This window comes from Gobio gobio (genome assembly GCF_949357685.1).
Source record: "Gobio gobio genome assembly, chromosome: 9".
Lineage (NCBI taxonomy): Eukaryota > Metazoa > Chordata > Actinopteri > Cypriniformes > Gobionidae > Gobio > Gobio gobio.
This window is the reverse complement of record NC_137115.1, coordinates 25074796-25146884: the sequence shown is the minus strand read 5'-3', so window position 1 is coordinate 25146884 and position 72089 is coordinate 25074796. Positions and strand designations below refer to the sequence as shown.

The window sequence follows — 72089 nt, the reverse complement described above, 5'->3', positions numbered from 1 at the left end:
TGTCAGCAAAACGCGCGGATGCAGCAGCTGAACTAGCAGTAAAGGAAGCAAATTATCAGATGCTGCTAGAGGAGGAAAGGAAAAGGGAATCCATAAGGGAGTTAGAGGAACAACAACGCAAAGTTCTAGAGGCACAAAAGCGTGAGTTGGAGCGATTGCAGGTGGAGAAAGAGATAAGGGCAGCTCAAGCCAAGTTGAGGATCTACGATAAGGAGACAGAACACAAGGATGCTAACTATGTTAAAAGGGAAAGGAACATGGAAGCAAAGAATGTGTCTGTAACTACAGTACCCCTCTCACAAGTTGCATCGCCCCGTTATACAGACATTCCCTCTCTCGCTCAGATCCTTCAAGACAACATGGTCTTAAATAGGCTTCCTGTTCCTGAACCATTTGTTTTCAATGGTGATCCCATACAGTTCATTGAATGGAAGGCAGCATTCACCTCACTTATTGACCAAAGGGCAATCACACCAGCTGAAAAACTATACTACCTGAAAAAATATGTTGGTGGCCCAGCACGGCAGGTTTTAGATGGCAACTTCTACCGAAATGACAATGACGCCTACCAAGACGCCTGGGACAAACTAAATCGTCGCTTTGGCCAGCCATTCGCCATTCAGAGAGCATTCAGAGAGAAGCTCACCAACTGGCCGAGAATTCCATCAAAGGATGCTGAAGGACTGAGACGCTTCTCAGATTTTCTGATTGCTTGTCAAGATGCCATGCCTCATGTCAAGGGTCTCGACATATTAAATGACTGTGAAGAAAATCAGAAGCTCGTTCACAAACTACCTGACTGGGCAGCTTTACGCTGGAACCGACAAGTCACGCAAAGCCTAAATGAAAATCAAGAATTCCCAAGTTTCAAGGAGTTTGCTAGATTCACGGCAACTGAAGCTGAAATTGCTTGCAATCCCATTACGTCGTTTCATGCCCTTCGTTCATCAGATTCTAGCACTGAGAAGAGAAATCTCAGAGACGTGAAGAAAAACAAGGCCAGTGTTTTTACCACTCAAACAGTCACTGAAAATGAAAACCACAAGTCAGAACAGAGAAAGGTTAAGACTTCGTGTATCCTTTGTCAAGATAATAGACACCAGCTTCATTCATGCTCCAAGTTCACTGAGATGGTGTTGGTTGAGCGACGCAACTACATAAAGGAGATGAAACTCTGCTATGGATGCCTGAAACCTGGCCACAGCGTGAGAGAATGCCGTCATCGTCATTTCTGTGACCACTGTAAAGGAAAGCATCCTACAGTCCTGCATGATGACAACTATAAAAGAGAAAGGTCTACAACAAAACCAGAGACAAATCGAGGTGCTGCTGCAATGGCACTCAGTGTAGCAGGTGAAGGCTCATCCAACACATCCATGGTGATACCAGTCTGGGTTTCCTCTAAAAATGATCCAACTACTGAGAAACTTGTCTATGCGCTACTTGACACTCAAAGCGATACTACGTTTATTGACCAAGAAGTAAGTGATAGTCTTAATGCTGACAAGTATCCAGTGAAACTGAAGTTGACGACTATGAGTGGTAAGGATACAGTTCTCACAAGCGAAAGTGTTTCTGGCCTTCGTGTTAGAGGATATAGTTCTGCAATTCAAGTCGATCTTCCAGTCACCTATACGAAGGATTGCATACCTGTTAACCGCTCTCACATTCCCACTTGTGAGACGGCTAAACAATGGAGTCATCTTGCAGAGATAGTGAATGAAATCCAACCACTGAAGGACTGTGTAGTAGGCCTTTTGATCGGCTACAACTGCTCAAGAGCTATGGCACCAAGACAAGTCCTTTTAGGAGATGACGATGAACCCTACGCTGTAAGGACGGATTTAGGATGGAGTATTGTAGGGCGGTCATTACAAACCTATGATGCATTGAACACACTTCATCTGTGTCACAGAATTACAGTTAAGGAGCTACCTCCGGTAACTCCTACCGACGTCATTCGCATTTTAGAGTCTGATTTCAAAGATGGCAGTGACGACAGCAAAATTGTGTCACAAGACGACATCACATTCCTCAACATACTGGATGAGGGAATAAGGAAAAATATACATGGCCATTATGAAATGCCTCTGCCCTTCAAAACCAGACCCAGCTTGCCTGACAACAAAGGCTCAGCTATGACACGCCTCCTTCACCTTAAAAGGAAACTGCAACGGGATGAGAGGTATAAGGAGCATTATGTTGAGTACATGGAGGAAGTCATCGGAAATGGAGATGCTGAGCAGGTTAAGGACGGTGGAAGAGAAGGTGAGAAATGGTACATTCCCCATCATGGTGTGCATCATGCGAAGAAGCCAGATAAACTTTGTGTAGTGTTTGATTGCTCAGCCAGATATAAAGGAACAAGCTTGAATGATCACCTTCTCTCTGGGCCTGACATGTTGAACAACTTAAGTGGAGTTCTCATCCGTTTCCGAAAGCACCCCGTTGCATTGATGTGCGACATTCAGAAGATGTTCCATCAGTTTCATGTGAACGAAGCTGATCGCAACTACCTGCGCTTTCTTTGGTGGAAGCAAGGAGACTTGAAGTCACAGCCCAGCGAGTTTCGCATGAAAGTGCATCTGTTCGGTGCAACTTCCTCTCCGGGATGTGCAAACTATGGGATGAAACATCTAGCTAAGGAGAATCGCGACATCTACACTCAAGGCTCGAAATTTGTTATGAGGGACTTTTATGTAGACGATGGTCTCGTAAGTGTTGAAAACACTGAAGATGCTATTCAGCTTGCCAGGGAAGCTCGCGAACTCTGCGCCACGGGTGGTCTACGACTACATAAGTTTGTGTCTAACAACAGAGAGGTACTAGAGAGTATACCACCCTCCGAACGAGCAACCAACGTGAAGGATATGGACCTCGATTTTGATGATTTGCCACTAGAGAGAGCTCTCGGGATTCAATGGGATGTGGAGTCTGACCGCTTCAAGCTTAACGTCAGCCTCAAGGAGCAGCCTGCAACACGACGTGGTATTTTATCTACAGTGGCTTCTTTGTACGATCCTCTTGGGTTTGTGGCACCAGTCGCCCTTAAAGCAAAGATCATTCTTCAGGAGATATGTAGACGGGGCACTGGCTGGGATGATCCTCTCACTGACGTGCTTCGCCCGAAATGGGAACAATGGAGAAGTGATCTAGCCCACTTGGATAACTTCACCATATCCCGTACCTACTCACCTGCTGGATTTGGAAAGGTCTCGAAGACAGAGCTGCATCACTTCTCTGATGCCAGTATGAAGGGTTACGGTCAGTGTTCATACCTGCGACTTCAAAATGAAGAGGGAGACATTCATTGTGCCTTCGTTGCAGGAAAATCACGTGTCTCTCCAACCAAGATTACAACCATCCCCAGATTAGAATTGACAGCAGCAGTTGTTTCAGTGAAGATAAGCAACATGCTCAAGGAGGAATTGGGATGTATTAACGCTGAGGAGTTCTTCTGGACCGACTCTAAAGTGGTCTTAGGTTATATAAGAAACGAAGCACGACGATTTCACACGTTTGTGGCTAACCGTGTTCAGAAGATTCAGCTCAGCTCAGTCCCACAACAGTGGCGATATGTCCCAACAAATGAGAATCCTGCTGACCATGCTTCTAGGGGCTTAACTGCCAGCGAGCTTTTGTCATCTACCTGGCTCACTGGGCCCAGGTTTTTATGGGACAAGGAAATAAAGCTGACTACAGATGAAGCACCAGAGTTAACCGTCGGAGATCCGGAGGTCAAGAGTGTTCTAGCGCTCAGTACAAAAACCACTGAGCGCGTGAGCCTCGTTGATCGCTTGTCCAAGTTCTCTTCTTGGTCGCTAGCTACGCGAGCAGTTGCACGCATTCTCAGGCGCATAAGCAAGAACAGATCAAACAGTCTCACCACTGTAACAGAACGAGAAGAGGCAGAACATCGCCTAATCAAAGATCTGCAGAAAAATGTGTACCAAGAAGAGTTGAAACTGCTGAGCAAAGGGATCCCCCTACCAACTCGCAATCCGTTACACGCTCTTGATGCTTTTCTCCACAATGACGGCGTCCTCAGGGTGGGAGGGAGGCTGTGCAACTCCTCTCTTCCCAACTTCATCAAGCATCCTGCAATCATTCCCAAAGATCATCACATCACAAGGATGATTATTGCCTATCACCACGAAAAGATGAAACATCAAGGTAAAGGTCTTACCATTAATGAAATAAGGCGCAGCGGCTACTGGATTACAGGAATCAACCGGGCAGTCGCATCCTACATTCATCAATGTGTCACCTGTAGACGGCAGCGCAAACCTATGGAAGAGCAAAAGATGGCCGATCTACCCCCTGAACGGTTGGAACCATCACCTCCCTTCACTTTCTGTGGCATGGACTGCTTCGGGCCATTCCTTACAAAACAAGGAAGAAAGGAGAACAAGAGGTACGGCCTTCTTTTCACTTGCCTTAGCTCCCGTGCTGTTCATATTGAGACTCTTGAAAACATGTCGACAGATGCCTTCATAAATGGCCTTCGATGTTTCATCGCCATACGTGGTGCTGTTCGTCAGATCAAATCTGATCAAGGAAGCAATTTCGTCGGAGCAAAAAATGAGCTCAGAGAAGCTCTAAAGGAAGTTGACGCAGATCGTCTGGCTGTATTTCTTGCAGAGAAGCAATGCGACTTCATCATGAACGCTCCCCATTCTAGTCATGCAGGAGGGGTGTGGGAAAGGCAAATAAGAACAGTGAGAAACGTTCTAAGGTCCACTCTTGTTCTTTCCTCTGGAAGACTAAATGATGCTTCGCTACGGGCCTTTTTCTATGAGGCTATGGCTATAGTCAACAGTCGTCCTCTGACTGTTGACAACCTCAGTGACCCCCATAGCCTCGAACCACTCACCCCAAATCATCTTCTGACAATGAAATCTGTTCAGGCCTTGCCTCCCCCAGGTAAATTCGTCAGAGAAGATGTGTATGGCAGGAAAAGGTGGAGACAAGTTCAATACCTCGCAGAACAGTTTTGGAGTCGCTGGCGAAAGGAATACCTTGTCAACATAGCTCTCAGACAGCGCTGGCATGCTCCAAGAAGAAATTTACAAGTTGGAGATGTTGTAATCATGAAGGGAGAGGATGTGCACAGGAATGAGTGGAGATTGGGTAGAGTTTCAGAAACCACTACCGACAAAGATGGGCTTGTACGGAGAGTTAAAATTCGGCTTGGTGACAGTAAGCTTGGCAAGAAAGGGGAGCGTCTTCACAAGGTGTCCGAAGTTGAGCGCCCGGTCCAGAAGCTTGTTCTGCTGTTGGAGACTAGCTAAATCTGCTCCCTCCCTCCATAGTGCATAATATCACATAGTTCTAGTTAAGTTTCTAACTTTAGCTAAGTTATCTTTGTTCTTATACAGGCTTCTAGGAAGGCAACTTTCAGTTAAAATCATTCGTGCCTAATGCAGACTGTATACCGTTCCATTATACACTCATGATTGGTGGGAGTGTAACTAATCCTAAGGAAAGTGTAAATTTGGCGCCTCCTAGTGGATCGTTAATTTTTGCATCTAAAGGGCTGAATTATTGGGTTTGTTGAGACGCATGCAAGGAAGTAAGGATGAAGATCACATGTCGCTCGGAAATCGTATAAATAAGAGGATATTTAAGCACCTAGCTGGAACGGGAACAAGGTATTATGTGTTTGATTTGTTTCATGTTTATGTCAGTAATATGTGTGTGTTAATCTATTCATCTGTGAAAAGGTGTTTAACTGTATTGTTATCCCTCGTGTTTCAACGTGAAGTCATGCTAACAAAAGCCTTTAGCATTGTTAATACTGTCAGAGGTAATGTCACAGAAAGTTGTATTTTTATAAAGTGCTATTTGTAAGGTTAATGTGGACTTTGTGAAATGTGTATGATTATAAGAGCTAATTTTATGTTATTTATCTGTTCTGTAGCTCTTACGGTGTTTCACGGGGAAACGGTGTAAGAAAGGAAAGATATATTTGTGTTTCAAACCAAGGCTGACGGCTGAACATAAATAAAGGCTTCTGGAAACATCAGTACGCTTCACCATTGTCTAGCTTGGGTTTTGCTACAAGACCAGCTAGGGTGACGACAAGAGAAACACTGGTAGAGGAGAATGATCAACCTACCTCCCCTGTTGCTTCTAGTCAGACTACTGAAGTGGGTAGTGGAGGTTTAAAGACCTCTAGTCTTGTTTGTCCTACGGTGGTACAGCGTCTTATTGGCAAATGTCCTACGGTTACCATTCAAATGGGGAGTGTTCCTGTTTTATGTCTGCTGGATACTGGGTCAATGGTGACCACTATAACAGAGTCTTGTTTTGACCAACATTTTCGACAGCTAGCACCAGACACTCTGAAAAATTGTGGTTGGCTTCAGCTAAAAGCTGCAAACGGTTTGGACATTCCCTATGTGGGGTATTTTGAAACTGATGTTAACGTGTTGGGGAAAATGATATCTAAACAAGGTGTATTGGTTGTGAAAGACCCAGAAAACATGTCCAAGAAGAAATCACTGGTTCCTGGCCTGTTGGGTATGAATATAATAGGGCAGTGTTATAATGAATTATTTGAAGAACATGGTTCAGCCTTATTTTCAGTCCCACAGATTAAGCAGGCGGAATCAGGCTGGAAGGATGCATTGTTGCAGTGCCAGAGAACTAGTGATCCTTCTTGTCCTGGTTTCATTGGCCATGTACGAGTGCAAGCCAAGCATCCAGTGCAGATTCCAGCCGGAACAATGAGGTTAGTTACGGCTTACTGCCCCAAGAGTGTTTCGAATGTTGTCACTCTACTAGAACCTATGAGCAGTGATGGTAGTGGTGGATTACCTGCAGGAATTTTGATTTCTCCTGCATTGCTACAGTCTTCCCAAAATACCATCTGTGTACCTGTGGTTAATGTCAGCACAGAGATCGTATATTTACCTGAAAAGGCTATGTTGGGTAGTTTGGTTAGCGCTGAGGTGATTGATCAATCTGACCAAGAAATTTCCTTTGAAGAAAAGGTGCAAGGTAATGTTAGTGAAATGGTTATTCAGTGCCAAATGACAGCTTCCATTTCAAACCACAGTGAGCTGGGAAAGGTTGAGTTACCGGGCCTTTCAGAGTCTGAAAGGGAAGTAGTCAAGCACCTCTTGTATAAATATAAGGATGTTTTTGCTAAGGACGATGGTGACCTGGGTTGTACTAAATTAATAGAACACCAAATCCCTTTGTTGAATAACGTCAGCGCCATCGCCGAATTCCCCCTAGTCAGTTTGAAGCAGTGAAAACTCACATTAAGCAGCTGCTGGAGAGCCAGGTCATTAGGGAGAGTTGTAGTCCATATTCATCCCCGATTGTGCTGGTGAAGAAAAAGGATGGCTCCTTAAGAATGTGCGTAGATTATCGCCAGTTAAATGCAAAGACCCGGAAGGACGCTTATCCTCTACCTAGGATTGAGGAGTCCTTAGACGCACTGACTGGGGCAAAGTGGTTTTCTACATTAGATTTAGCAAGTGGCTACAATCAAGTGCCAGTGGCTGAAGCTGATCATCCTAAAACTGCCTTCTGTACTCCTTTTGGACTCTTTGAATTTCTCCGGATGCCTTTTGGGCTTTGCAATGGACCAAGTACTTTTCAACGGCTCATGGAGCGAATTTTTGGTGACCAAAGTTTTCAGTCCCTACTGCTCTATCTTGATGATGTGATTATTTTTTCAACAACAATAGAACAGCATCTGCAGCGATTGGAACTGGTACTGAGCCGTTTAACCTCTTAACAAGCGCCCCATTTTTTAGGAATTCTTTGAAAACGATATACCCAAATGAAAATGTCTGCAGCTCTTAAACCCTATGGTCTATATTCATAAACCTGGTCTTATTTTAAACTAGACACTTGAAATATTGCTACCCAAGAGTCATAATAACTCAAAGTAATATGGGAACAGAGTAATATACATGTAAATATACATGTAAGTGACTCACGTTTTTTGTTTTTTGTTTTCACTTAGGGAAAAAAATATTATAATTTAATGTTAAGAGCCTGAAAATAACTTAAATATAAAACTGAATGTCTAATCATGTCATGATTCAAATATGAGGATGATTCTCTCAGTAATGTAGCTTCTGTGAGCTTTTATGTCAAGAAAAGTCTAGGCGTCATTTCAAAAAGGCCATTTATTTCAGAACATTTGCTATTGTAAAGAGTAGTTCCCTTTCGAGGGAACTCGCACTGCATCGGGACGACGCTTTGGGGATGCTCCCTTAGCATCAGCGAATCTGAAACCAGAATGCCAACTAGGCCAATCCGATTGGCGTGCGTGATGACGTCATTGTGACGGCATACCCGGAAGTATAAAAGGGGAGCTGGAACGTAATGGCGGTAGTTATTGCTCTTCAGCAAGCGCTATCTGTCAAACTGTCTGTCTATTTACTGTTGTATGTCAGTGAAAGTGTGTGATTGAAATGAAGTGTGAAAAAGTGAGAGAGTTCAAGCAGTGTGTGCATCCTTGCCCTCGCTACATGTCGGGCTCGGATACACACCTGCTGTGTGTGCACTGCCTGGGCGTTCAGCATGCTCGAGCGGCTCTCGAGGGAGCCGCTTGTGAGCATTATGAAAGCTGACGCTCAGAGTGCTCCGCTCTCGGCTGGCCGTGTTCGATGAGGCCGGCCAGCCTCGTGAGCCCCGTGGATCGGTCCCGCATCCGCCGAGGCGGTGCGGCGAGGCTGGTCATGGGGCTCACGGATGGACTGTCAGCGGGACTGGGACTGCTGAGGCATCTTCCCAGTCTTTGTCTGACAGTTCAGATGTTCTCCTTCCCCGTGTGGAAGCCCGCGCTGCGGCTTCTTCCCCCGGGGCGGAGGACCCGATGTGTGAGCGGTCTGATTCTGAGGAATTAGACGTACTCAGCATCGAGGCAGTCAAAGTCATAAGCACTTCTTAAATATGCAAGATTCCATCCTCGCGATTGCTGGAAAAAAAGGCAGCGCGCAGGTTATGGGTCTGCAATTAATGTGAACACACGCATTCGGTGTGCATGAGATACTGGTTGGCTTAACGGACGAGTCCGTATAGTACAATAAAAAATCAGTATTTGTCTGATATGGCTGCATTTAAGTCTGAGGATTTAAATGAGATATGATCTGACTCTGTGGAGTTAGACATTCAGTCATTCAGACCATGTTTCACTGTATTGTGTGACACTGTTTGGCTTTTTTCTCGAGGGATGAAAGCCAATTGTATTATGACGGCTTGAACCACGTTGCTGAGGCAACGCGGGGTCTATGAGTCCGTATAAATACAAATAAAACAGTGTCGTCTGATTAATTACGGCTACATTTAATTCTAAGGAATTAAATTAAATATAATCTAACTTTGAGGAGTTAGATATTCAGCCTATCATTCAGACTATGTTTCACCTTATTGTGGCTGCATTTAATTCTAAGGAATTAAATTAAAATATTATCTGACTTTGAGGAGTTAGATATATTTTTTATTCAGCCTATTATTCAGATCAGGTTGCACGGGTTTGGTGATTATGATGGCATTTAATTCCGAGGAATTGAGTGTCATGTTATCCGACTTTGATAAGTTGGATACTTTAATTCTGTCACCCAGGCGTGTTTAACTTGTGAACTGGATATTCATCTAAGATGGAGCCCTCCTGAAGTTGATGTCGTTCTCGCCGCCTTGTGGCCTGCGGGACACATCAGTTTCAGGCAATTTCTAATCGCAGTGTCCGCTCTAGGGTTGTGGCCCTGTTGAGCTGCTCCCTTAGATGAGGCCCCTGCTGGCCAGCCCCCTCTCCCGGGTAGGAGTGATCGAGGTCGCCTCCCCTGTGGAGTTTTCGGGAATCGACGCTGTGTTCCCGCCGTCTAGTACGCTTCGGGCCACATCGTTTCCCCGCGCACGCGTGCTGCACCAGCCGCCTCTAGCAAGACTTGCGGTGGTTCAGCAAGCGCGTACGCACACCGAAAATCTTCCTCGATTTCGCCCTGCCGGTTAGCCGCTTCAGGGGGTCGGGGAGGAGGCTCGGTTGACACCCGAGACCGGCCTCGAGAGGCTGGTTCCCTTAGCAGATTATCTCGGCGCATGGTTATGCCTCCGAATATATCAGCTTGGGGCCTGCGACTGTAGAAAGGGGCATACAGACTGCAGTCCGATTACCTTCCCCTGAAGTTCAGTGGGGTGGTCTGGATGGCAGTGGTCCCTGGGCAGGTTCGGGTAATGGAACAGGAAGTTCACTCCCTGCTGGTAGGGAGGCCACAGAATGTGCTCCTCCGCCAGACAGGGAGTCCGGGTTCTACAGCCGGTACTTCACAGTTCCTAAGAGGGATGGCCAGTTGCATCCAACTTTGGACCTGAGGTACTTGAATCGTTCTCTGAGGAGATTCAGATTCAAGATGCTTAGCAATTCCTCCATTGTGATTCAGATCCAGTCTGAGGACTGGTCTGTCACGATGGGTCTGAAGAGGACGCATACTTCCCTGTATCCATCCTTCTGTGTCACAGGAAGTTCCTGAGGTTCGCTTTTTGGGGCAAAGCGTACCAATATCGGGTTCTTCCAGGCGGCCTAGCCCTTTGAGACTCTACACACAGTAGCGTGTTGTCGCCTTCTCAGAGAACTGTGTTCCTGGGAGTCGTATGGGATTCTCTACGTTGTGGGCACAATTGTCTCCCGAACGTATCGAGTCCATACGGGCGGTGGTCTCTAAAAAGAAGCTAGGCCACAGCATCACTGTGAAGCAGTTTAAGGCTGCTGGGGCTCATTGCGGCTGCGTCCAACAGAATATCTCTTGGCCTGCTGCATGAGACCCTTACAGTGGTAGCTGGGAATCAAGGGGTTTTCCTCGGGGGGAAAACCATTCTGTATGATCAGGGTAACGCGCAGATGCCTTCGTTCCCTAGTCATATGGAAGAAACCTTGGTTTCTGTCCCAGGGGCCAGTGTTGGGAGCGTTCTGTTGCCGGTAATCCGTTTCAACAGGCGCCTCCCTCACTGGCTGGGACGTGGTTATGGGAAGTAAACCAGGTGGCTTTCCTTGAGGGGAAATCCATTCTGTATGATCAGGGTAACGCGCAGATGCCTTCGTTCCCTAGTCATATGGAAGAAACCGTGGTTTCTGTCCCAAGGGCCAGTGTTGGGAGCGTTCTGTTGCCGGGAATCCGTTTCAACAGACGCCTCCCTCACTGGCTGTGACGTGGTCATGGCGGCCGCTTTGCGAGAGGTCTGTGGGAGACCAGGCATTTCTCCTGGCACATCTACTGCCTGGAAATGCTGGCGGTCTACAAAGCTCTGAGGAGCTTTTTCCCGGACCTCCGCGGCCACCATGTACTGATACGGAGGTAAACCAGGTGGCTTTCCTTGAGGGGAAATCCATTCTGTATGATCAGGGTAACGCGCAGTGGCCTTCGTTCCCTAGTCATATGGAAGAAACCTTGGTTTCTGTCCCAAGGGCCAGTGTTGGGAGCGTCCTGTTGCCGGAAATCCGTTTCAACAGACGCCTCCCTCACTGGTTGGGGCACGGCAGGGGGGTTTGAGGTTGCGCCCTCTTTGCAGACTGGCGCATCACATCCTCCTGTGGTCCCAAGGGAAACTGTTGTCCATCAGGGCAATGTATGTCCCGGGGGTCCAAAATCAGGGAGCAGACATCCTGTCGAGGCAGGGGCTGAGGCCCGGGGAGTGGCGACTCCACCCAGAGGTGGTGGAGGCCATATGCAAGAGGTTCGGCCCAGTGGAAGTGGATCTGTTTGCGTCTCGAGAGACGTCCCACTGTCCACTGTGGTTTTCCCTCACGCATCCAGCTCCGCTGGGGCTGGATGCCATGGTGCAGACGTGGCCGAGGCTGCGTCTGTACGCATTTCCCCCGATTGCTCTGCTCCCGGGAGTCCTGGAAAGGGTCCGTCGACAGGGGGTCAGTCTACTTCTGGTAGCACCCCGTTGGCCGACTCGAGTTTGGTTCTCGGATATCATAGCTCTGCTAGCAGGTCAGCCGTGGGAGATTCCTCTGAGGAGGGATCTCCTATCTCAGGCGGCGGGTACGATATTTTACCCCCGCCCGGAGATTTGGAACCTGTGGGTCTGGCCCCTGAGGGGACCAGGTTCATAGAGGCTGGCCTATCGGCAGACGTGATAGAGACCTTACTCAGCTCCAGGGCTCCGTCTACGAGGAGACTGTACAGCTTCAAGTGGAATGTATTTTCCACTTGGTGCAGAGAACGTGAGGTGGACCCAGTTAACTGCCCAGTGGCTTCAGTGCTGGAGTTCCTCCAAGATCGTTTCTCTGCAGGGCTTACCCCATCCACACTCAAGGTGTACGTGGCTGCCATTGCGGCTTTCCACACTCCTTTGGGTGATGGGCCTCTGGGTAGGCACCAGCTGGTTGTACAATTCCTCCGTGGGGCTCGGAGGATGAGGCCTGCGGCTCGGTCCAGAGTTCCAACCTGGGACCTGGCAGTGGTTCTCGAAGGATTGGCTGAGGCCCCCTTCGAACCATTGGAGTCGGCTGGACCAAAGGATCTGACCCTTAAGGTGGCTTTTCTCCTTGCCATTACCTCTCTCAGGAGAGTGGGAGATCTCCAGGCCTTGGCGGTAACGCCGACCTGCCTGGAGTTTGCCCCGGGAGGAGTAAAAGCCATCTTACACCCTAGGCCGGGCTACGTGCCTAAGGTGCCATCAAGGGTGGTCAGGTCATTGGTCCTGCAGGCATTTCATCCTCCGCCTCATGTGACGGCGGAAGAGGGGAGGCTTCACCTACTCTGCCCGGTTAGGGCTCTAAGAGTTTATCTGGTGAAGTCTGCACAGTGGAGGAGATCACAACAACTGTTGGTGTGTTTTGGTTCACCTAAGAAGGGATTGCCTGCGTCTACTCAGACAATCAGTAACTGGATTGTCCAGGCGATTACCATGGCCTACCAGGTGCGCAGTTTGCCTTCACCTGTGGCCGTGAGGGCTCATTCCACCAGAGGCATGGCCTCTTCGGTGGCCCTTCTTTCTGGGGTCCCCTTGCAGGATATCTGCGAGGCGGCCGGGTGGGCTACCCCACACACTTTCATCAGGTTCTATAGCCTGGATCTCCCTACGACGCCTGGTGCGAGGGTGCTCCAGTCCTAGCTGTGCCCGGTCTCCGGCTTCACACTAGGGCAGGTGCTACCCTTCGGTGTGGCCTAGTGGGTACTCGTTCCCCAAAGCGTCGTCCCGATGCAGTGCGAGTTCCCTCGAAAGGGAACTGCTCGGGTTATGTATATAACCCTTGTTCCCTGAGAAGGGGAACGAGCACTGCATCCCGACGCCACACCTCGGCGCGCCTGGAGCGCATGCTTCAGAGCAATTACTACTGCCATTACGTTCCAGCTCCCCTTTTATACTTCCGGGTATGCCGTCACAATGACGTCATCACGCACGCCAATCGGATTGGCCTAGTTGGCATTCTGGTTTCAGATTCGCTGATGCTAAGGGAGCATCCCCAAAGCGTCGTCCCGATGCAGTGCTCGTTCCCCTTCTCAGGGAACAAGGGTTATATACATAACCCGAGCAGTTTTTCATTCAAATAAATCTGCAATAAACTGCAATATACTACTAATTATAATGGATAAACAGTTACTGAAAAACTAAAGCAACTATTTACAGAGATTACAAAGTGTAAAAAACTCATTTAGCTGATGGGAAGCGTCAGTGAGAGACTGCGCGCTCCACTGCAGTTGCGCCATGGAGAACGCGCAGCCAGCGCACAAACAGTATTCACCAAAGCCTACTTACGCAAACTGCGCAAGATAATGCCTTTTGATTGGTTACTAAGTCCATCAATCAAACCTTTGTTGGAAAGGCATTGGCTGGGCACCGAGTGCATTTATCCAACGAAAACCATGGGCGCAATGATTGACAGCTCACCAAGCCTGTAAGGCACTTCCTCTATATGATGCATCCCAGAAGAGTCTCTGATTGAAGGAGAGAGACGAGGGTTGAACCATTGCACGTGGGAGAAGCTATTCTAGCAGGGGGAGTTTGCCAGACACGGAATAGAATCGATATTTCATTGAAAATGGACATGATTGATCACTCTAACTCAAAACTCTCTTGCAAACAACGGAGGATTTTTAGTTTTTTCCCTATTTTTTCGTTGTTTTGGATTAAAAAGTGGGATGCATTTTGAAGAATGGACTCTTACACAGAGATGTATGCGGGTGTTTATTGGATTTGTCCGATCTGATCTGAACGACAGGAGATGAAAGATGAGTAACGCTGATATTATGCTAATGTTTACATGGACGGTCCTTTAGCGTTTCATTTAACCCTTTCCTCTCTGGTGTATTTATTGCAAAAACAAGTTCAGAACATGAATCTTGAGTGTTTTAGCTTTCAAATGATGCATAGTTTGTGATAGTTGATTGAATATTTTGTATAAAACAAAAGTAAATAAAAGTACACACCCCCCCACTTCCGTCAACCCCCCCGCCCACGAACCGGTGCGGGTTAAGAAGTTAAGACAGCAAAATTTAAAAGTCAAACTGAGTAAATGTTGTTTTTTCAGATCAGAAGTACGTTACTTGGGACATGTAGTTTCCGCTGCAGGAGTTCGTACTGATTCAGATAAGATCGCTGCGGTGGCAAACTGGAAACGGCCACAGACTCTTCAAGAATTGAGGTCGTTTTTAGGCTTTGCTAGTTATTATCGTCGATTTGTAAAAGGGTTTTCGTGGAATTCAAAGCCTTTGAATACTTTAGTAGCGGAGGTCATTCGGGATCAGAAAACCAAGCGGCCAAAAGTTGAGTTAGGGAATAACTGGGTGGAAGCCTGTGAGAATGCATTCCAGTCCCTTAAGGTAGCTTTGACCAGTGCTCCTGTGTTGGCTTATGCTGATTTCCGCAAGTCATTCATTTTGGAAATCGATGCAAGCTTTCAGGGTTTGGGAGCCGTTTTGTCACAAGAACTAAAGGGCAAATGTCGACCAGTTGCTTTTGCAAGTAGAGGGTTGAGGCCATCAGAACGTAATATGCGAAATTATAGTTCAATGAAATTGGAATTTGTGGCTCTAAAATGGGCCGTAGCTGAAAAATTCCGAGAGTATTTGCTGGGCAATAAGTGTACAGTATATACTGATAACAACCCTCTTAGTCATTTGCAGACAGCAAAGTTGGGGGCACTGGAACAAAGGTGGGTCAATCAACTCGCAGAATTTGACTTGGACATAAAATATAAGCCTGGACGCAATAATGGCAATGCTGATGCTTTGTCTAGACAAAGCGCCGCCCCTTTGGTGGGACTGGCTTCAATTGCAGTGGTGCCTGAACAGATACGGCAGTCCGTTTCGGATCATGGTCCAGTAGCAGCGGTTAATAGCATCTCTGTTTTTCCTAGACAGTCAAAGGACAACTTGGGTGTGCTGCAGGAAGCTGACCCAGTTATAGGAAGGTTCATGGTTTACTGGGACCGTAAGCAGCCACCAACATCTCAAGAGCGTAGTTTTGAACGATCAGAGGTCTTGGAGTTAGTTCGTCAGTGGGGGAAATTGGAGAAGGTAGATGGCGTCTTGTACCGACGATTTTGGCCACAAGGAAGTCATAAGGAAGTTCGACAGGTGGTGTTACCATCGGTCCTTAGAGAAGAGGTTCTTACCTGCCTTCATGATGACCATGGTCATCAGGGGATGGAGCGAACAGCAAGGTTAGTAAGGGCTCGGTGCTATTGGCCAGGGATGTATAGCTATGTGGATGATTGGTGTAGGAAGTGTCAGCGCTGTACCCTGTCAAAAGTAGTTCGACCGAAGGTGCGTACCTTTTATGGGGCATTTGGTAGCTGATAGACCGCTAGATATCGTAGCTATTGATTTTACACTGCTGGACCCATCATCTAACGGAATAGAAAACGTACTAATTATGACAGATGTGTTTTCAAAATTTACCCAGGCAATCCCTACTAAAGACCAGACTGCTAAGACTGTGGCTCGGGTACTGGTGGAACGGTGGTTTTATATGTTCGGTGTCCCACGACAGTTACATTCAGATCAGGGAAGGTGCTTTGAGAGCCGTTTGATTCAAGAACTTTGTCAGATTTATGGAATTACCAAGACTCATACTACTCCATATCGGCCACAGGGGAATGGTCAGTGTGAGCGGTTCAATAGAACCATGCACGATTTGCTGCGCACCCTTCCTGCTGAGAAAAAACGCGATTGGCCATCACATTTGTCTCAGGTGTTTTTTGCATATAATACTACAGAGCACCAGTCTACAGGCTATTGTCCTTATGTCTTGATGTTTGGACAAGAACCACATTTACCTGTAGACGTTATGTTAGGATTGGATGACTATGGTCAAACGAACTGTGATTGGATGGCTGACCATCGAGATAATCTGGAAAATATTTTTAACTGTGCCCGGGCTCATCTCCAAAAGGCTGCAGCTCAGCGTGCCCGTGCAAATGATGCTAAGGTGTGTCGTATGTCCTTACAGGAAGGCCAGCTGGTATATCAGAGAGCTCACGGTCACAAAGGTAGAAGTAAAATCCAGGATGCCTGGGATCCAACCACGTACATAATTGTCCGATGCCCTGAAGATCAAGGGTCCGTATATTCTATTGTTCCAGTTGATGGTGGTAAAGTGAGACACATCCACCGTAGTGAGCTGCGACCAGTTTATGTTCCATCAGATGGCCAAGCGGAGTATCTGGGCTTACCCCCTTTGAACGACGATTATGAAGATTTTGGAGGGGTCATGGTGCTGGGTGAATTGCCTGGGGTGATGGAGGAGGATGAATGCATTATGCCCCCTTTAGCAGAAGAACGTGGCCTTGATCATGAGTTGATCCCAGAGCCATATCAAGATGAACCGCCTTTGCAGCTAGAGGTGGGCTCATTGAGACGGACAGCACGGTCCACAGCGGGACAGCATACAAATCCATATCACCTTCCTCAGTCGGCAGTGTGTAGAGAAGTCCAGCCAAATGGTCATGCCTCTCTCCCTATGACAGGGCTCTCCAACGGTAAAAATACCCTGTTTTTTCGACCTTGGTCATAGAAATCTGATCGACGGGACGTCGATTTAAATTAAGTGGGGTGTATTGTAATGGGGTAGAAGGAGAAGGACTACAAATTGGATGGACTACAAATCCCATGAATTAAGGACACTATAAAGGGAAACCAAACTGGTTAGACTTCCTCTTTGTGGTACCATGTGGCAAACAGGAAAAGCTGTTTGGTGTCTTTCAATGCTGTGTAATAGCAGATGAGAAAACCAAGTTGATTATAGAACTGAAGTGGGAAGTGTTCTTATGGGAATGGTGTTGATTGGTGCCTCAGAGAACCAAGCAGATATATTTAAGAATACAGATGATGCATGATTGCCGTTTACTTTATTGAAAGCATTAGTGGCTTAATGGGTGTCTGAAGAGATGACTTTAATGTTGAATTGGGTCTTGTGTATGGAAGTGGCAAAGGAATTGATTTAATGGTCTTGGTTTGTTCTTTTGTTTTGTTTTATTTTGTTTTTGTTTTGTTTGTTGTGGACCTACAACTGACGGTGGGGTTCCCATTTTCTGGTATGTGATTTGCTCTGTGAGGTTTTGGGAACAGTTGGTAGTGCTTTGATTTACTTTACACTTGTGGGGGTTAGAGTGAAAGTGTGTTTATTGTACTTGTGAGTGTGCACCTAGTTTCAGAGAAATTCTCATTGGATAGGATTGGGAACCCTGTTGTCTGTAATGGTTACAATTTTGTTTGTTTGTTTTGTTTATTCTCTTTGCCATCTCTGATTACCCCATGTGCTTTTGGTGAATCTTGTATAATAAACTTTGTAATATTTTGCAACAAAACACACTGTGGTTGTGGCCCTTTTTTCTGAGTTCTCCTCATCCCTTGTGAGATGATGGGGTTACATCAGGGTAAGTCAACTCAGAGTTCAAGTTTAAACTCAGAGTTGGTTGAGCCTCCTTATTGAAACGGGCCCGAGGTGTTATGGGAAGTGTTCCCAGTTCCGGCTGACCTATTTTATGCAGCCTAACAATCATTTTACATGATTTGAATTATAGAAATTGATAATTTGTTATGTATATGCCAGGTTAAAGAGATTTGTTTTTAGTCTAGATTTAAACTGACAGAATGATACACCAGCTGCGAGTTCCCTTGTAGGCCAGCAGAGGGCACTCTTACCACTCCTACCGCTATAATGGACTCAGTTTCCCATAGTTCTTTGCCTGTCACGATTTTGACCAGTATAGGCTGTCTCCTATTGGCAAATCATACATGACCACACAGTCACATAGGCTAGATCGACGAGTATTATTGGGCTATAGCTCAATAGCTACAACCAAACAGCGTGCGCATCACGCACACACACCCTCTATCTCTATCTCTATCTCTCTCTCTCTCTCTCTCTCTCTCTCTCTCTCTCTCTCTCTCTCTCTCTCTCTCTCTCTCTCTCTCTCTCTCTCTCTCTCTCTCTCTCTCTCTCTCTCTCTCTCTCTCTCTCTATATATATATATATATATATTTAAATTTTCAATTTCAAATTAGCTTTATTAGCATGACTGTGTATCACAATGTTGCCTAAGCATTAACATATGATATATAAATAATAAAATAAAAACAAACAAACAAACAAACATATATACTGTATATAGCCAATGTAAAGATCATGTCACATGTAGCATAGTAAATAAGTCAATCAAATCCATCTAAATAAATGAGTAAATGAAGCAGGTCTCTCTAGAGAATTAACTGCTTCTATCATTGTGAATGGCTAACACATATTGTGCAGCAAGTGTGGCTGTGCTCACATCTTCGCCAAGCATGAAGGGCATTTTCTCAGTATCACTCAGTTCAGTCAATAATGGAATCAGTGTTTCAAATCTGACCAGAAATGTTTTTCTTACATTATGATATTTAGTACAGATGAGTAGGAAGTTTTTCTCATCCTCTATTTGCTGTAAATCACAGTGTATACAGATCCTCTGCTCTCTCTCTGTCCATGTTTGTCTATGTCTTCCTCTCTCTATTTCTAGATCATGGTCACTCAATCTGTATTTGGAGAGGATTTGTCTTTCTTTAAATTGTTTAATTACTAAATAATTGGCCGATGTAGTGGTTCTATTTAGGGTCGAATAACATTGGAATTTATTTTTGAGGTCAAAATGTGTTCCCCTTCGAGGGAACTTGAACTGCGTCATCGTGACGACACTTTGGGGAACACCCTTAGCGTAAAGCGTCTGAAGAATGAATGGAATCAGCCCAATCCTGATTGGTGTTACATCATGACATAGTATGTGACGGCATACCCGGAAGATACAAAGGGACGTCTGAACACAACAGAGATAGCTTTGTGCTCTTCAGCGTTAGCGCTCTGTGTTTGTGGGTCTTATTTGGTGTTGTTTGTCTACCATCGAATGTTCACAAGCATTATTATGGCGAGCGAGCATTTCAGGTTGTGTGTGCCTCCATGTCCGAGCTACATTATGGGCACGGACACGCATCAACTTTGTGTGCAGTGCCTCGCCGTTCAGCACGCCTGGGCCGCTCTCAAGGCAGCGTGGGTGTTGCAGATCGTGGGGCTCACAGATGGATCTGTCGAGGGGATTGAGGACTGCTGAGGCATCTTCCTCATCCTTATCGGACGATTCTGATATCCTCCCGCTTTATGCTAGGGGCGTTCCCCAAAGTGTCGTCACGATGACGCAGTGTCTCGTTCCCTTCTCCCTTGACTATAACAAGGGTTATAGTCATAACCAGAGATTTTTTTAGCGATTCATCATGAGTATCTTTTAGATTTTTGTCAATTTCTTTAATAATAGTTTTGGGGTTGTAGCTGTGGTCAATCGGGAGTTGAGTTTGATGGACTAGTTGAAGAGCGAGTGTGTTTAGAGGATGAGACTCTGCTGAGGTTTCATTGACGAGGAGGGCTATATATTGGACTGAATCCGGATCAGACTGATGGAGGTGATGCCAGAACTGAACACATCTCTTCTGGATCTCAATGTTCGGTGGGTACAGGCCTAATTCAGCCCTGCAGGTGGCATTTGACGTGCTTCTGTGAACCCCAAAAAAGTTTTTGCCAATTACCAATTCACAATTTTTTTAATTCTGTACTGATCAAAGGGAAATTTCACCCAAATTTCACATCCATATAAAAGAATTGGTTTTATTATCGAATTATATAGTTTCATACAGGTTTTAATGGGTAATTTTAAGTGACCGTATTGTGACTTTATAGCATAAAAAGCCCTCCGAGCCTTTTCGTTCAGTGTTTTGACAGCTAGACCGAAGCATCCTGAAGCGCTGATGCCGATGCCCAGATAACTGTAGCTCGTGCTGTGCTATAGGACCTGGCCTTTATAAGTGAACGGGTGTTTGTTTCCCTGAAATCTGGCTTTCTTCTGGAACACCATGACTAAGGTTTTGTACAGATTGACTGTCAGGGCACTCGTGACAGTACTGTTCCAGCAGGGACAGGCTCTGCTGAAGGCCCTCAGGTGTGCAGGACAGCAGGACCAGGTCATCCGCTTACAGCAGACATCTGACCTCGGTGTGCTGTAGAGTGCGGCCGGGGACAGTAGAGTGCTTCAGCACTGATGCCAGATCATTAATCTAGATGTTGAATAGAGAGTCAGACTCAGACTGCAACCCTGCCTCACTCCACGTCCCTGCCGGAAAAACGCGGTTTTGTGGTGATTGATTTTCACTGCACTTTTACTGTTGATGTACAGGGATTGTACAATATCAAACGTTTTTTCCGCTGATGCCTATTTGTAGGAGTTTGTACAGTAAACCATCATGCCAAATTGAGTCGAATGCTTTTTTAAAGTCTACAAAACATGCAAATATGTTCCTTTGTTTGTCCTTGATGTTTTTGTTAATTAGAGTGTGAAGAGAATAGATGTGGTCAGATCTGTGTGGTAAAAAGCCAATTTGTGCTTTATTTAAAATGCTGTGTGATGTGATGTGTGAGACAATGCGGCTGTTTATGATACTGCAGAACAGTTTTCCTAAAGCAATGCCCACACAGATACCATGATAATTACTGGGGTCGAATCGATCACCTTTTTTAACCCTCTGAACCGGAGAAACGTGCGGCCGTGTTTTGCTTGATTTTTCCTCATGACAGTGTAAAACAACTTAAAATACCCCGTCATTTTTGGCCTCACAGACATGAAAGATATGTCTTTACAAAGCTTAAAATGTCTACTTTTATTTGTGTACTCTCAAAATAAAAACTAAATGTTGTGCTTATCGCTAAATAAAGAAAACAAACAGGATGCACGTTCTCCCGTCTGTCTCCCTGTGATGTCCACTCTGAAATACCACACAGACATGACAGATATCTCTTTATAAAGCTTGGAATGGCTACTTTTAAAGCTGCAGTAGGGAGTTTTTAGAAAACGTTGACTTAGCCTGAAAATTTGAACAAGCACAACTCACAGGTCACTCCCCCTTGCTCTCTGCTGCGCTACAGCCCTCCCTCCACAGCTCCTCCCCCATCAGAAACGGAGCCTGCCATGAACTAGGCTAGTAGAACGTAGCAGGGCCACCGATGACGGCGGATAAACAGTTATGGCACATTCACTGGTACGGACGAAACATCAACAAAATTATTTACATTGACTATGGCCTGACCATACTTTGACTACAAACTTGGTCCTCAAAACATTACGTAGTTTGCAATACATGTAATGTAATTATATGACGTTGCACTATTTCTATAAGTAATAAGCTAGTAAGATAATATAATGGTAACTAACGTTACAGTATGCAAGTAATTATTCTATCGATATGTAATGCTAAATAAGGTTTGCTAGTACATTATTTCAGCAACATGACAAGCCAGTGAATTTTTTTAGAATTAGGTTTAAATAGTTGCTTTGCACAGTGCGTGACATTTTATCTGTATGTAATGCGGCTAGAGTTTTGACACGGAGTCAATGGGCTCTGACGAGGAATTCACACCCACGGCGACTTCGAGGAGTCAACGGGCAGGGAGAAGAGGAAGCCGTGGTGTGCGCAGAGTATCTTAGTTGTGTAGTTCTTAAAAAAATGAAACAAATCAAGCAGGGATACTTACTTGTCAAGCAGAAATGTGGCTAACTCTGCATCGGTTTTTAATCCTTTCAGGACATGTAGCTCCCTCCACCTCGGAAAAGCCGCTCCGATATTTACCCTCGTTTTATTTCGGGCTCTATCTAATTATTTCTTTTTGTCTTTTTTATCATCGTCATCTGTCTTTTTCCGTTTACCCGTCTTTATTTTATAAAAGCAAAACTGCGGCTCACCGGTAATCTTGAATTTGAATGCCTGTACGCGCTGTGCATGAGAGGGGTGTAATCAGCGCGCACACGAGCTTGATTGACACTGCTAAGACACTCCTCCTGGCTCTGATTGGTTGTTTCTTACCGGGAGCGGTGTATTTCTGCAAATGGCAATAGGACCACTGGGAGGAGCCAGAGGAGCTTGATTTTGTCTCATATTCTACTGTCAGGACATAATGACAGGTTTAACAAATACGTAAAAAAATTATTTTTACAAAAGTTACCAACTGCAGCTTTAAATTAGGTAATTAATTTTTTAAAATATATTCTCTGTTTATGTAATATATGAAAACAGCGAGAGGCACAGTTCCTCTAGCGGAGCCTCGTTATCTTTAATGTGACCACACCCTTTTCATCGAGTTTGGAAGAGAGGCTGTGAGTTTACCTTGGATTTACCTGAAAAGAAGAAGAAGAACGCGATTTTAAGATGAGAATTAAAAAAAAAAAGTTTAACTTTTTTATTAAAACAAAGAACAAAGTTATCATGGATGCTACAATATCAGTACACATAATATTTCCAACATCTTAATATACAATATCACATTTTCTTCATTGGCTTACATACATAATCCATTTTTCCCAAAGCTTGTTACATTTTTCAGATTTGAGCCTTAATATAAAGTAAGTCTCTGCATACTGTATATTTTTTTTACTATCCCTAACCATTGATCCTTTGTTGGAGGGTCAATCTGCAACCATTTGCGGGTTATTGCTTTCCTACAGCTTGCTAATAATATTTGAATTAAGTATTTATCCTTGTCTAAAACATGTTCTGGTATTTTGCCTAAATATAATGTAATGAACGAAAAATCAATCTCTACTCCCATTATTTTTCCAATCTCTGCCACTACTTCTTGCCAAAAGGATTTTATTTTTGGGCAGGCCCAGAAAATATGGTAATGATTAGCCATCGGAGTTTCACACTGCCTCCAACAAAAGCCATGGCTCTGTGTGCCTGTATGTAGTGCTGTTAATTTGGGAGTTATAATAAGTCTTACTAAATTCTTCCATCCAAATTCCCTCCAGGATCTTGAGTTTGTGGTATTTGCCTGTATCACACATATATCTGTCCAGTCTTCATCTGTTATCAGTGAGTCGGACTCTTTCTCCCATTTTTGTTTAATGTATATTGATGAATGGTTCTTAGATGCTTGCATACTTCCATATAATCTTGAAACCAGCTTTTTGTTATCCTCTAATGTGTATGCATTTGAAAATATTGTAATTAAATTATAATCGGTCAATTTACTTACTTACTAAGGGTTTTAATTGAGCAGCATAATAATAGTCCTGAAGACATGGTAGAGCTCTCCCTCCCTTTTCCTTTGCCAACTGCAAAAGAAACCTTACCTTATTCTATGTCTTCTACCATTCCAGACAAACCTAGAAATCATACCATCCCATTCATTAAATTGTTTTTTCAATACTCCCAGAGGTAGTGATTGAAAGAGATAAAGTATCTGTGGTAGCATGTTCATTTTAATTATTTCTATTTGGTGACTAATATCTAATGGGAGCAGGGTCCATTTAGAGATATCCGATTTTACCTCCCTATTAATAGGACCATAATTACTTTCAAAGAGTTTTGATATATCTTTTGTTACAGTTATACCAAAATATTTTATTGACCGAGATTTCCATTTGAAATCATATTGTCGTCTTATATGCAAATTAGGTCTATAATTAAAAATAGAGTTTGTGTTTTTTGGATATTTATTTTATACCCAGAATAAAAATTATATGTTTTTAAAAGGGTCATCAATTTAGGGATGCTAGACTTTAGATTTGTCAAAAACAATAAGACATAATCTGCATACATACAGATCTTATGTTCATCTCCTCTAATGGAGATCCCTTTTATCTCAGAGTCCTCTCTTATTGCTTGGGCCAAAGGCTCAATGAACAGGGCAAACAGAGCAGGACTTAAGGGGCAACCTTGACATGTCCCTCTTTCCAAATGGATTGTTTCAGACAAGTGGCCATTAACCTTTATCCTGGCTACTGGTGAGGAGTATAATGCTTTAATACATTGAATAAAATTATCATTAAACCCGAATCTTGCCAATACTTGATACAAGTAATACGATCCAACAGAGTCAAATGCTTTCACAGCATCTAGGCTCATCAACATTGCGCTTATATTTTCTGTAACAACATGACTCATTACTTGCAATGCTCTCTTTATATTATCCTGTGTTTGCCTATTTTGTATAAAGCCAGTTTGATCAAGATCCACCAACTCAGGGATGATACCCTCTAATCTCTTAGATAAGATTGAAGCAAATAATTTATAGTCCACATTTAGGACTGAAATCGGTCTATTTGTACTGCATTCCTTCTTATCTTTCCCTTCCTTTGGAATAATTGAAATTACCGCTTCTCTCCATGACTGTGGGGTTTTTCCTATTCTTAATATATGATTGAAGCAGTTGAGCAATATAGGTGTTACTTGGGGTCTAAATATTTTATACCATTCAGCCAGATAATCATCTGTGCCTGGTACCTTGTTTGCTTTTAACTTTGATATGGCATCATTTAATTCTTCAATTGTTATTTCAGCCTGCAATATTTTATTCTCTTGTTCCCCTATTGATAGAAGATCTAAAGAATAAAATAAAAAAAAAATTATAGTTTGGGTATCGGCCCTAATTTTTTTGAGTATATAAATCTTTGTAGTATAATTCAAAAGATTTTTGGATATCTTTTAATCTATTACATACCTGTTGGGTTTTAGGGTTTCTAATTTTATAAATAAAATATTTTATTTTTTGCCTGTTGTTTCCTTATCCACCAGGATAGAAGTTCCATTGCTTTAGGTCCCGTTTCGTAATACCTTTGTTTAGCAAATTTGATCTGTCTCTCTATTTCCTCATCATAAATCCCATTTAAATCTTGTTTAACTTTTCTTAATCAAATAAGTATCTGTGGGTCTTTCTGTTTGCTGTGTTTGATCTCTAAGTTTTTCATTTCCTCCTGTAAAGCTAATAATATTTTTTGTTTCTCTTTTTTACGAAAAGCAGTTAGAGCAATAATTCTGCCTCGAATTACAGCCTTTGCGGCATCCCACATGTATCTTTCTGTTGATTATCTAAATGTAGAGTAAGGTATAACCCTGAGTGGTCTGATACATCCTTAGATCCAATATTATAATTTCTAATTGTATGTATATATAAGTTATACATAAATAGATAATCAATTCTTGAGTATGTCATTCTCTCCATATATCCATCAAACCCAGTTCTTTAATCATTCTTTGAACCATTTTAGTATTTGAGTTTTTCTTTTTGGAAGGATTTTTGTATCCAGTCCAGGCTGAAGTTGCACATTTAAATCCCCACCAAATATAAGGGTTCCGTAGGATTCTGTGGCTATTAAATCAAATATTTTCTTAATAAAATATGTAGTGTCTCCTGGTGGAGCATATACATTAAATAGTGTTACTTCTTTATTATCTAATTTGCCTTTAACTAAAATATATCTTCCTTCTTTATCTTTAATTTCAGACTTAAATTCAAAATTCACTGCATTAGAAATCAAGATGGCCACTCCCCTTCTGCGTCCTGATTTATGAGATGAGTAATAAGTATTTTGAAAACCAAGTTTCTTTAGTTTCTCATGTTCTTGTGGAGGTAAATGGGTCTCTTGCCAATAAATTACCTGTATTCTTTCTCGTTTCATTTTTACAATAATTCTGCTTCTTTTAATCGGATTATGTAGCCCATTAACATTAAGTGTAATTATTTTATATTCCTGATTATGCATTTATTTGTTTCAATACGCATAACTTTGAATAACATTTCCTATTATAACCTAAACAAAACGAACAATGTATGAACAATCATAACAACGAGAACAGTAAGTAAAACCAAAAATAAAATAAAATAAAATAGAAAAAAAAGACTTCCAAGTACGAGGTTTAAAGTAGGTCCTCAATTTGAGAGGAAATCCTTGTGTCCGACAAGGGTCTCTCATCAGTGCAAAAGAAGATACTCTCAAAATATTCAATGCACCGGCAATTTCTAAACCATTCCCCCTTGGCTACTATATACTTGGCCACCAGGGCACTATACAGTCTTTACCAAAGAATTTGCTGATTTTCTATGAGAGTTAGTACTGGCTGCAGATAAAGTACTAATTGTTGGTGATTTTAATATCCATGTAGACAATGAAAAAGACGCATTGGGATTGGCATTAAGAGACATTCTAAACTCTATTGGAGTCAGGCAACACATGTCAGGACCCACTCATCGCCATAATCATACTTTAGACCTAATATTGTCACATGGAATAAATGTTGATACCGTTGAAATTACCTAGTACCATGTATACTTAATTTAGCTAAGGCTGCAAAGCCGTCCCCTCGCTTCAAATATGGCAGGACTATCCACTAAAGATTGCTTTGTAAACAATCTTCCTCATCAGTTTCATCTCCTTAGCATCCCAGATAGCCTAGAGGAACTCGATGTTGCAACAGAAACTATTGACTCTCTCTTTTCCAGCACTTTAGACACAGTTGCTCCCCTGCGCTTAAAGAAGATTAAAGAAAATAGTCCAACGCCGTGGTACAACGAGCACACTCTGACCCTTAAAACAGCAGCCAGAAAAATGGAGCGCACCTGGAAGAAAACAAAACTGAAGGTTTTTCGCAATTCGTGGAAAGAGAGCATGATTGCATACAGAAAGGCCGTAAAAACTGCTAGATCTGCTTATTTCTCGACTCTCTTAGAAGAAAACAAACCCAACCCTAGGTATTTATTTGATACAGTGACCAAATTAACCAAAAATAAAGCTTCAACTTCTGATGTTTGTAAACAGCACAGCAGTAATGACTTTATGAACTTCTTTACGTGTAAGATTGATAATATTAGGAAATAAATTATAACCACGTGTGACGGAAGCTACCGCCGCCAAATATAAAATATATGTATTGTAAGTGTTCTCAACTACAGGTCTTCCAAACAAATGGAAAAGACAAGCAGAGATGTGTACATCAAATCTTTAATCAACCCTTCGTAAAGGTTTAAAAGGATAACCATACATAAAACAACTTCAAAAGAAAAATACACAAAATCAAATAACATTTACACACAACAACCACAACAACTACAACAACAGAAAAAGAAACAATACCATCCAGTGGCCACCTGTGAATGTATCTCTTAAATATCAAGATCCCAATAAATAATTCAACACTTATGAAGGGAAGGTTAAAAAGAAAAAAAGAATTAAAGTTTCACACAACCTTAAAGGGGTGGTAAAACACATTCTTTTGAAGGCTTGATTGTGTTTGTGGGGTGCACTGTAACATGTGTTCATGCTTCGTTTTAAAAAAAATTGCCTTATTTTTCATATATTTGACCTTTATTCTACACTGCTCTGTCCCTCCTTGTAAAACGGTCTGATGCTTTCCGGGTTGTATGAAGCCAGTCCCTCAAAAATACGCAGTGGGCTCAGATTGGTTAGCTGGCCCAGTGTGTTGTGATTCGCTAACCGCAGTGCACGTCGGAAACGTCACGCCCCTTACCGGAGGCTGTTCAGTATTAGAAACAACGGCGTCAATAAAACCATATGAGCTCGAATCAGACCCAGAACATGTGAGTGAAGATGATCGAGCAGAACCTGCTCAGTCCTCGAGAGTAAAGACTGCGGATCTATAATGATCGCTACTGAATGGCACTTTAACTTTTGTATTTTTAGAACGATTATAGCCAAATATCTGTCGCAAGAACTAACCCAAAACAAACACTAAGCACTGGCTTTAACTAGTAAGTTAGCCAAATCACACACAGAACCATGTTTAGCATGCCTGTAGATAAACAATACATAAAAGCTCTAATCAAAGAATCATTTACACTAATGCCAGGTTCGCTGTTGAGATTTTAATGTTAGTGTTTGTAACGTTAGGTGTTCGTCGGATAACGTTAAGTATGAATGAGCATTTAACAGACTGGTTTGCAGAACAGCGCTGTCATCTGTTTACTTCCTTGCTACAACCTATTACAGGAAAACACATCGATGAAAAATAAATCAGACTTACAGGTTGTGGCCCGTAAACAGCTTCTGTTTGTAAATCCAGCTTTCAGGACAAGCTGTGGTGCATATCCTGTATTGAACTCGCGAAGTTTGTGGAAGATTGTGTTGTCCTCCGTGAAATGTGCAGCGCGCGCGTCGTGCATCCACGCACCGGCAGTGTTTTTTTCACGCAGCTGACGTTGTGCAAATCTGGTATTGAAATCGCGAAGACGGTGGATGCAGGGAGCCCTGTGCGCGCCTGATTCCCCGCTGACTCAAACACACGTGCATATAACATGCTGTATGTTAAACACTCTGCAACGCACCCCCTTCCCAAGGAAGGCTGAACAGAGCAAGTACCCCAGACATGCAATCCGGATGAAAATAACAGCGTTTCTTCGGCATTGCGGCAAAAACACAGCCTACTAACGCTTCCCCGCGGCGATACAAAATTGCCTCGCCCCCCTTATTTCATATTCCCCGGAGGAGGGGTTTATGTAAATATTGGGCCTGGTGATGTCAGCAAAACCTGGGTGAATGTGTAGTAGTCCCTAGCGGCCGTTTGCTGTAGTCCTTAGAAACTGATTTCTTTAAAAGCAAATATCTCCCTTTGCTTTAAACTTTGAACGTTGTAACTTTGCAGATGTTGTTTATGCTCAAGCAGCAACATTACACGTTAGCTAAAGTTAGAATAGTGAAATCGTGGTTTACCACCCCTTTAATTAACACCATACAAATCATTAAAAAAACAAAAACAAGCCCACCCAAATAAACAACCAACACCACAATCCACACAAAAAAGCAAAATAAATATAAACCTTCCTGTCACAGTAGATAATAACCCTTAATGGTTATTGATGGTTGGAAATTGACAATAGCCACTCACACTGTTCAAAACACAAAAAGAAAAGAAAACGACAACACAAGAAACAAAATACAATAAAAATCCATCACAAAGGAAACATAACATCAAATGGTCTCAACACATACACTCCACCCCGCGTTCACGCAAGCGCTCACTCGAACACGCGCTCTGAAGAGGACACACGCTCACCAAGGAAGACGCGCTCACAAAGAGGCGCGTTACTCAGGTTGGTGCGATTGGGCATACACCCACACACACGCTCGTGTGTACTTGAAGGAAACCTTGCGGGACGCAGTGACGAGCCACCGCACAGCACAGCAGCAAAACAGCAGCAGACCGATTTCTATAAAATAGTTACCCACATTTGTAATTATATAACAAATATAGAATCTAAAATTACATCAGTAACAAACGACTTACAAAGTCACATAAAACCTACCTGCAGCAGAATTAACCGGCCCTCGGTAAGAGTGGTGAACAATCCACCAATACTGTCTGGATCACGCTAAATAAATAGGCCACCATTAATAAATGCCACTGCTAAAATTAATAATGCGGCAACAATCTTATGCAGTGACATACCCCAAAATGCGTCGATGCGGTTGAACACCCTCAGACCCAAAATGAGAGGATTTTCAGCCCTACAGGCCCACGGCGCTGAACGAGCACAATGCTTAACGCAAACCAGAATGCTCTTGAGATGCACCTGCGCAACACCTGCCTATCATGCAAGAGGAAAAACGGAAGTGAACGGGAAATCACCACATTTTTAAAGGGGCCGCGAGCTTAACTTCCGCCCAGCTCCATCCACTCACGCAACAGAGCTCACCTTCAGGGGGCACCCCATTACACATGCAGCCGTCTACTACAGTATCACATCAGACAGAGCATTGTAGTGTCACTGAGGAAAAATTACACTCATTCACTGCAATAGGAGAAAAAGATTTGGCTAAACTTGTTAAATCATCAAAATCAACAACATGTATACTCAACCCTATACCGACTAGGCTATTGAAAGAGATGCTTCCAGAGGTCATAGATCCTCTTCTTAATATCATTAATTCATCCTTGTCATTAGGATATGTACCGAAAACTTTTAAGTTGGCTATTATTAAACCACTTATTTAAAAAACGCGACTTGATCCTGCAGAATTTGTCAATTACAGGCCAATCTCAAATCTACCCTTTCTGTCAAAAATACTAGAACAGGCAGTGTCCTCACAATTATGCTACTTTTTAGAAAGAAATTGTATCTGTGATGATTTCCAGTCAGGATTTAGACCATATCATAGTACTGAGACTGCTCTCATCAGAGTTACAAATGATTTACTCTTATCATCCAATTGTGGTTGTAACTCTCTATTAGTGTTACACGATCTTAGTGCTGCATTCGATACTATTGACCACAACATTCTTTTGAATAGACTTGAAAATTAGTGGACTTGCATTGGCATGGTTTAAATCATACTTATCTGACCGTTATAAGTTTGTAGCAGTAAATTAAGAGATGTCACACCGATCACAAGTTCAGTATGCAGTACAGCAAGGCTCATTGCTAGGACCATTGACCATTTCACCCTGTACATGCTACCACTGGGAGATATCATTAGGAAGCATGGCGTTAGTTTTCATTGTTATGCTGATGATACTCAGCTCTATATTTCTTCACGCCCTGACGAAACTTACCAATTCACAAGATTAAAGATTAATATTTAGCTGTTTGGCTAACATTGCTGCTAGTGGTTCTGCACTATTTAAGCGTGTATATTTGTCATAGCCAGGTTACGGTCAGGATTGGTGTGACTTTGCTGTTGGGTACAGGCTGTCTTTTACCTCAGGTATGTTAAATCCAATGGATTAATGTTTGCGTGACTCGTGGTAACCTATGCTTCAATCGTATTGCAGTTTGTGTGTGTGCTCTGATGGAACACCTGCATGTTTGCAGTTCGTCGATTACAGCTAAAACTGAGTAACTGAAACCGTGAGTTTAGCGATCTGCTTCTGGGTATGTATATCTAGTCCCTTGAGCATTATGGAGTTGGGTGTTTTTAACTGATTTCATTAACCTTGTCTGTTTCAGTGGGGCAACTGCTCGTGAGCACTTTGTTGCTGTGGACTGCAGGGCAAATGCTTAGACAACCTTAAGACTGCACTTTGTTCTGCTGCTATTTTATGATTATGACCGTTTTCGAATTTGATTAATGATGTTCATGTTTTGTTTTTGCTTTACGCTCATGCTGGTGGCCTAGGTGAAGGGTGGCTAGTCTGAGCCGTCACATAATGTGAGATGTGCCATTAACGGTGCACGTTTAGCCCCACCTGTTGTTATATTGCCACCAGCAGCGTGTTCGTTTGTCCATTCTGGTGTATTTCATGTGATTTAATTTGAAACCTGATTATTTGTTGTTTCTGTTTAATTTTCCCTTTTGTTGTTTTCTACACATTGCTGCTCCATGCTATGTTCGGGTCCTTAAGCCCTTTGATGTGAACCTGTTTAAGCATCTATACATCCCTGGCTGACCTTTGTGGCCAGTAAATTGTTCATTGTTGTCCTTCATGGTTTGAACTTATTCCAATGCAAGTTGTGAATTGAATGTGTGTCAGCATAATGATGTATTTACATTTATTTTTGTTTTATTTCAGGAGCTGAAGGCCCCCAGTGAGGGACGCTAGCTGTCTTTACCCCTTGGTGGTGGTCTTTCTCTCACAGCATGTCATAATAAACTTAAATATCACTAAATAAGTGCCGTAATTAATGAGGATTAAACTTTCACTTTAGAATAGGGGGTCAAATTGCCTTTATTAGTACTGTATTAATGGTAGTTATGCTTAATTATTGGCTTATTCTGGTTAATAAACTTAAATATCATTCAATAAGTGCCATAATTAATGAGAATAAAACTTTCACTTCAGAATAGGGGCTCAAATTGTCTTTATTACACTATTTTAGCAATTTATAACGGCCAAATCAGTAGTAATTAAACATAATTACTAGCTTATTGTTCAGTTAACTTAACAGAAAATACAGACATATAATTACATAGCTACAGAAAAATAATATATGGCTTATTAAGTTGTAAATAATGTCTAATATGCCCTTACTGTAATGTTAACTTAATCATTAATAATTATTGTGTCCATGCTTAACTAATGCATAATTGTGAACAAGCAAATCATTAATTACTAGTTTAACTAATGCATAATTACGGACCCTTAAAATGTAAAGTTAATCATTAATTACTAGTGTGTTCGTGCTTAACTAATGCTTAGCCGTGAACAAGTTAACCCTTAAATAATGCCTAACTAATGCATTATTCTAGACACTTAAAATAAAGTGTTACCATTGTCTTTATTACACTATTTTAGCAATTTATAATGGCCAAATCAGCAGTAATTAAACATAATTACTAGCTTATTGTTCAGTTAACTTAACAGAAAATACAGACATATAATTACATAGCTACAGAAAAATAATATATGGCTTATTAAGTTGTAAATAATGTCTAATATGCCCTTACTGTAATGTTAAGTTAATCATTAATAACTATTGTGTCCATGCTTAACTAATGCATAATTGTGAACAAGCAAATCATTAATTACTAGTTTAACTAATGCATAAATACGGACCCTTAAAATGTAAAGTTAATAATTAATTACTAGTGTGTTCGTGCTTAACTAATGCTTAGTTGTGAACAAGTTAAAGGGTTAGTTCACCCAAAAATGAAATTTCTTCCATTAATGACTCACCCCAATGTTGTTCCAAACCCGTAAGATCTCCGTTGATCCTCGGAACACAGTTTAAGATATTTTAGATTTAGTCCGAGGGCTTTCAGTCCTGTGAATGTAAGTCTGTGCACCCTTTGCTGTCCACGTCCAGAAAGGTAATAAAAACATCATCAAAGTAGTCCATATGTGACATCATTTGGTTAGTTAGACTCTTTTGAAGCGTCGACAATACATTTGGTCCCAAAATAACAAAAACTAAGACTTTATGAAGCATTGTCTTGTCTTCCGTTATCTTGAAATCCGCGTTCACTAGGCCACAGTGACGCTGCAGACGTAAGACGCTGTGACATGTTATCTGGTGCGACAGAGCTTCGTTTGTAGTCTGAGGGAGACTCAGTACAGCATGCGTCTCCCTCTGCAGCGTCACTGTGGCCTCGTGAACGCGGATTTCAAGATAACGGAAGACAAGACAATGCTTCAAGTCTTAGTTTTTGTTATTTTGGGACCAAAATGTATTGTCGACGCTTCAAAAGAGTCTAACTAACCAAATGATGTCACATATGGACTACTTTGATGATGTTTTCATTACCTTTCTGGACGTGGACAGCAAAGGGTGCACAGACTTACATTCACAGGACTGAAAGCCCTCTGACTAAATCTAAAATATCTTAAACTGTGTTCCGAGGATCAACGGAGGTCTTACGGGTTTGGAACAACATTGGGGTGAGTCATTAATGGAAGAAATTTCATTTTTGGGTGAACTAACCCTTTAACCATTAATTAATGCTTAACTAATGCTTTATTCTGGACCCTTAAAATAAAGTGTTACCACTATTTTATTTACTTGTCGGATTATTTTATGATTCAAATTTGGCTGGGTGGTTAATAACACATTTGTCTGTGGTGTGACAAAATAGAACACATATTTAATTTTTTCTTTACAGGGACTTTAACACTGTGAAGCTGCTTTGAAACAATCTGCATTGTAAAAAGCGCTATAAAAATAAAGTTGACTTGACTTATGATGATCTCAGAGCTCTCTCATTCGCTGTACAGTTGTCAATCATTTTATGTGACTCAACGTGACCATAATCCTGCCCCTTCTGGTTACGCTGTTCAGTGCACTTCCTTATTCTCATCTCTCCGTGATAAACATTGCCAACATGTGAACCAAGAAGCTAATAAACGCACGATTACGATGGCATATGATTTGTGTGTTTTGCAGGCGATTTGGTGTATTTTCATATGAATAAAGAATGTTTCCAGTAACATTATAAGCAGGTGTAGCGATTAGCTCCATATAAAATGGTAAATATAAAATTTTAACAACATTGAACATCAATGAAACCCACATTATATCGCTATCGGAAGTAAATACAAATACTCGTTGGCTGTTTAAAGGGAGTTTGGAGTTAAAGTGTAATATTAATCTTTTATTTTGTGTTATGTAGCTTGATGCTAACTGTAGCTTGAATGCACCTGTCAGGCCAGTGTCAGGGTTGCTGAATGACACAAACAGGTAAGTTGAAAGGATATTTATTAAACACAAACATATAATGGTCACGGCAGACAGGAAGAAGTGATGAGATAACTGGAGCGGTAACTGATGAAGTGTTCTGAATGAGTCTCTTATCTGATGCAGGATGGAAGTCGGGATGGTGAAGGTTCAAGGCAGGTGATCTGAAGAAGGCAGGCTGGTTGAGGAAGGATCGTCGGATGAAGGAACACAGGTAAGTCGTCAGAAGGTAAGGATCGAGTGAGTGAGTCAGTATGGCGATGTAGCATCGACGAGACCTGACAATGACTGAAGAGACTGAAGGTGCTTATAACAGGAAGTGCAGTGATAGGGAATTAGGGACAGGTGATGAACACAGGTGCGATGAATCAGAACTCGGGTGAAGCGGAGCGGATGGGCGGAGTGTAGAGGTCTGACGCTGATGCATCTGTGACAGTACCCCCTCCTCCACGGCCAGCTCCTGAGGGCCGAAAGACCCGACAACGGGGCCGACCTCGACCTCTCGGCGCCGGACGATTGGGATGAGATGAGTGAAAGTCCTGTAGGAGCATAGGGTCTAGTATGTCATCACGATGAACCCAGCATCTCTCCTCAGGTCCAAAACCCTCCCAGTCCACGAGGTACTCCTTGTGTTGACTGCCCCGTCGCCAGGAATCGAGAATGCCCTGGACCCGGTAGATGTTCTCGTCAGCGGGGTCCATGGGAGGAGGAGGAGGTACCTCATCAGCGCCAGACTCTGAGGAGGGAGGAAACAAAGGATCAGTATAGGGTTTGAGCAGGGAGACATGAAATGAGGGTGAGATGCGATAGTGTGCAGGGAGTGATAACCGGTAGGTGACGTCGCTGATCTGCCTCTGTATTGCGAATGGACCTATATATCGGGGACTCAGCTTACGACAGGGCTGACGGAGACGGATGTTCCGGGTGGAGAGCCAGACCTTTTGCCCCGGTTGATACCTCGGAGTCACAGATCTTCTAGCGTCGGCCTGACTCTTGTGTCTCCGAACAGCCCTTTGGAGATGAACATGAGCTGAGTCCCAGACCCTCTCGCTCTCCTGGAACCAATGATGGACTGCTGGCACATCTGAAGGCTCACCTGACCAGGGAAACAGGGGCGGCTGGAAGCCGAGTATGCACTGAAAAGGCGTGAGACCTGTAGTAGATTGTTGAAGGGAATTCTGTGCATACTCGGCCCAGGGTAGATACCTGCTCCAGCAGTCTTGATGGTCATGGCAGTAGGATCGAAGATACCGTCCGACCTCTTGTATCTTCCGCTCAGTCTGGCCATTGGACTGGGGATGATATCCTGACGTCAAGCTGACTGTGACTCCCGGAAGGTTGAAGAAGGCTCTCCATACTCTGGATATAAACTGAGGTCCGCGATCGGAGACGATATCTTCTGGTAACCCAAAGTGACGAAAAACTTGATTAAATAATGCTTATGCCGTTTCGAAGGCGGTGGGTACACCTGGCATAGGGATGAGCTTACAGGCCTTCGAGAAACGATCAACAACCACCAGTATACATGTTTGAGATTGAGAAGAAGGAAGATCGGTAACAAAATATATCCCCAGATGGGACCACGGCCTGGTTGGGATAGGCAGGGGTACTAATTTACCTTCTGGGAGCTGACGAGGGACCTTGGCCATGGCACAGACTGAGCAGCCCTTAACGTACTGGGACACATCCTGGCTCATACTGGGCCACCAGTACCGTCGTTGAAGGAGCGAGAGGGTCTGTTGACTGCCTGGGTGTCCAGAGCCCAGCGAAGTATGGACCGAGTCCATGAGGGACGGACGTAGACGCGTGGGAACATAGATCCGTCCCACTGGCCCTCCCGGCGGAGCAGGTTCGGTTCGGGTGGCGTCGGCTATGTGGTCATCTATACCCCACTGGATGGGACTAACAATCAAGGCTGGAGGGAGGATAGGTTCTGGCTTTGGAGTGAAGGTATCGGGTTGGTGTATACGAGATAGTGAATCAGCCTTGACATTTTTGTCCCCCGGACGGTATGTTACCTTGAAGTTGAATCTTGTAAAGAAAAGGGACCAGCGAGCTTGACGAGTGTTGAGTCTTTTGGCCTCTCGAAGGTATTCCAGATTTCGGTGGTCTGTGATGACTACAAAGGGATGTTTCGCTCCCTCCAGCCAGTGTCTCCATTCCTCCAGAGCTAGCTTGATAGCCAGCAGTTCCCGGTTGCCGATATCATAATTCTGCTCCGCCGGGGACATCTTCTTGGAGAAGAAGGCACATGGATGGAGACGAGGAGGCTTCCCCTGCTGTTGAGAGAGGACCGCTCCTACCCCAGTGTTGTACGCATCCACTTCGACGGTGAAAGGAAGATCTGGATTGGGATGCACAAGGGTAGGAGCGGAACTGAAGGATTGCTTCAACACATCAAACGCTTGGGTGGCTTCGGAGGTCCAGGACAGAGACTTGGCCCCTTTTTTCAGGAGTGAGGTGATAGGAGCACTGATTTGACTGTAACCTTGAATGAATCTACGGTAGAAGTTTGCGAAGCCCAGGAATCGTTGCAGCTCTTTGCTAGTGAAGGGTAATGGCCAGTTGGCAACGGCATCCACCTTCCTCTGGTCCATGGTGACTCCCTGAGGAGTGATCACATACCCTAGGAAGTGGAGGGTTTCTTGATGGAACTCACACTTCTCGAGTTTTAGATACAGCTGATGATCCCGAAGACGTTGGAGAACTGACTTGACATGATGGCGATGCTCGGACAGGCTGGTAGAATATATAAGGACATCATCGATGTAGATTATAACGAACTGGTTCAGATAATCTTTAAATATCTCATTCATAAACCCCTGGAAGACCGCTGGAGCATTGGACAACCCGAAGGGCATGACACGGTATTCATAGTGGCTTGCAGGAGTGATGAATCCGGTCTTCCACTCATCTCCCTTACTAATTCTAATTAAATTATAAGCGCTACGGAGATCTAGTTTTGTGAATACCTTTGCACCACGGAGCTGTTCCAAGGCGGCTGGGACCAGAGGAAGAGGATATCTATACTTGACGGTGGCATTATTGAGGGTCCGGTAATCTATACAGGGGCGCAAGCCTCCGTCCTTCTTACCGACGAAAAAGAAGCTTGAAGCAGCAGGGGAAGTAGAAGGCCGGATGTATCCTTGATGAAGTGCCTCCTCGATGTACTCCTCCATGGCCTTCTGTTCTGGGATGGACAGTGGGTAGATTTTACCACGCGGTAGAACCGCCCCAGGCAGTAGGTCAATCGCACAGTCCCATGGCCGATGTGGTGGAAATTTGGTGGCCAGCTGCTTATCGAAGACATCCTGGAACGCCCGGTAACTGTGAGGAATCTCATGATGGTCGTTAATAGCTGGGCTTTCAACAGAGGTGGAACACATGGAAATCTTTTGAACGGGTAATGAGTAATTGTGAGACACCCTTTTAACCTGAACTAAACAGCGTGAAAAGCAGTTACTTCCCCATTGACGAACCTCTCCCGTAGACCAGTTGATATCTGGAGAATGGAGTTCCAGCCACGGGCGTCCCAGGATGATATCTGCCGTAGAACCCTCCAACACCAGAAAAGACAATTCCTCTTGATGAAGACAACCAACTTTCATTGTTACAGAGGGGCTGCGGTGACATATCCTCCCACGACCGAGCGGTCTGCCGAGGATGGAATGCACTTGAAGAGTCTGCGGGATGGATTCATGGTGGACTTGTAGCTTTTGAAGAGTGGAACGTGAGATAAAATTACCAGCGGACCCAGAGTCGATTAGCGCTTGTGCTGGAAGAGAGTGCTGACGATGTGAGATCTGAACCGTAGTGTATTTCAATTGAGAAATGGGTGATGGAAGATGTACTGTACTCACCGCCGGTCGTGGGGGACGAACTGGACAAGAGGCTAGCAGGTGGCCAGCGGATCCACAGTATAGACACAGGTTGTTAGAAATGCGTCTCTGGCGTTCAACTGATGATAAATGTGCAGAATTGAGGTCCATGGGTTCTGGTGTTAGAGGGTTGACTGTGGTGGAAGGACGAGGAGGAGGCAGTGCAGGGTGAGCGAGCAGACAGGCAGTACGGCGTTGATCCACTCCGATGGAACGCTGAATGAGGCTTTCCAAACCAATGGCGTCATCATGAATGGTGAGTTGTAACCGGATCTCATGATCTAACCCTTGCCGGTAGGCGGTGATTAAAGCTGGCTCATTCCATCCACTAGAGGCTGCTAGGGTTCGAAACTGAAGTGCATATGAAGACACAGATGACTTGCCTTGCCGTAGACGAAATAACTGATCATGAACAGATAAAGCATTAGCGACTGGAGAAAACACTACCCGGAAGTGACTAATAAAGTTGCTCAGGGTCTCAGTCACAGCTCCTTTAGCTTCCCAAAGTGATTGTGCCCAAAGCAATGCTCTTCCAGTGAGAAGGGAAATGAAGAAAGCTACCTTTGATCTCTCGGAGTCGAATTGTGATGCGTTCATCTCCATGAACAGCTCGCACTGCAGGAGAAATCCGCTGCACTCCCCCTCCTCGCCTGAGAAGGGCGCTGGCCGGGCCATGAGACTGACAGAGGCAGACGAAGAAGGATTGATGGTGGGTGATGAAGTGACAGGTGAGGATCCGGTGGTGAAGATCGGCGTGGAGGCTTCTCCGTCGCCGTGACCAGATGGTTTGTGCATGTTTGGTCAGGTCTTCTGTCAGGGTTGCTGAATGACACAAACAGGTAAGTTGAAAGGATATTTATTAAACACAAACATATAATGGTCACGGCAGACAGGAAGAAGTGATGAGATAACTGGAGCGGTAACTGATGAAGTGTTCTGAATGAGTCTCTTATCTGATGCAGGATGGAAGTCGGGATGGTGAAGGTTCAAGGCAGGTGATCTGAAGAAGGCAGGCTGGTTGAGGAAGGATCGTCGGATGAAGGAACACAGGTAAGTCGTCAGAAGGTAAGGATCGAGTGAGTGAGTCAGTATGGCGATGTAGCATCGACGAGACCTGACAATGACTGAAGAGACTGAAGGTGCTTATAACAGGAAGTGCAGTGATAGGGAATTAGGGACAGGTGATGAACACAGGTGCGATGAATCAGAACTCGGGTGAAGCGGAGCGGATGGGTGGAGTGTAGAGGTCTGACGCTGATGCATCTGTGACAGCCAGGAGCTATATTATATTTCAGATATTCAGATTATATTTTTTTGTTTGTTTGTTTGCTAGAAAGACTTCAGATAGTATGTTTTAATGTAAAGTGGAATGAAGGTGGGGTTGATGGCCGATCCAGAATGTCTGAATAGGTTATAATGACTCAATACAAAACAAAATAATTACTATAAAAGGATAATGAGGTTTACGTCATTCATGAAAGATGTGTGAAAGGCTCATTGGGTGAAAATAATAGAGTATGAATTAAGCAGTTGAAAGACTAGTTAGTAGACTGCAAGTATGTGTTTTACAGGCCAATATCATACTGTAATGATAGCATCTTATCTTAGTATTCACTAAAAACTCACATGACATAGTCTTACAATATGCTTCATAAAATGCATAATTTTCGAGATTTCATCCTCAGATTTGAAATGAAGCATGACCACACTTGTGGCTTCACTTTAATTGTGGTTATCAGTTGTTATACTACATTCACATAATATTTGTATACATTTAAAAGTATATTATTAATATTTTTATTTTTGTTTTAATGTTTGAGCCTATATCTCCATATTAATAACAGTCTGAGTAATTCTGAGTCTTGAATTGTAAACTCTTAAGCGTTGGCTTTCTAGATATGTTACTTAAGTTGTATATTCAGAAAGACTTGCGAGCAGCAGCCCTTTTATTTGGGGTATGTCAAAATGCTCCACTTGCCAAAATGGGGAGTGACAGGCAAGAGGTTAATCATGCTGGGACTACTGAGTTAAAGCATTTCATTACTAATGTTGTCTTGTCCACGTGCTTTCTTTAATTTTAGTTCCCTTTCAGTCGGTCACGTTCGACGTACGTCGGACATCACCGACGAATTGGGATCACTTCAGGGAGCCCCTATCAGCTTCGAGATATAGAGAACAGGCCAAAAGGCCATTGGCGTGCGAGATTTGCATCTCGCGCTCCGCCCCGCACTGCGGGTATGAACAGGAAGCGAGAGCAGCACACTATTGTCATTCACTTCGGAGCCGAACAGCGTTGATGAAGCAAGACTGCTTTTCTAAAAGAGAGCCTATCTACAGAGAGATACTCCAGAGAACGAGAGGGACGCTTTGTGTTGGCGAAAAGGCACAATCAGCGCGACAGCGTGCTCACCGCTGCATCAGCATAAAAAAAATCCCTGTTCTCACAGCAACTGTCGGTTTGGTGAGGGCGTTTGTCTCAGTGAGTGCAGACACAGGACTGCACTATCTCCTGTGTGCTGCCGCGGTCTTCCACTGGGTGCTTCAGCACTGTTGAAAGAGCGTTTCCTCACAAAAGAGCAACACGGGTGTGACACTGCATCTTTTTCAAGACGTCATTCCACCCGTGCGTTTCTGGATGCAGTTGTTTCCTGTCCTGACGGCCACGATCCCTCTCGCATAAACATGTTGAGACTGCGTTCGTGGGTGATCCGTGTTCTCTCAGGGGAATGGGATCACGGCGTGTGCCGTCTAGCTGCCGGGTGACAGCGCAGGTTGCCACGGCACTCGGTGCCACAGGTGCGTGGTCGAGACTATGAAACCTCAAACGGGGTTGAGTCCCTTCGCTTATACCCCGATCTAGTTTCTTTTCTGGTGCACCAGAAAAGGGGCTATTTTGGCTGATAAGCCTGGGTGACCTGTGGTTTACAGTGAGGCTTCCCCTGCCGAGTACATCTCCGTGGGCCCCCCACTCCTCTATCGCATCGCAAGCAGGTTAAGACTGTGTTCGTGGGTGGTCTATGCTCTCTCATCAGAGCATAACCACGTCGGCGCGTTGTTCATCTTGCCTTTTTCATAAGGGCTTGAGTGTTCAGCGCGCCGTGTGCCATCTCACGGCCACGCCCACTATCTCACATGCCTGCTGGTAGCTTACAGATGGGATTGCTGGTCCTTAAAAAAAAAAAAAAAGGATCTAGCGTTTCATTTGGGGCTCTAGCAGAGGACAGATGTCAATTGTTGCATCGGAGAGAGGGCTGTTATATGTTGGAAATGGTGATGCTGAGATTCCCACTATAATAGTGGGTGCTCATGCTGAATCAGATTCATACTTGACAGCCATGCTTTCCCGGGTTGCTGAGGCATAGTGAAATATGGAACACCAAAAGGGCCATAATCTGTATAAAGTTTTCCTCTCTCTCACTACCCTCATCGGTGGGGTGGCAGTGCCACTGGCAGGCCACCTCCACCCTGCTTAGTGCACGAGGGTAGTTCTGAGCCGAGGTTGAGCTGCGCACAGCGCTGGCCCTTGGCCAGACGATGTCCACCCTGGTTCAGAAACACCATTGACCCGGATTTGGTCAGGAGCTGCTCTTCCCCCGGAGGAGGGCTGGGTGGAAAACCATTGGTAATTCTGTTCTGCCACTGGTGTTAAAAACAGCCATTGATACCCAAATTCTTAAGAGCAGTTCCAATACCTCTGGGTCTCGGGAGTTCGGGAATGGAGTGTGTGTGACGCTACAAAGCCTCGCCGCTCTCATTCCCCTCCCCACAAGAGGGCGAGAATGGCAGTGTGTGACGCTACAAAGCCTCGCCACTCCCATTTACCCTCTTCTCAGCGGTGCGAGGACGACAGTGTGCGGACTTACGTCGACAGAACGCAAAGCTTCAGGACCTCAGAGCAGCTCTTCGTCTGTTACGGAGGACAGCAGAAGGGAAAAGCTGTCTCCAAGCAGAGGATGGCCCACTGGATAGTGGATGCCATTGTCTTGGCGTATGAAACCCAAGACGTGCCCTGCCCGCTCGGGTTGAGAGCCCACTCAACTAGGGGTGTTGCTTCTTCCTGGGCGTTGGCTCGTGGCGCCTCGTTGACAGATATTTTAGAGCTGCGGGCTGGGCGACACCTAACACGTTCGCTAGATTCTATAGCCTGCGTGTAGAGCTGGTAGCTTCCCGTGTGCTCGCTTCCCATAGTCAGTAACACCGGAGTGCCCGTTCTAGTGTCGGCTTGCTGCGCCATTCCCTTCCCCATGGAACGGATATGTGCGCTTATCTGCTCCAGTCGAGTTCCCCTAAGCTTAGGCGAACCCTGTCGAGTCCTCCGCAACCCGCGGTAGTCAGACATGGCAGAGTGTCCGACGCCAGGTTTAACACTCGTATGCATTGGTGGAACTTGTGTTAGGCTGGGTTCCATATGTTGTGACCCCCACGGCGGTCCCATATGTGTTCTTCCACGGTTCAGCTCCCTACGGTGAGCTCGTGTCTTTCCCCCGGCAGAGCTCCTCTGCCGTCCCAGTACGGTGTTGTTCTCCCGCCATAATTGGCCGGAGCCACCCCTGGGACTTCCGTATGTTGCACTGCCCAAGGCCAGTCCATACGTGTATTCTCCACATGGTAACTACCTCCGGGCATGATGTGGCTTCCGCAGCGGCCCTCCGGGCACGCTTCCCAGCGTTATCCAATAGTCTGCTGAGTGGGTCTTGCGGAACAGCAGTGTGACTCTCCCTGCATGAGTTTTCCCGCCCGGAACAGATGGGGTCTGAGGGGCTCTTTGCTGGGCGCTGGAAGTGGAAGTAACTGTGGCGTTTTCCAAAGGGATCCCAATTCGTCGGTGATGTCCGACGTACGTTGAACGTGACCGACTGAAAGGGAACGTCTCGGTTACGTATGGTAACCCTCGTTCCCTGAAGGAGGGAAGGGAGACGTACGTCCCGTCGCCACAGTTGCTGTACCATCACTGCATGGCCGAGTCACTAGTTCGGCTCCTCAGTGAAAAACAATAGTGTGCTGCTCTCGCTTCCTGTTTATACCCGCAGTGCGGGGCGGAGCGCGACATGCAAAGTCTCCTCGGTCTCCTTAGTTCTTTTCTGAGACCTGCACATTCATCATCAAACCAAACATCCTTTCCTATTTTCTGCTGATTTGTTTTAGGTTTGCTTTGCTGTTTAATGTTAGATAGAGTAGCCAATGTTTTGAATATATACGTTTTTTGTTGCTAAATGTATTCCATTACCATCTAGAGTGAACTCAGTGGACATAAAACCATCCAGCATTTTTAATATAGTAGGACTGTTTATGTTTTCTTTTAATTGTTCAGAGCTGGATTGATTCATCTTGAGTTTAGGTTTCAAAGGGAACAGTTTTTCAGATTGGAGGGGAGACGTTTTGGTCCTTTCACGTGGTGGTTTCAGATAAAGCACAGTTTGGCAGTGATCGGAAATTGGGAGTTGAGGTCTGACTGTGAATGCATTAATAAAGTTTGGATGAAAATCTGTTGAATAATCAACCAAACTGGTTCCTAATCTGGAGCAGTAAGTGAATATGCCTAATGTATCTCCTCTAGTTCTGCCATTAATGATGTACAGCCCTAAACCATTACAGAGCTTTAACATTAGTTTTCCATTCATGTTTATTTAACTATCATAGTTGTTTCTTGGTGCATCAGTGAATCAAGGCAGTGACTAAAACGATCGTTTCTGTTAGTAGCATGAAAAAAATCTGTTATTTAAGTGATTTAACTACAGAGAGCAATCAAAGAACACTCTTTATAATGTTCTGAGCTGTCAATCACACGTCACATATCTGCACACTTGCCCAAACTCCCGTTATAATGAATGACGCTGTTTTGCAGCACAGCGAAGCTCTTACTGTATTCATTTCGACGTTGTGTTTGCTGTTAGTTGTGGTGAAAGTATTTTGTGAGAGAAAACGCGTTGCAATGACGAGATCACTGCATTCACACGATCAACAGACTGTCTGTCTACTCAATGCTCATCACTGCAGCTTTTCATGTGATAGGAATAGGGAATAGGAACATTCATAAAATAATGCTATAATCCACACTTTGACGATTCGTTCATCTTGACGGCTGTAATGGTACATTGCATGTGTTACAAAGTTTGTAGAATAAGGTGGACGTGACTGGGACTGTTTATTCAGAACTCTCAGATACAAATAAGCTTGCGCTAACAGAACAGCGCTCTCAACTCAAGTACAATAAAACTTCCTCCAGCTCTTCACGAGTGCCCAGTCAGTCTCTCTCTCTCATGCATGCAGTGCGTGCAGTGCCTCGCTAAACCACGCTAGAGATGCGCGGATAGGCTATTATTTCATCCGCAACCGCATCACAAAACTCATCATCCGTCCGCCATCCATCTGCACCAACGTTTTTGACCAATTTTCAAAACCTCACCCGCCCGCCATCCGCTGATTGGACGATGCAAGGCACTGCTGATGATAGCCGCGAGACTAGAAAGCTCTCAGAATATCAGCAGTGAACTCCGTCTCTGATCGGCGCACAGGGACAAAAATAAATAAATAGCCTAAATTAAGCGCACTGTACTGTACAATATTTTCATTGTAGCCTAATAGAAAACGCATTTTGGCACATCATTTCAACATGCTGCTGTTTAGCCTACTACTAAATGCCTATTTCACTTTTGAGGTTCACTCACACGTTTGAGGTTTAGCAGCACACTTGTGATGCACCATGTTAGACGTACCGTCTTGTGGCTGTCATGAACATAAACTGCTTCGCAGGTTTTGCAAATTACATAGTCTGCACTGGTGTCATCCTGATTTACCACTTTGTAAAACTTATTTCAGGCAACACTTTTCTGACCTTCTATTTCCTTTGTTTTTAATTCTCCTTTTTTGAGTTTGTCACGTACCTCCTTCGCCAACGTTGCCATCTCTGATAATAACAAGCAGTCGATCTGCATAGACTCGACTAGCCATATTACTGCCTGATGAAAATTTTACTATTTCAAAGTGTGCTCGATTTTTTTGGATGTAGGTATAGTCAGATAACAATATTTAACAATGTACACATATATTTTTAATATGATTGGTTCAACCACCCGCCCGAATTTAATTCAAATATTATTTTTCGTCACGTCATCCGCCCGATCCGCTGTTTATCCGTGGAGTCCGCGGCTGTAACCACCAACCGCGCATCTCTAAACCACGCCCCCTCTGCAACATAATCTAACACTCATTTCAAATGCAAAGATGTCAGCCAATCACAACAGTGGGCGTTTTCACTGAAGTCTCACAGCAGACACGCCCCTTGAAACAGAACATTCAGCCAGAGGGGTAATTACAGTAGGCTATAGAAAAAATGCTTTTTATTTCTAAATTATGACATTTTTGATGTAAAAATCATACTAACAATATAAGTACAAATCAGCAAACAGAAAATAATAGAAAAATGCCATGCCATGGGACCTTTAATCAATTTCTCTCCCTGTCCTGGCATTTAAATATCCGCTTATGAGGATATTTCCTCTGGACTGAAAGTGTAAGATGTCAGTTTGTTAACTGCATGAAAAGTGGGATTTTCGTCTCCGTAAATGGCGGCACGTTCCAGAGTTCCAACCTGGGATCTGGCACTGGTACTTGAAGGTTTGGCTGAGGCCCCCTTTGAGCCACTGGAGTCGGCTGAGGCAAAGAACCGAGGCAAAGAACCTGACCCTTAAGGTGGCCTTTCTCCTTGCTATCATTTCTCTGAGGAGAGTGGGGACCTTCAGGCCTTGGCAGTGACGCCGACTTGCCTGGAGTTTGCCCCTGGTGGAGTTAAGGCCATCTTACATTCTAAGCCGGGCTACGTGCCTAAGGTGCCATCTAGTGGAGCCAGGTCATTGGTTCTTCAGGTATTCCATCCTCCGCCTCACGTGACGGCGGAAGAAGGGAGACTTCACCTGCTCTGCCTGGTCAGGGCTCTCAGAATATATTTGGAGAAGTCTGCGCAGTAGAGGAGATCAGAACAGCTGTTAGTGTGCTTTGGTTCACCCAAGAAAGGGCTGCCTGCTTCGACTCAGACAATCAGTAATTGGATTGTCCAGGCTATAGCCACGGCCTATCAGATGCGCAATTTGCCTTCACCGATGGCCGTAGGGCCCATTCCACAGGGGCATGGCCTCCTCGGTGGCCCTCCTTTCTGGAGTCCCGATGCAGGATATCTGCGAGGCAGCTGGGTGCACACTTTTATAAGATTTTACAGCTTGAACCTCCCTACAACGCCTGGCGCTAGGGTGCTCCAGTCCTAGTTGTGCCTGGGTTTCCAGCTTCACACTAGGGCAGGCGCTACCCTCGGTGTGGCCTAGTGGGTACTCATTCCCCAAATTCGTCGTTTTGACACAGTGCGAGTTCCCTCGAAAGGGAACGGCTCGGGTTATGTCTATAACCCTTGTTCCCTGAGAAAGGGAATGAGCACTGCGTCTTGGCGCCACACCTCGTCACGCCTGGAGCGCTTGCTTGATCGCGATAACTGACATTACCCATCACATACTACGTCATGACGCAACACCAATCAGGATTGGAATAGTTTCATTCAGACTTCAGATACGCTGTTGCTAAGGGAGCATCCCCAAATTTGTCGTTCCGACGCAGTGCTCATTCCCTTTCTCAGGGAATAAGGGTTATAGACATAACCCGAGCCGTTTTCCCTGTTGGGAAGAGGTAAAATTTGTAATTTTTACAGTTGATCACCAGGTGGCACCATTAACCCTTTAGATAGGCCTGTGCAAAAAAGAGCTTAGTTTATGGCTTTTATATGGAGTTATAAAGAGTATAACAGCATAGTGTGTGTGTGTGTGTGTGTGTGTGTGTGTGTGTGTGTGTGTGTGTGTGTGTGTGTGTGTGTGTGTGTGTGTGTGTGTGTGTGTGTGTGTGTGTGTGTGTGTGTGTGTGTGTGTGTGTGATTGAGAGAAAGGTCTTTGCACACTTACCTTGATGCGTCTAAGAATACATGGAGTAAACAAAAACAAAGCAAGTGTATTTATGCACCTGCTGCCTTTTGATGGTGAGAAGTATAGACTAAACAAAAACAAGGTAAATGGATTTAAACACTTGCATGCCATCCTGCTGGTCATTTGATGGTCAAGGTCTTGTACCAAAGTTTTAGAAATTATTATGCAGCCTGACCCCTCCAGCGAGCTGCAGGATGTATTGTCTTCTCCCTCTGACACCACAGAGTTAGGAGAGTCAGATCCTGATTTTGTTGTGGCACCCTCATCAAATCGAGGGGGATTCAGAGGATCCTGGATCTGGGTGGATTGGGAGAAACGGCAAAGTTTGGTTTTCCACCAACGTAGAGACAACTCCCTTTCTTCAGCCTGCCAGATGTGTAACTCCAGGGCCAACACATTATCCCACAGGGATCTGATGGGGGCAAGCATGTCCTCTCTATGACGAGCTGGTCTCTGCAGCTTGTCGTCAAAACGCAGAGCTCTGCTGATTTCATGGAATCTTGAGAGGGACATGGTGGCTTTGAAAATCACACGACCACTGCAATAATCCCACAGTGTGCGCACATGTGTGGACTACCCTCTGGACCTGTAGACGCCGGCCAAAATCTCAGTAGCCCTATGTAGGCATGGAGATCTGTGGAGTCCACTCCGGTCCAGTTTCTCATTGTGAGGCGCCCATGGAGGTTGGTCATGCTGACATTGAGGTCAATCATCTCCTCCTTAAAAAACAGATTGAACAAAGAATCCACGTTCTGGACCCTTGTGATGGCATAACGCGTCGGCTCTGGAGTCACGCCTCTGGCAGGCTGAAGAAAGGTTGTCTCCACGTTGGTAGAAAACCACACTTCGCCGTTTCTCCCAATTCACCCAGATCCAGGATCCTCTGAATCCTCCTCGCCTTCAGTGGAAGCTGGAGAGGATGATGAGGGTGCCACAACAAAATCAGGATCTGACTCTCCTGAGTCTGTGGTGTCAGAGGAAGAAGACAATACATCCTGCAGCTCGCTGGAGGGGTCAGGCTGCATAATCATTTCTAAAACTTCAGTACAAGTCGACTTCTCACCATCAAATGACCAGCAGGATGGCATGCAAGTGTTTAAATCCACTTACCTTGTTTTTGTTTAGTCTGTACTTCTCACCATCAAAGGGCAGCTGGTGCATAAATACACTTACTTTGTTTTTGTTTACTCCATGTACTCTTAGACGCATCAAGGTAAGTGCGCAAAGGCCTCTCTCTCTCTGTCACACACACACACACACACACACACAAACGCACACACACACACACACACACACACACACACACACACACACACACACACACACACACACACACACACACACACACACACACACACACACACACACACACACACACACACACACACACACTATAATATGCTGTTATACTCCATGTAAAAGCCAGAAACTAAGCTCTTTGTTGCACAGGCCTATCTAAATGGTTAATGGTGCCACCTGGTGATCAACTGTAAAAATTTGAAATGTTACCTCTTCTCAAAAGGGGAAAACCACAAACAATCAAGAATGCATGATTATATGGTGTCATGGCTTTGCAATTAAAAAAAATCGTTATAATGGAAGTCAATGGGGCAAAAAAAAGCCACAAACAGTAAATGAGGGAGAACAAATGTAAATCTGATGCTTCACAAAAACTAACAATGCATCAAAGCCAATGTTGTTACTAATCTTTCACATGTCCAAGACTGTGATAAAAGTTTTTTAAAAATCCAGTCCACAATCACTTTTTATATTGAAAATAGTAATTTAATTTTTCCACCAAATCAGAGACATATGAACTTGGCAATTAAAGAATAAAAATCCTGAATTTTTTTTAAACATTTAGTAGTTTTGATCAGGACTGAGGTTGATTAATAGATTTATGCAAAAAAAATTATAATAAAATATTTATCTGATACATTTTTATAGCAGTTTAATTTAGTGGATGTTTTCATCCATGAAAATAACGAAAGGGAATTTGCCCACAGTGTATTGTTGAGTTTTTTCCCAAGCATTTTCCCAAAATATGTGTCAAAATAAGATTTATCACCAAAAACCATTCCATTTGCTGAAACAGAGAAAGTTGTGGCCAAATTAAGACTCAAAAGCATCCCATAGTGGATAAAACTTCCCCAACATCACATAAGGGTTAACCTTTTATGGATCTTAGGAAGAGTATAAATCACAGGCCTTATCTGATGTTGACAATACAAAAAGTCAAATTCTAAATGGGTATACAACCTTGTGTTTTCGCATTCCTTAAAAGGACAATCCCGTAGTTTGATAAATATTTATTGGATCATTGGGAAGCTTCTTATTAAACCTTGTGTTTTGTAATTGTGAGAGAATTTCTTGCTGATATTTAATCGTTTCTTGGACTATGATCGCCCCTCCTTTATCTGCAGGTTTTATAATAATATGCAGATCATTGATCAATTCAGGCAGAGCCATCTTCTCATTCAATTATTATTATTTCTTTTATTTGAACAGGGACAGTGCACAATAAAACATTAACCCTGTATATAACAAGGAGAGATGCATTGCACCGGGTTTTAGCAAATTGCTATTTTCCACCCGTAGTCCCTGGGCAGGTAAATAAAACATACAATAAATTAACAGTTACTAAATTCACAGCTGTGCAAATTATCAAGTACAAAATTATCAATAGACTCATTTCCACATAATTAAAACAATTTTACCCCCCTCCCATCACCTTTTATAAATTAATAATTTAATTTAAATAACCTTCTGGGATCTCATTTGGCTTCGGATCAAAAAATAATTATTTCATAATCTATTATGAAAACACCCAACATGGTATAAAGAACACAGATAAACCATATATTGTCACGATTGTGTGTTTATTGTCTTCAAACGTGTCTATCTGCATGTTAAAGCGATCTCTGGAAGCTTTGTTTATGCCAGGGAGTTTCTGGAATGTCACATGGTATATATCTTCTTCGTGTATGCCATATATGGACTATATATATATATAATACATCTCTGTATAAAAATTTGACACAGACATATGAGAATCTATCAATATTTCTCCTCATCTGCACACTTTTGAACTAAAAGCCCTGAGGGATGTTGTTTTGTCGCGAGTCTTCATGACAAGCATATAGGAGTTTTTTTATGAATGAGAGCAGCTGACGCTCATATTACAATCAAAAGGTACCGATGCGGTTTTCATATTCATAACTCCTGACACATTAACAAATTACGGTCACTATAAGACGTTGAGAATAAATCAGATGTAAAAGATGGAAGCTTGAGTCTTAGATCTTTTTAATGATGTATAGTTTGTCAAGGTGATTACTTATATCTGACAGTAATTTTGAGCTAATTTAAACAAAGAAAGCTTCAGTGCGTCCTCGCGCAGGTTTTTGCATTTAATATTCAGATGCTAACAGAATAAACTTAGCCTACCTTACAATCAGCAGCGTAATCTGTTGCTCTCAGAAATGAACAGCTTTTCATGAGGTTATTCCAGGATTATTCAATGCGTCTCAAAACGATGTAGCTGAAGTGTAGCGCTGCACTTGATGCGTGTGTTTGAGTAGATGTGGGCGCCGACTCTTGATAGCCTCAGTATTTGAATCTCAATAGAACGCGTGCTCCGTGGGTGTGGTCGCATTAGCGTATAATGAGATGCTCGGGAACGACTGACCTCTCTGTTTTCAAACAGATTACATAAACACAGAATATTTGTTTTCGATTTGGTTTACATTATTTAAAACCTGACATTTCAATGTTTCTTTAGACATTTATCTCATGTTTGTGTGATAAGTTTTCACTAAGCTATAGGATCTTTTCTGAAGACTATCTGAATGAATGTCTTTGACAGAGAGGCTGCAGATCGCGCATCATGTTTGATTTCTTTATTTTGCAAAAAGCACAACATTTTGTTTTTATTGTGACTGTACACTAAAAAATTTAAACTTAACAGATTATAATGATGTATAATACTTGCCTGAATGATAAAAAAGGAGTTATTTGAGTCTCTTTGGCACTGATAAGAAAAAAAGCGACCACTGACTCGAGGGGGTTAAATAAATAAATTAAACCAAATTGCATTGCAGTACTGATATAATGACCATATTTGCCATATTAGAGCAGTTCACCCTTTGCAGCTCCGACATTGAGGGTGGTGATGGAGGAGGAGCCACCAGGTCGGTTTCTGGCAGTAAAAGGTGCCGTCCATGACCTTGTAAGCTCCAGGGTGGGGCGCTGAGCACCTGCACGGGCCACCCTGAGAAACCAATCGTCCAGCCTTGTGGGTTCGGGACACGGTGTAGGGTTCCACACAAGCCTGACACTCTCAGTGGCCCGGGAAAGCATGGCCATCATGTCCGGATCCGAATCAGGCACAGTGAATCTTCCCGAAGGAGCCCCCTGCGCCGACACGTCATCTCCAGAGAAGTCTGACCCTCCCTCCGATGCAGCGATGGACATCTGGTCATCGAGAGGAGCCCCGAAGGATACGGATAGTGCACACCTCGTGGGTGGGCCACCACGTTCCAACGGCAGCTCTACTTGTTGCAAAGTGCAGACAGAGTGAGGGTTCCCTGGTTGGTTCACCGCCACCCTAAAATCACCCACGCTACTGCCAGAAGTAACCCTCTGTGGAGGGTTACATCTGGGCAGAGGCGTGGGGACTCCACACCTTGCAAGATGGAGTCTCGACCGCAACTCCGAGATAGTCATGTTCCCGCAGTGAGAACATGATTCATCCACCAGCGCTGCCTCAGCGTGCTGAATGCCTAAACATGAGGAACAGTGCTGGTGACCATCCCTCGGTGACAGATAACCACCGCATCCAGAAACACACAGATAGAATGTCATCTTGAAAAAGACACAAGCTCTATCTGTGTAGCTCTTTTAAAAGGATGCTATCCTTGGTGCTGAAGCACGCAGGGGGAGCCGTCGCGGCATCACAGTCAGGGAAGTAGTGCAGCCTGACGTGCACATTGGTCCCTTTGGTCCCACTTGCACGGTCTCTGCGAGCCTGGATAGCGCTCCCTAGTCCGTCTCGCTGGCTCATTCGGACCATCAGGCTCGGCTACGTGATTAAGTTATCTAAATTAGTTATATCTGTAGAGCTGCGGACTGGGAAGCCTAAACGGGAGCCTGTGTCTTTCCCTTGCGCTGAGGTACCAAACCCAAGACTACCTGAAAGAGGTGGTCAGAGTTCAGTTGCACGCGTGAATGAGAAAGCAACACGGATTTGGGTGCGCACTTGTTCAGGAAGTAAAGTAAGCTGTGCATATGTTTTAGCCGATTATAATATATTTAATTCAATAAAACATATGTAAGGCATGATAGTGTTGATGATATACCTTGGATACAAGCCAAAGTGTGCCTGCAGTGTATTCGCGTGTGAAATTAAGGCAACAAATTAATGGTAATCAACTGTCCCCTCAAAAGAGTCTGTTTGCAAGCAGCAGAAAGCCACCTTCATGCAACACATATAGTTGTCACGGTCACTAGCTCTGTCACCTACATTTTCCATCATCCCTCCTTCTGCTCACCTGCTTACATCAGAAATTTCCCAGTCATGATCATCACCTAATTACTGATCACCACCAGTGTCACCCATCACCTCAGCACCAGATAAAAGGTCTCGCCACACACACTTTGTCTAATCTCGTCTATGGCTCAGACCATAGTCTTTTAGATTATTACTTACCTGATGTTTACTTGCCTCCTTGATCCTCTCCTTGCCACTGTTTCCAGTCTTCACTTCTTCATTATCCGATTTTTTTTTTATACAAGATCTATCTCTCTGGCCCCATTTACACTGCATGGTTCAAGTGACCCAATTCCGATTTTTCCCTCTCATGTGGCACAGTTCGGATATGACGTGAACATGTAAACAGGAAAAAAAACACATGAATTCCGAAATCCTCAGATCGGATTCAGGCCTCACTCATATGTGGTAATAAATCCGGATACGTGCATTTGCGTCTACCATGTAAGCAGTCAAATCAGATATTCCCCAGTAAATGCGAGTCGTACGTCATTGAAAAATGGACGGAGGCGAATTACATAAACTCAGGTGGACACGAATTGCGATAAAGAGCTCTACTCTTTTTTCTCCACCTTAAGGCCCTTTCACACCGGATGCGTAATGAAAAAGCGAAGCGAAAAATTGTGTGTGAATAGTTCGCGTCAAAACCATTCGCATCAGTCGCGACACGAATTTGCGACGTTTCAGAGCTCCAACATTCCAAAACATTTGCGGCGACAGCTGATAAAACATGGACACTTCCTCATTCAGTGAAGACGAGCTTTTCATTTTCTTTAAAAGACCGAAAAGACGGTTTTGGGTGCACCCACAGTCGTACTGACGGAAACACATTCACTCTCCATAGTCATGGACACAATTAGGTTTAGAAAAATATCAATGAGTTTTAACTCAAAAGGTTAATGTTAAGGCTTAATGTTATCGTTGTCTGTAGCCTACAGTGGGCAAACACAGCTGCAGCTGTACACTTGTAACTACAACTAAAGCTGTAATCTCATGAGAATGCGATAGCTGGCAAAGGTTAATGTTGATTGAATAGCTAATGACATCAACTGGACATTTTGTGACCTTTGTTTCCTTGTATGTGATTGGTTTAAGCCTTTTCTGTTGCTGCGAGAGTTTAAAAAAATCAACATCGAAACGTAAAAAAGCGCAGCACTTCCGGGAAAGAAGGTCAATGTACACGATCTAGTGTAGAGACATCACTTCCTGTGTGTGAGGTCTTTACACTAGATTGTTTACATTGACCTTCTTTCCCGGAAGTGCTGCGCTTTCGGGGCTGTTGGACATGGTGTTGTATTTGAGGTAATAAATTATATAAATACTGTTCGGCTTCTCTCAAAAAACGATCGTTTCGTGTCTTAAGACATTAATGTGTCGTCACGAGCCGCATGGATTAATTTGAAGTTGTCTGTGCATGTTTTTTTTACCCTAATAGAATTAGACCCCATTGACATGCATTCTATGAGTAACACACAGCAACGGTTGAAGTTAAAAATATCCATTTGTGTTCTACTGAAGAAACAAAGACACCTACACCTTGGATGGCCTGGGGGTAAGCAGATACATGTAAAATTTTCATTTTTGGGTGAACTATCCCTTTAAGGTGTCCTTTTCCTTGTTTTATCCGAGGCAAAAAAGCCATGTGTTGACTTTGAAACAGAGTAGACTTTAAGTTATATGTATCTGTGGTGAAATTACTAGATTTTCACATCAATGCATGATTATTTTAATGTAAACAGTGCTCTCCATATCTGTCACTTTAATTCAGTGCGTGCAGCACAGCAAAAAAAATAGACTCGGCGCGGAAACGATCGGCGCTCTGCTGCAGACACACCACTCCGGGAACGCACTGACGGACGCGTGCAGTGTGAATTTTAACATGTTAACCGGTTAACATGGGCACGGGGGAAATACGCACCGCATAGGCTACGCATTGCAAACGGAGTAGCCTATGATCTATTCGTGATCACGCTGGTTGCGTTGCGGATCACTAAGCAGTTCATAAGAGTCATTTATTTGGACTACTACACACTAATAGAAAGACGTGTTTTCTTGCTATTATCTCATCACATTGAAGCGCCGCTGATGTAAATCGGTAGAGGAAACTATATTTTATACATTTGGTATTTGGGATACACTGATGGGGGGGCAGACGGGGTGGCAATGGTCTTTCTTATGGTGGCGGTTGCCACCCCGGTAGATCCGCCCCTGCCTCACAGTTATGTAGTGTGTTCTCACAAGCACGCTAAAGGTCTCGGACATGAGCTTTGGATGTTTGGAGTCCAGAGTAGCATGAACATCCAAACTATAAAATCTGATGAATGTGTGCAGAGGACCAGCCTGCCGCATCACATATTTGTTGCAAGGGGGTGCCAATTGCCAAAGCTTGGGAGAAAGCGACCCCTTTGTTAGAATAAGCCCTAACACCTAGAGGTGAAGCTTGACTGCGCGCCCTCGTAGACTAAGGCAATGGCATCCCCCACCCAGTGTGGCATTGTTCGCGACCTCCACAGCAAATGCAGAGTTGCTCTGACTTCCGCCACTGGCTAGAAATCTGAAGAGCATGGACTGGACACAGTCAGTGACGTTATATAGTTTTAGTGCTCTCCAATGGCTTTATACAATTATCCCTCACTCGTTTGTTTTCCTGTTGCCTGTTCTTTTGCCCCAGGCAAATTAAAGTCTACAAAAGAGGAGTTGTCATCTATCCCTTCTTTCTTTACTGGAAAAGTGTGAGCCTGCACTTCTCTCTCTCCCTCCCCACCTTCTCTCTCTGTGTGTGTGTTTGTGTGTGTGTGTAAAGTGATGGGATTGATCCTGTGGTTGTGGCTGGTGGCAAACATAGTTGAGATGATCAGGGATTGTGGTGCAGGCCTCTCCTGTGGTCTGAAGGGCAGATATTTTTCAGAGAGCTTGTATAAAGAGGCAGATGTGATAATTGGTGGTCTGTTTCCAGTTCATAATGAAGCACCAGCACCTGATCATGCTTTTACTGAAACGCAGCAGGATTCTCGCTGCCAGGGGTAAGTATAATGAGAGCATTTAAAATGAACTATAAGGGAATTTGTAGAGTTGTAGAACTGTTTATTATACAAATTATTTGTAGAATTGTTTATACATTCAAAATGTCAAAATGGTTTCTCATGGATGATCTTTGTTAACTGTAATTACATAACTTCACCCTGACTTTTACTCAGCCTAAAATACCTTTATTTGATTTTTTATTTAATAAACTAATTTAGGTTGCCTGAAACAGTATTTTAATCGGGCATATTCCAACATACTAGGATTTCATATCACATCAGGATGATGGTTGGTTTCCCTCCATATAGATTATTACTGAACTGACCCAATTCAGTTATTCCTCAAATTACAAAACTTTACATTTTATATTCTCTTTTAGTGTTGACCTTCGTTCATACCGCTGGCTCAAAGCTATGATCTTCACCGTGGAGGAGATTAATCGGGACCCTGTTCTGCTACCAAACATTACTTTGGGGTACCTGGTAACCGATACCTGCCTAGCTGAGGGCACAACACTGAATGCTGCTTTAGCTCTGGTAACTGGACAGGAGGAGATAGTGTCAGGCACAGAGTGCAACGGGTCTCCAATGGTGCCTGTCATTGTCGGTGACGCTCGTTCCTCTGCCTCAATAGTGGTGGCTGACACGCTGGGAGTTTTTGATATCCCCATGGTATAATGAATTAACCCTCAGAAACCCAATTATTGATTATTTCTTTCTATTTGATCTTTTTTGGGGGGCAATTATGTTTATGCATTGTTTGTTTTGGGGTGATTTTTGCAACAAGTGTTGCCAATAATGATGTCAGTAGGCAATGACAGCGTGGTGTGACTTTGAAATGCTAAACTTGCTGCTATAGTACATTTTAGAGTGTAAGAACCTGTTATTTGTAGTTTTAAAACAGGTCTACTGAAAACAGTTTTAATTATTTAAATGGTTAATATATATGTAACAATTTAGCTACAGTGTCTCTAAGCATAAAAAGAGTGTTTTTTTTGTTTTTTTTTTGTTTTTTTTTTTTTTATCTTGTCTCTGTGCTTTGTCTGTCCAGGTGAGTTATTTTGCATCCTGTGCTTGTCTGAGTGACAGTCGCAGATTTCACTCTTTCCTGCGTACTGTTCCCAGTGATGCCTTCCAAGCCAAGGCCATGGCCCGTCTGCTGCGATTGCTGGACTGGACCTGGGTAGGGGTTGTTGCAGGGGATGATGAATATGGTAAAAGTGGTGTGCAGTTGCTCTTGAAAGAACTGGAACATTTAGGGATCTGTGTGGACTACTTGGAATTCATTCCTAAATCACACTCACAAAGCAGGATCAGGCGAGCTGTGGAGAGGATCAAGAGTTCCACAGCTCGTGTGGTGGTGACTTTTGCCATTGCCCCTGACATAGCAGTCTTGTTCAAGGAAGTGGTGGTGCAGAATGTGATCAACAGGCAGTGGATAGCCACAGAGGCCTGGAGCACCTCTATTCAGTTCTTTGAGCAAGCAAGCGTTCCTCTTCTAGCCGGTACAATCGGCTTTGCCCTGCGCCGAGCTGATATTCAGGGTCTCGGTGCTTATCTTGCCCAGCTGAGCCCTGTGAAGATGCCAAATGAACCGTTTGTAAAAGATGTCTGGGAAGAAATATTTGGTTGCTCGTTGGCACAGGACTGGCAGCCTTCATTTAAAATACCAAAGTGCACAGGCTCAGAGAATGTGGAGAAGCATGGCCACATCTACATAGATGTTTCACAGTTGAGAGTTACTTACAATGTGTATAAGGCTGTGTATGCTATTGCCAATGCTATTCACAACATGATGGCCTGTCAGCCTGGTAGTGGGCCGTTTGAAAATGGAGAATGTCCTGATGTGACTCAAATAAAGCCAAGACAGGTACAGACAGGAGGGGAAATAAACATTTTTTTTTTATTATTATTTAAGTGACACATTTAAATTAATCACTGCATTAGATAATCTGTGCTTTTTTCCTTTCACAGCTTCTGTACTACTTAAAAGCAGTAAACTTTACAACACCAGTGGGTGAGCTGGTTTATTTTGAAGATAATGGTGAGCCATCTGCCTCTTATGACATAATGAACTGGCATGTTGATGAAAGTGGAACAGTGAATTTCGTCCAGGTTGGACAGTTTGATGCAGCCAAAGGACCAGGCCAGGAGCTGAACATAAACCTTGACAAAGTGATTTGGGCTGGTGGCTGGGCTGACAAAGTAAGAATCCAGTGACTTTTCATTCATTATATAATTTCAAATGTTTTTAGTTTAAATATTTGTGTGTGACATCTGTAGCGACCAGCCAATCACGTGTCTTGAAACATAGATTCACCTCTCGCGATAGAGTCAGCAAGATTTCTTTTATCTTCTGCCAAAGATTAAGAGATTGAAGAATATTACATAAGAATGACATAAATGCATTACACAGCAAGAAGAAAATATCTTGCTATATCAGTGTAAGTGAAAGTTATGAAATTAGTTTAGATAATTATAATATAGATAATATATAGCATACAGAGACTCTGACATGTAATATAGGCATACAGAGACTCGGACATGTAAGCTCACATGTTGTCATTTTTAAATCAACTGATTCCAAATCTTATTTATACTACATTTTATCTTTATATAATTATGTTAATTTAAACTAAATGTTTAATAATAATTGTTAAACTAAAACTGCTCATGTGTACTGGATTAGGTGTCTAACAATGACAAATTATAATCATTATAATGAATAATCATCACTAAAAGCTGTTTGAACCACTTGCTGTGCTCAATCCTAAATATTTGTAACATTTCTACTTCTCTAATGATAGTTGGGGTTTGAGTTTTTTTTATATTAAATCACATGGATATATTGACCAAACACAAAACAAGACCGGTGGGTATTCTAGAAAGCAGGTTAAGTGACATACCCAAGTATGTTTTTTTAAGGGTAAGTAAGCGGATAACTTGTTTCGAAGTTTCGATTATCCGCACTGCACATTGATGAAAATATTTATTTCTTTCCACATTGTAAAATACATCCATGCATTTCCGAAGGTTGCATCTTGTACTGAAAATCAGAACATATTCTAAATACAATATAGTATATGAACAAAACATTTATGGGGACAAAAAAAAAAAAAACACTTCATCTACATCACAGGCTAGGTCCTCTCTTACAAGACAGTGAGGGAAGACTTTTTTGAAAGGCAAATCCATTCTTGCACAGATCCTGCATCAGATAGGTCTCAGGCCTCCCATGGCTTGAATGAGAGCTATCTTGACATAGGGCTGGAGACTCCACCGTAATGCCGTCAAAAAAAAAAAAACACCTGATCGTTGAGTTTACAATTAAGCACATACATGTCTGCACACCAGATGGCCGTGTTTAATCAACTGGTTCATAGGTGTGGTATTTTAGAAAGCAGTGCCTTGAAATGGCAAAGAAGTGACATCATGTTAGATTTCTGTGTCTAATGTAGAGAAGTGTATTCAGTATTTTGCAAAACATACTGAGCTACTGAACAAGATGAGCCACTTTCATTGTGCCTAGAACTCTGGGTTGGCGCAAACTAAACATACCTGGCTATCCCCCTAAACCATCTTCATTGCATAGTCCCCTGATTTGTCACATGTAATCAGGGGTTATATTGAGATCAAATCTGGTGGTGATTCTTATGAACTAGCAAGATATGAAATGACATGCTCCCACCAGACACATTTATTTCAACCCATGTTGAAACTATTTTCTAACCCTACAAACATTTGTGAGAAAAAAAACAGAAAAAAAAACCCATTAACAATCAAAAATGAAATACATACGGATAAAGTACTGTATGTGTCAGTCCAGTGGTATGATTCTTGCTTTTGATGCGACAGGTCCTGGGTTTACAACGTGGCTGCCTATACAACTTTTTTTTTTTTTTTTTAAATGCAAGTGGCATTCTGTGCTTTTACCATTGTCTGCTATATATATGTATTCTTCTTATATTCTATTATTATCTATGATGGGTCAGTAGGGCTCTCTTGCTATGTAAAAAAAGATGGAGAAACAAATCAGCAGGCAAAAAACAGTCTCATTCACTAATGACAACATTCTAGCTTTAGGTTTATTCTTGTATTCTGTACTGAACATGAAAATGTAAATGCATGAGTTTTTGTGGTAATGTTTTCCAAGTGCACTCTGTAAAAAAGAGTACACAAAGTGTGCAGGTGAATGCGTCCATTATCAAACCTCTCAGTATGGATCAGATACAGTCCTTTAATGGACAAAACCCTGCTGAGAGGGGAAAGATATGTCCTGGGAATGAGTATATGATTGTGTGTATGAGAGTGTGTCGTTGATAGAAAAAGAGGAATGCATTGTGTGTGTGGATTTTCTTTTCTTTCTGCTCTTCTTTATGTGCTCTAATATTGTGTTATTAGAAGGATGATGTGAGTCTAATTGTGTTTCTTCCTGTGTCATTAAGGTTCCGGTATCTGTGTGCAGTGTGAGCTGTTTTCCAGGCACTAGAAAGGCTGTACAAAAAGGAAAACCTGTCTGCTGCTTCGATTGTCTTCCCTGTGCAGCAGGAGAAGTCAGTAACACGACAGGTATTACATATATATAGTAATTAATAACATGATTAAATTATCATTTTTATTGAATAGAAATAACTTTTTTAACCTTAACCTTAACCTTTTCTAACATTGAGCTAGACATTGCAAAAGTTGTGTAGGTAACATAAAAAAAGGGTGTAATGAAAAATAGACCTTAACCATGAGCAATAATGTTTTTCTAGACTCTACAGAGTGTAAAAGATGCCCTGATATGTTCTGGTCAAACACTGAAAGAACAAGGTGCATCCCAAAGGTAGTAGAGTTTCTGTCCATGCAAGATACCATGGGAATTGTCCTGACAGTCTTATCTGTCACTGGGGCGACACTTACCACAACTGTTCTGGCTGCTTTTTTCCATCATCGTGACACACCCCTGGTGCGGGCAAACAACTCAGAGCTGAGCTTCCTGCTATTGGTGTCACTCACCCTCTGCTTCCTGTGCGTCCTAGTTTTTATTGGTCGGCCTGCGCCATGGAACTGTATGCTACGTCACACCTTGTTTGGAGTGAGCTTTGTGATCTGCATCGCCTGCGTCCTTAGTAAGACTGTGGTGGTACTGGTGGCTTTTCGAGCCACTCTGCCTGGAACTAACATGATGCAGTACTTTGGGCCCATCACGCAGAGGGCAGGCATCTTGCTTTGCACGCTGATTCAGGTTGTCATTTGTTTGCTGTGGCTGCTGCTGGCTCCCCCTCTGCCCACAGAGAGTGCAGGTGAGCTTGGCGCTCGAGTGATCCTGCAGTGCACAGTGGGATCTGTTGTGGGGTTTGTACTGGTGCTGGGCTACATTGGTCTGTTAGCAGTAATCTGCTTCCTACTGGCCTTCTTTGCTCGAAAGCTCCCAGACAATTTCAATGAGGCTAAATTCATTACTTTCAGCATGCTGATCTTCTGTGCTGTGTGGATTGCATTTGTGCCAGCATACGTCAGCTCACCAGGGAAGTACACCGTGGCAGTGGAGATTTTTGCAATTTTGGCATCCAGTTACGGCCTGTTGCTGTGTATATTCACCCCAAAATGTTACATCATTCTGCTTAAACCTGAGAAAAATACAAAAAAGAACATGATGGCCAGATAAGGTTTGTAAATGCAAGGCTTTTGTGGCAAGGCAACATTTCACTGAGTGCAATATTTATTATCACAATAACAACAAAAATCTGCATTTAGTTTAATTAAACATTCTACTCTGAAGCCAGGTTTCACAAACAGGGTTTACATTAAGCCAGGATTAGGCCTTAGTTAAATTAGGATATTTAAGAAGCTTTTATAAACGTGCCTTAGTAAAAAATCATTACATGGTGTGCATCTTGAGACAAAACAATGGCACTGACATATTTTAAGAGAGCAAGTTGCTTTCAGTTAAAACAGCTCAAACATGCATTTTAGTCTGGGACTAGGCTTAAGCCGTGTCTGTGAAACCAGCCATAAATGTTATAGGTGTTTTGTTTGTATATGTGTATTTCAATGTATTGTCTCAATAAACAATACTATTTGAACGAACAGAAAAGGTACTTTCCAAGTTTAATCTCTGATTTTGATTGAGCCTCACAATATGGAATTAAATGGGTCATGAACTGGCTTTTAAAAAAAATTTATACTGTGGTCTGAGGTCAACTAATGACGTTTGCGTGTTTTTTACATTCAAAAACATCATAATGAGTAAGTAATGGCCTCGGTTTTGAGGCAAAATGTCTTTATCAAACAAACACAATGATTCATCTTTCATCCACCCGCGATTGATTGAAATGTTATTTCTGTAATACTTGGCCGGCCCGATCATCAGTGAATATAACTGCGAACCGTACACACGCGTGCGTGAAAGAAAGGAATGTTATTTCACTATAGCCCATCGGCAGGCCGGTGATAGCCCATCTGAAAGGACGTTTTCAGCTCTGAAACTTATAGGATATTCTTATATCACGATGAACTTTTACATATCAAAGGCTCAAAGGAAAGTTGATTTCTCAATTCATCACCCCTTTAAGAGAAAAATACCATGAAAATAGCAGGATACAAGATGTCATGGGCTCATCAACAGTTTCTCACCTATACACTTACCCAGACAATGAGTGGGAGAGAGTAAGGTGAAGTGCTAATGGTCAGTGTTTGGAATAACGGCGTTATAGATAAACGGCGTTACTAACGGAATAATTTTTTTCAGTAATGAGTAATCAAATGAATTACTGTTTCTCACGTTACAACGCCGTTAGCGTTACTGAGAAAAAAACATGGCGTTACTATAATTGAGCTCACTGAAGCGGTTTTCATCCGAACAGGTTCTCTGTCAGTCGGACCTGCAACGTTTTTCTTTCTCTGGTTGGTTGGTTGGTGTGTGTGTGTGTGTGTGTGTGTGTGGGCATGCATGCCATGCGTGTTGGGGGGTGGGTGGAGTGGTACACATAACTGATGATGATTGGTGGGTGGGAGACAAGGTTGAGGTTGATAGGTTGAGTTCACACACACACACACACACACACACACACACACCTATGATGCACACGCATATGCACAGTCAGTCAGAGATGGCAAGTCCAACAATTTCAAAGGTAGCTTTCGCAAACTGGAAGTATAAGCGCTACTTTTCCCTCGTTGAGGTGAAAGGTAAGAATGTTTATGTAACGTGCAACTTATGCAGGAAGAAAGAGTCTCTCCACGTCGGTGGCAAGTCATTCTAATCTAATGAAGCACCTCACATCATCTAATGCCGCCACACAATTAGTGGCTAAAAACCCAGGTGATAACGCTCCACCACCAAAGCAGTAGTATAGTACTGATAATATTTACACAATATATACACTATAGTAGGCCTACTGATAATATTTACAATAATGCATTGAATTTGATAGGTGTCTCTCACATTTTCCCACAGCAACATTACAATAGTGTACATTAATGTACAATGTTTTATAATAATAATTTATTCTATTTAGTGTCCAATTCATTCATTTAACATATTTAATATTGGGGTCATCCAAAAAAAAGTAACTCAGTAGTTACTTTCCCTGGTAATTAAGTTACTTTTATAATGATGTAACTCAGTTACTATTTGTAACAAGTAACTAGTAACTATAACTAATTACTTTTTTAAAGTAAGGTGCCCAACACTGCTAATGGTAAAGGGAGAGTTTATTCAAAAATGCTAAATCCTGTAATCATTTAATCACCCTCATGTTCTTATCACAATGTGTGCCTTTCTTCTGTAGAACACAAAATAAGATATTTTCAAAAATGTTGGAACACCATGAATGTGAGTAAATGACAGAATTTATTTTACAGTTTCTTTATTACCAATATTCTGTTCTGACTAATTGCGTGGTTTGAGCAAAGGCTTAACAGATAGCGTACACTTTCAGAAAAGAACTCCAGAAAGCAGTCTTCATAACTTTAGTGACTTTACTGGGGATCGTTCTTCTCAATTATTTTATGTAAAACTACAAACAAGAAGAAAAAATATGTATAAACATTATGTACATATCCAGCTTAACATTACAGTTGACCCTTGACATTTAACACATTAGATTTTGTTATTTGTTAGATTTTGGTTGCTTTAACAGCCAGACAAGCAAAGAGTAAAAGTTGATCAGGCGGTGTTGGTTAGGGCTGCTCGATTATGGAAAAAATCATAATCACGATTATTTTGGTCAATATTGAAATCACGATTATGTAACACGATTATTTCACATGACTTTGGGAATGTGTTGCATTTATTAAAAAGACACCTTTCAACAATTCTTGAATTGAAATTGTAACATTTATTGTACTTTTTGAACTATTAAAATAAATAATATAACATTCAAATCAAAGTATAAAAGTATTCAAGTAAAAATGATAACCACAAATAAATAAGATCAACAATAAAGTGCACTTCCACAATCTCTTGAAAACAAGTAGGCAACATTTTGGCAAAATATATTCAACAAATTCCAGCTAGTAACTCAATCAGAATATTAAAGGCTGGCTCACCATCAGCCCCCAGAATTAACAGCAAATAAGTTAACTAATATGCAAGACAATAAAAATGATTCAAGTCAACATGCTGGTAGGGCTGCTAATATAATCTCTTACAGGTTTTTAGCCAGAAACACTAGTCTGTTAACATGATCTGGTTTAAGGGATGAACGCAAGCAAGTGACAATGTTTCCACTTGTACTAAAGACCCTCTCTGAAGAGGAACTTGTAGCTGGAATGCAGAGGTATTTTCTAGCCAGGTTTGAAAGCCGAGGGTATAGCCTCTGGGATTCCGTCCACCACTTCAGTGGGTCTTCCTCAGCATCCAGTATTTCCCTCTGGAGGTAAGACTGTAGCTCACTAGCTATGGCCTGGTCCTGTTGCTGAGGAGGTGTGACTGTAGTGACCTTGAAGAAGCTGCCTAGGCCCTTCTTCTTCTTCTTTGGAGCATCCTCTGTATCTTCAGCAGGTGTTGCTGCAGTCTCAAGAGGGACATTCTCCTGGAGGGAACAAAATTATATTAATTTTATTTTATTATTTTATTTTTAACCTGACCGTTTTGGTATTAATGTTCACAATATTTGCCAACATGTTCATGCACCAATCTTTTATTATTATTATTATTATTATTACCATGACAGTCTTCATCTCCGCTATCAGTCTGTCTTCAATGGACCCTCGGTTGTCTTCATTGACATATTTAAGTTTGAACCTTGGGTCCAGGGCAGAGGCCATGTCAAGCAGTTCTTGTGTTGCTGTGTCACTGTATTTGTCATTGAGATAATCTACTATCTTCAGTTTGATGCTTTTGGCAAGGTCCGTGTCTTCATCCTGCACTTCCAATATTTGGTTATTGAAGAGGTGGAGGGTTGGTTTCAGGAAAGAAATGCTGACGTATTTCTCTCCAGAAAGGGCATCAGTGAACTCAACTAGAGGGCTGAGTGACTTGTTGATGGCCTCCAGCACATCAATATCCTGCCATGTGAGGGAGAGATGTCTAGCCCTCCGGTCACTAGAGAAAACGTGGGCAATGGCCTTCTGTTGTTCAAGGACTCTGTCTACCATAGCCTGCCTAGATCCCCATCTAGTCGGGCATTCAGTCTTTAGTGAGTGTTCAGGCAGGTTCAACTGCCTCTGAGCCTCTGTCAGAGCCCTCTTCTTTTTCCAACTGTAGGAAAAGCTACTGACCACCTTCTTGCAGACCCCCATCGCCCGGTCAATCCTGGGATCCTTCATTGCATTCTCTATGATAACAACAAATACATATTTAGCATGATTATCACAACCTTCATCAAAGCATTATTTGCCATTTGTGGTGCGTGTTGTTGTTGTTATTATTATAGTATAATAGTATATAACCTAGTACTAGTCTAAGCTAGTAGAAGTAGTAATGGTAGAATAAGGTTAGTTAGTGTGAGAGAAACAATCACATGTGGCCTAACTGACATTATTTATTAGTATTCCGAGTATTGTTGTTGCTGTTGTTTTACATGTAATAAAATCACCACATATCATACACTACAGGCCAAAAGTTTGGACACATTACTATTGTAATGTTTTTGAAAGAAGTTTCTTCTGCTCATCAAGCCTGCATTTATTTGATCAAAAATACAGATTTGTTTTTTTAAATATTGTGATATATTATTACAATTTAAAATAATTGGTTTTAAATGTATTATACTTTAAATAATGATTTATTTCTGTGTGTTATTTCTGTCTTCATTCTCATATGATGATTCATTATCAAAGTTGGAAACAGTTCTGCTGCTTAATATTTTTTCATAACCTGTGACATTTTTTTAGGATACTTTGATGAATAAAAAGTAAAAAAAAAAAAAGTAAAAAGAAAAAAAAAAAGAAGCAAATGTTTTAAAATTAGAAATCTTTTGTAACAACAAATACACTACTGGTCAGTAATTTTGGGTCAGTAATTTTTTCCCTTCTTTTTTTGAAATAAATCAATACTTTTATTCAGCAAGCATGTGTTAAATTGATAAAAAGTGATAGTAAAGAAAATTTATATTATTAGAAAATATTTTTTATTTTTAATAAATGCAGTTCTTTTTAACCTTTTATTCATCAAATATATTAGGCAGCAGAACTGTTTCCAACACTCATAATAAATCAGAATATTAGAATGATTTCTGAAGGATCATGTGATAGACTGGAGAAATGATCCTGAAAATTCAGCCTTGCATCACAGAAATAAATGATAATTTAAAGTATAATAAATTGAAAACCAATTATTTAAAATTGTAATAATATATCACAATATGACATTTTTTTCTGTATTTTTGATCAAATAAATGCAGGCTTGATGAGCAGAAGAAACTTCTTTCAAAAACATTACAAATAGTAATGTGTCCAAACTTTTGGCCTGTAGTGTATGTCACTCCCTATCACACTCACCTATAGCCAAGTGGAGTCTGTGCCCGAAGCACTGAAGCCTTATCCATCCATTCAGCTCAGCCGCCAGCTTTATGTTTGAGGCATTGTCCGAAGTGATGCAGATGAGCTTTTCTTCGTTTAAACCCCATGCAGCCAAAGCTTCCCTCAGTCCATTGGCGATGTTTTGGCCCGTATGGTCTTCGGGAATAAACGCCGTTTGGAGGCATTTGGTATTCAAACGGAAATCGGAATCAATATAATGGATTGTGAGACTAATATATGGCTCCATGGTTCGGCTAGACCATAGATCCGTTGTGATTGCGAAGTATTCTGCTTTGGCCACCTCGTTAGCCACTTCTGCATGACATTTGTTAAACAAAGCTGGTAGAGCAACTCTCGAGAAATGGTGTCGAGATGGCAAAGCATAGCGCTTATCCAACGTATTGACCATCTTCTTGAATCCAGCGTTGTCAACTGTGCTAGTAGGGCGCATATCTTTAGCTAAATGATAGGCAACGGAATCAGTTATTTTTTTGTGCCTTTCCGAATTCAACGGATAGGGAGTTGCGTTGTAGAGTGTGTCTGTTATGGATGCCTGGGTTACGGAGGATGTTGAGGGGGTTGTGGATTGCTGTTTTTGTTTCTTTGTTAGATTTTCATAGGTCACTCTGTGTTTAATTTTCAAGTGGTTAAACAAATTCGTGGTGTTCCCTTGCGTTGCAGTCACTACCATGTAGCAAATCTTGCACGTCGCATGTTTCTGCTCGTCGTCCGATTCCTCGAAGCCAAACTGTTCCCAGACAACGGACTTGGTTTTGCCCTTTTTGCTCACCAAACGCTGCTGTAACTGCCCTCCTTCTGCCATCTTTACTCGCGCCGAGTTTTTTAAATTCCAGGCCAGCGGATGATATATGCATGCACACGAGTCACGACATGAGAGAGTTTGTGGCTTCGGGAGGGGCGGATGTGCGCGTGCGCGTTTCATTCCGAACGCAAGACAAAATAAGAGTGTTCTTGCAAAACTGAACATGGCAAAATAATCGTTTTTTCTCGATTATACTATTTTGGTGATCGTTGGGAGACAAAATCGAAATCGAAATTCGATTAATTGCACAGCCCTAGTGTTGGTTGTGTTTTGATATAGTCATAAATTGAGCTGAATCATTGATTATAGCCTTATATCTGAGTTACGTTTATACCAGGCTTGTGATTCCAAGGGATAAAATCAAGCATTTTCAACTTAATTCAAAGGTTTTCTTAAAAGTTCTGATAAAAAAAAAAAATAATAATAAAAACATTATCACAGACATCAAGAATCAGCCTGAGAATCTCAACAGTGGTGACCATCAAAAAGCATGTTGCAGTGCATTCTGGGAGTCATCAATCAAAATTATTCCATGGCTCCCATCATTCATTGCATGAATAAATGATCAGCTTTACGAGCTGTTTGTCACCATTGTTGAGATTCCTACACTGATTCTTGATTTCCGTGTGCCTAAATCAGAACAACTTTTAAGAAATCCTTAGAATGTTATTGAAAATGCTGGATCTTATGTTATAATCAACAAGATAAACCCAACTCAGAGACTAGGCTCTAAATGAGGTTAGTGATTCGGGTCAAGTAATGACGATGTCAAAACATAACCAACACCAAGCAATCAGCTTTTGTCATTGCTGGTCTGGCTGTTACAACTCAACTAATTTTTTTGATTTTTCTCATTTGGTGATTCTGCTTGTTAACATCAGGTATCTTCAATAATGGCCAATCACCACTCAATGAATCACTTAATTATCTAATTAACTTTAACACTGCTTCAGTGTTACTTTAACACTCTTATTTTAACACTTTAACACTCTTGAGTGTGGTCTCACATGTACTCCCAGGAGAGTTAATTTAACTCTGGAGTTTTTGCAGTGTGTATATATATATATATATATATATATATATATATATATATATATATATATATATATATATATATATATATATATATATATATATATATTTAATATATATATATATATGTGACCCATTACGGCAACCAGGGACACAAGTCGGCAGCACAAGTTTCGAGCAAAATGAGAATGAAGCGGTTTTTTTTCAAAATTGGTGATTTTCGCTTTTTTTGCCGAATCTCTTAGTTGAGATCATGAAGAAGCTTCTCCATGTTTGAGATAGCAGTATTGGTATGTTTAAAAGCATACACTTTGAGGTTGAAATCGCCTTGTTTTTAGGAGATTCTAGCTTGCAGCAGAGGCGTGTTCCCTTTCGAAAGGGAACTCGCGCTGCGTCAGCTTGACGCTACGGGGAACGCCTCCAGCGTGACAGGTGTCTGAACTACTATCGAATCACGGCAATCCAATTGACCGGCGACAGCCTATGATGTCATCAAGGTGCGACCAGGAAGTATATAAGGGCGCCTCACAAACATGACACTGCTTTTTCGTCTTCAGGGACTGTTTTGTCTGAATTGCTTCGAGTAAGGTAATCCAAATTCATTATTATATACACACGAGCTGTGTGTTTCTGCCTGGGATCAAGAGTGTTTGTTTGTTTGTATAATGTGAGCGTTTGTAAATCTGAGATCGCTCTGCTCTCGTCTGATTCTCTTCCTGAGGGAAGAGGGTCTGGCATCCGAGAACGATGATGCAGTCCCGCTCATGCCGAGGCTGTCACGGGTTTCCCGGATAGAGCTCGCTAAATCGTCACGGGAAGGCGTTCTTCCCTTTGACGATCTGGCGGCTGACGAGACTTGTTTGCAAGTGCTCTAGGGATGGCTGTGAGAAGGAGGATTAATCTTCTCAGCCATCCCGACTGTGTATGCTGAGCCGATGAATGTTATGAAACGTGCTGCAGGCGGGCTGCGGCCGCCATGTTGCCGCGTTGGAGGAGAGATCGCTCGTGTTGGATTAAACGATCGATTTCTCCCCAGCCATAATCATCGGCTCAGTTGGGCTTTCATTCCTTCCTGATCTTCCTATTTAGATTGAGGGGGCATGGAATAACCTATATTCGGCTCATATTCACTGACATCAGCAGTGTGACATCAGCGGGATGTGTGCAATCTAACAAAGCGCATCTGGGAAGCTGAGAGCTCCAACCCTGCCACCTAAACGATGTGTCGCTTTAATGACAGGGCATACACAGCAGCAGGTCAGCCCGGTGATACTTCTTACACCATGGCAGTGTTTCATGCGCACCAGGCCGGTTTGCTGAGGGATCTCGATCAGGTTTCCCTGATGCGGTGGTTGCGCAGCAGGCGGAGACTGGGCCCGAGGGCCAGCATCGCGGAGGAATAGCGCATTTGGCAGCGTCTGAGGACCTGCATACCACTGAGAACTGGGTCCCAGGCAGGCGGGAGGCGTCATGGTCTGAGGACCGGTGACGGGGCCCGAGGGCCAGCATTGCCTCTCGCGCGCCCCCCACAGTCAAGGGTGGGGCACAGAGAGGCGGACTCCCGGCAGACACAGTCAAGGGTGGGGCACAGAGAGGCGGACTCCCGGCAGAAGTAGGAGCTGTGTATCACAAAACGCAGTCAGCGTTCATGATGGGTCTCCTCCCTGAGGGTGAGTTAAGAATTATATTGACCCTCACTCCTCTTCTTCATCTCTCCCCAGGCGCTTCTTACATCCGGCCTAGGTACTGTAGCGTCTGGAGTGTCTCTCAACTAGGATCAAAGTGATCAGAGATGCTTTCCTCCAAACAGCTCTGCATATAAATTTCTGCCCCCCTGGCTCCAGCGGGTCTGGGTCAAAATTGCGCCTCCGACTGTTTAATGACCAGCTAGAGCCTGACCAGAAGATAGTGATGGCCCATTCTGAGCTTCAATCAGATCTTAATTAGCCAGGACAGTTCCCTCACCCTTCAGTCTGGAGCGGCCGGGGGGTCGTGTGACTCTAATACACACACACACACACACACACACACACACACACAAGCATTCCCCTCTATTTAGCCTTTAATTAAACTATCCCAGAAATTACATATATGATGATTTCTTAAGTGTATGCATGCTGCCTATATTTCTTATGCTTGCGTGATGTAAGAACTATATTGAACGCTCCAAATTGCTCTGTATAGAAGATGCACTGCCTTCATGTCTGTAACCAAGGCATGTCTGATGTCTAAATGTTCCTTTTTCTGTGTCTTAGTCAATGGTACAAAGTATATGATTATGAGATGTACTGCTAGTAGGTTTTAGTCCAGTGGAGTGAAACTTTACTAGTTCTGGCTTCCAGCAAGAACATTCTATTGAGTAATAAAGTCTGAACAAAGAAATTCTCTTCCGCCTGAAATTCACACCAACGATTGGTCGCCGCAGGGAAAGTGGGCGTAGTTTAATGGATCTCAAAAGACAGTAACACAAGCATATCGGTGCTCAGTCATCTTGCAAGGACCCCGACGAGACACATTTCCTTTTCCTCCCATCTCATCAGCGCGGCTCGCGGGCTTCGACCTGCGAGCCGGCACGGTCCAGCCAAGCTGATGTTTCCTTTGAAGATCGACGCGCTCCGCGACGCAGTCAGCGGCGCGCTCACCAGATCGAGGAACTAACTGGACGAGATGAACTTTCCCTTCCAAGACGCTCCCTTCCCAAACACCTTTAAAAGTCCCGCGGACCAACGAAGCTCCGGAAGAACCAAACGGAGAGAGCGCTTCAGTGCGCAAACACTCTGAGAAACGCCAACGCACGCATCTTGCTTTACACAACACCAAGAAACCATGCAAGTATCAATTCTACTGAAATTTAGATGCGTTTTAAGATTGTACCCCTGTTTAAGGTGATATAGTTCTTGCTGGCTCCAATGGTTATGTCTGGGAGGTGTCGGATCGGACACGATCATACCCTCCTTCCTTTCCCTTCCCCTCATCCTCCTCTTTACTTTCCACTATTCTGTAAATACATGTATTCTTTATGTAGTCATATGTAATCGTAGTATTAATCTTTATTAAAACCATGATATTCACGTTTTGATTGTCATTGTTTTGCTCACGGAACACGAGTCCCTTTAATGTCAGATCTAAGCTACGAGCTCTTATAAGCATCGTTGAATGCTTTAATTAATACCATAACTAGGAAAGTTTGTCCTTTGTGGCCAGAGGGATAAACTTCCCGAAAATTGGGTAGAAAGAATAGACCTGGTGAGTGGATAAAGAATCTCCGCTCGTTCTTTAAACGGAACGGAGAGGAATTTTGAATTAGCTCCCTAGGTTATTCTGTGATTATTTAATATAGATATATCTGTAGTTAATTGCGATAATTTGTTGTTAACCATATATATATTATATATTGCATAAAATACAGAGGTTAGGTATTCCCCTTTTGGGTGATTTTGGAGATTTGTGATTAGATTATAACCCATTGTGATTAATCATAAATCCCTA

The 72089-nt window shown here is 43.0% G+C and overlaps 2 protein-coding genes across 2 annotated transcripts; one reads left to right on the top strand and one right to left on the bottom strand.

The window, feature by feature from the left end:
* Positions 1–55574: 55574 nt before the first annotated feature.
* LOC307131977 (extracellular calcium-sensing receptor-like) lies at positions 55575–61445 on the top strand (the record flags this gene model as incomplete). Its single annotated transcript, XM_079826112.1, has 6 exons — positions 55575–55792; positions 56173–56464; positions 56844–57662; positions 57767–57997; positions 60238–60361; positions 60550–61445. The coding sequence occupies 6 exons, from the start codon at positions 55575–55577 to the stop codon at positions 61443–61445; spliced, it is 2580 nt and encodes an 859-aa protein (XP_079682238.1).
* Positions 61446–64428: 2983 nt separating this feature from the next.
* On the bottom strand, positions 64429–67196 carry LOC307131976 (E3 SUMO-protein ligase ZBED1-like; the record flags this gene model as incomplete). The annotated part of the gene is made up of 3 exons (XM_079826111.1): positions 64429–64815; positions 64949–65559; positions 66725–67196. The coding sequence occupies 3 exons, from the start codon at positions 67194–67196 to the stop codon at positions 64429–64431; spliced, it is 1470 nt and encodes a 489-aa protein (XP_079682237.1).
* Between the last annotated feature and the right edge of the window lie 4893 nt (positions 67197–72089).